At 47.2% G+C, this 72,089-nt stretch overlaps 1 protein-coding gene across 2 annotated transcripts; it reads right to left on the bottom strand.

The window, feature by feature from the left end:
• Nucleotides 1-30,423: 30,423 nt before the first annotated feature.
• Nucleotides 30,424-67,167, bottom strand: LOC311232105 (platelet-derived growth factor subunit A-like). Of its 2 annotated transcripts, none has more exons than XM_084318790.1 (6): nucleotides 66,546-67,167; nucleotides 65,898-65,994; nucleotides 62,006-62,113; nucleotides 55,220-55,416; nucleotides 36,864-36,990; nucleotides 30,424-31,147 (listed from the first exon to the last, which is right to left on the bottom strand). In XM_084318790.1, exons 1-6 carry the CDS (start codon nucleotides 66,606-66,608, stop codon nucleotides 31,134-31,136), a joined length of 606 nt encoding a protein of 201 aa, XP_084174916.1. In that variant the 5' UTR covers nucleotides 66,609-67,167; the 3' UTR covers nucleotides 30,424-31,133. The 2 variants fall into 2 exon arrangements, with proteins under 2 accessions (XP_084174916.1, XP_084174917.1); XM_084318791.1 differs by having other exon boundaries at nucleotides 30,424-31,144.
• Between the last annotated feature and the right edge of the window lie 4,922 nt (nucleotides 67,168-72,089).

Raw genomic sequence — 72,089 nt, 5'->3', positions numbered from 1 at the left:
AACTTCACTTTCTACTGAACACACAGAGAGGAAACTGGTATCTATCTACTTGTCAATCAATCAATCAATCAATCAAGTCTCTCTCTGGAGAAGACAGTAAGCTAATTTCCCCAAAATGTTGCAGTGTTCCTTTAACAAAGATGTAAAGGTAGGTAAACCTAAACAACCTGAGGTTTGACGACCTCAGTGTGTTCTAGCTGGCGTGTGAACATTTTCCTAAATGCATGTGTAAGTGAGCAAGCGCACAGATACATGCACGCAAACACACACGCGCACGCAAACACCAACAACAACCCTCCAACCCCCCCAGCTGTTTGAATGAGTCGGACACGCAGCGACTCCATCAAAAAGCACTTATCCCCAGCGAGCTGAGCCTTCTCCTCTGTTCTCGCTCGCTCACTGAGCCGCACCGCTGGCTTCCCTGTCTCAGTGAAAACACACTGAGCAGGCCTTTTCACCGGCCAGGCCAAAGACAATGGCTGTGCTGTAGGGGATGGAGACAGCGATGATTAAGGGTTTTGTTATGTTTGGGAGGTCTGGCTATAGATGACAGCAGGAGGATTTGTCCTTGCAACTCTCTGTGTGCGTGTGTGTGTGTTTGTGTGTGTGTGTGTGTGTGTGTGTGTGTGTGTGTGTGTGTGTGTGTGTGTGTGTGTGTGTGTGTGTGTGTGTGTGTGTGTGTGTGTGTGTGTGTGTGTGTGTGTGTGTGTGTGTGTGTGTGTGTGTGTGTGTGTGTGTGTGTCCTTGTGTGTGTGTGTGTGTGTGTGTCCTTGTGTGTGTGGGGGGGCTGCAGCTTTTGGATCTCTTCTACTATAAAACCATGAATAGGAGATACAGTATGTAGTAAAAGGAGTGGTGTTGTGAGGTGTTGTAGCTACTAGTGGTCAAGCATCAATTCCCCCGAGGCTACACTACTACTATTATACACTACTACTATTATACACTACTTATACACTGCTACTATTATACACTGCTACTATTATACACTACTACTTACTACTATTATACACTACTATTATACACTACTACTATTATACACTACTACTATTATACACTACTATTATACACTGCTACTATTATACACTACTACTATTATACACTGCTACTATTATACACTACTACTATTATACACTACTACTATTATATACTACTACTATTATACACTGCTACTATTATACACTACTACTATTATACACTACTACTATTATACACTACTACTATTATACACTGCTACTATTATACACTACTACTATTATACACTACTACTATTATACACTGCTACTATTATACACTACTACTATTATACACTACTATTATACACTGCTACTATTATACACTACTATTATACACTGCTACTATTATACACTACTGCTATTATACACTACTACTATTATACACTACTACTATTACTACTATTATACACTACTACTATTATACACTACTACTATTATACACTAGTACTATTATACACTACTACTATTATACACTAGTACTATTATACACTACTATTATTATACACTACTACTATTGTACACTACTACTATTATACACTACTACTATTATACACTACTACTATTATACACTACTACTATTATACACTACTACTATTATACACTACTACTATTGCTGAGCCACTCCCCCTCTCTCACACACACTCACACCTCCTCTCTCAGATATATCTGCAAATATATTTATATACAAGGGCCAAGGTCTCTTCAAACAAACCTTATTTCCTGCATTCTGGTATACTTGTATGCACCAATTTGTTACTTTTCTGAATCGATTTATGGTGGAAATGTCTTTATTTATGTAAAGGAAAAGACAACATGCAGGTACAGTACCCGCTGACACAAATATAATGGAATATAATGCAGTAAGGTTCCCAGGCATTCTGTATTGCTTTCAAATATGTATTCTCCTGTATTATTATATAGTTAAGAAGGATATATAAATGTTTTGACCCCCTTGTTTTTTTTTACCTCTTTTGGGGAGGGGGTTGTCTTTCATATCCGTTCAGTCCTTGGTCCCATACTCTTCTCCCTCTGTTACCCCTCTGCCACATCTTCAGAACGCATGGTCTCCATTATCACTGCTACGCCGATGACACACAGTTATACATCCACTCCCCTCCTGACACCACTGCTGCTACTACTGCCCTCTCCTCCTGCCTCTCTGAAAATAAAATCTGGATGAATCACAACCAACTCAACACTACTGAAATCCTTCTAATAGGCCCACCCCACCTTCTCCGTAAAAACCCTGACTGCTCCATATCCATCAACAACCACTCTATCCTCCCCTCCCCCACAGTGAAAAACGTGGGTGTTCTATTTGACCCCAAACTATCATTCGAACCACACATCAATAACATCACCAAGACATGTTAATTTCACCTCAGGACCATTTCTCGCATTAGACCACTACTGTCCCCCTCCCACACTGAAAAGCTGGTTCATGCCCTCATTTCCTCCCGTCTGCTGTAATGCATTGCTCATTGGCTCAACATCTAAATCCCTCTATAAATTTCAACTAGTTCATAACACCTCAGCCCGCATCATCACCCGCTGCCCCAAGTTCACCCACATCACACCTGTCCTGTCCTGTCCTCACTTCACTGGCTCCCTGTATGTACACAGTATAGGATTGACTTTAAGATATGTCTCCTCACTTACAAAGCCCTCCACTCCCTAGCACCTGCTTACATCTACAACCTCCTTCAACACTACACTCCCTGCTCACTCTGCTCATCCAACTTAGCCCTGCTGAACACACCACACTACCGCCTTAAGTCCACAGAAAACAAATCATTCTCCTCCTCTGCTCCCCGACTCTGGAATCAACTCCCACACATCAAAGAAGCCCCATCCGTATAAACATTTAAAGGAAAACGCCAACATTTTGGGAAATTAGCTTATTTGCCATCTTCCCTGGACTTAGACAAGAAGATACATACCCTTTTCTTCTCTGTGCGTGCATTAGGCTTAGGGACCAGCCGCTCCGTTAGCGTAGCTTAGCTTCATCACTGGAAGTGGGTCAGACCTGTACCCTGACGTTCCCTACAGTGCCCTACAGTCACGAAATACACTCCAAATACAACTCCAAAACTTTCCTGTAAACATATTGTGACCTGTGTATTTACCATGTGGAGAAATAAAAAATTATTGAATTCGACAATTACGTTTTCTAAGCAAATATACTCAGAACAATTTTTTTGCCAAACCACTCCTCTCGGGGCGCAGTCAGTGATTTCACGCAACGCAGTGATACTTACTAACGTGACGCCGTGTTTATTTACATTCTCATTCCATTCAAAGGATCCGAACCGATTGAAGTTTATGGATACCATGACTTAAAATCCTCTTACCTTGACGATTAAAAGCCTCCCCAATTTAGAAAACAGTATTCCCATGGCTGGTGTTGATATGCTGCTACTGTAGCTAACAAAAACCAACAACCGGACACTCAAGCAGATAACGAGGGTAATAACTTCCGGTCGGGGGGGTTCCAAAATAAAAGAGCGACGTCTATAGCAGCGGAAAAAATACGTTTATTTTGTACATTATCTAACGTTAACACGAACCTAAACTAACGTTACAACTAACCTAAAGTTAGTTTAGGTTCGTGTTAACGTTAGATAATGCCAACCATTTATTGACAAAAGTTCACCATAAGACACCGTAAGAGCTGAAAGTGGAAACAGACATACAGTCATTCGTTTATCCAGACCATGTTTCCATAGAAAAGTGTAGCACTGGCTAGCATCTTAGCTAGTTCAGCTCAATACATAAAATATGAAGATTGCAAATATAACACAAATAACACAATCCATAAATAAACACATACCTCTTCGCCTTCCAGCTAGGTGCTAAACAAGGTAAAAAAGGGGGTTTCCTTCACGAACGGTTATAAATGAGAGATATCCATTATTTACGTTAGTACTCTCTCTCGTCAACCATTTATCTGAACCCCGCAAAGTTAACCGGATATCGTTGTTACGCAAGAGTAGCCACGGTGCGAGGGAACCACATGCAAGTATTTTCAAAATAAAAGATGGCAAAAAAACAATTCCACGTAAAATCAAGTGTAACGTTATAAACAGAGGAATTTGGTTCTTTACAAGGCCTATGTATATATATATATATATCCTAAAACTAGGCCTATATATATATATATATATATATATATATATATATATATATATATATATATATATATATATATATATATATATATATATATATATATATATATATATATATATATATTAGTGCTGTCAATCGATTAAAATATTTAACTCGATTAATCGCATGATTGTCCATAGTTAACTCGCATTTTTTCTTTTCTTTTTTTTACCTTAAACGGATCTTTTTCAAGTTCCAAGTTTTAATACTCTTATCAACATGCGAGTCAACAAATGCTTGCTTTATGCAGCCATTTAACACAAAAGGATGACCCTCATGCATTGCAAATTTGCATCAAATTCAAAACAGAGTGATGCACAAAATAACTTAAAAGAAAATAATAATTTAAAACAATGAATAAAGTGTGCATGAAATAATAGGGGAAAGAAAACGTTAGGAACTTGTTACATTTACACACACAAGGGCTGTGTGAATCACCCCCCCCCCCCTCTCTCCCACACACACACTCTCCCAACTCTCTTTCTCTCTTGCCCCTTCCTCATCTCTCTCACCCCCCTCGCTCTATATATCTCACACACACACACACACACACACACACACACACACACACACACACACACACACACGCGCGCGCGCGCGCGCGCGCACACACGCGCACACACACACACACACACACACGCGCGCACACACGCGCACACACACACACAAACACACACACACACACACACACACACACACACACACACACACACACACACACACACACACTTCAGAAACAAACATAGTATCAATGAGAGCATCAATAATACACCTGAGTGAAGGCTAAAAAAGTTTTAAAAAAAAAAAAGTAAAAAAAAAAAAAAATCTTGAGTTAAAAAAAATAGTGGCGTTAATAGAATCGGGCGTTAACGCGTTAATATTGCGTTAACTTTGACAGCCTTAATATATATATATATCCTAAAACTAGGCCATGTATATATATATCCTTCCCCCTGGACCCAGACCGGCTGCTTGCTATGGTGCCTCTGAGGCTGAGAGCTTGAACTCACGGAAGCCACCTCTTTCTCCTCTGCTCCTCTGTGAGCTCCTATGGGGCTAAATAAAAGGCTTTCTCGTCAATGTGGTTGCTGTCTAACATAGTTTACAGCCCACAATTAGTGGTTTAATTTGCATTTATGATAGATTGTATATCTATATCTGTCCTATTTCCTTTAAAACAGCAGCGTGTGTGTGTGTGTGTGTGTGTGTGTGTGTGTGTGTGTGTGTGTGTGTGTGTGTGTGTGTGTGTGTGTGTGTGTGTGTGTGTGTGTGTGTGTGTGTGTGTGTGTGTGTGTGTGTGTGTGTGTGTGTGTGTGTGTGTGTGTGTGTGTGCGTGCGTGCGTGCGTGCGTGCGTGCGTGCGTGCGTGCGTGCGTGCGTGCGTGCGTGCGTGCGTGTGTGTGTGTGTGTGAGAGACACGCTGGCACTCTCTACTATGAGATGATTTTACCTGAAGGCCCCCAGGGAGTAAAACAGGAATATAAACACTGTAAATGTCTCAAACCAACATGAAGAAATGGATTTGTTATGGTTATGATTTCTTATGGCTGGCTGCAGTAAGAACATATTACCATGCCCTGCTGCATGAGGCCGATTGAAAGGCCTCAAGTTTCCAGTATGGGAAGTGGGGAGTTGCCCAACTTTGAAGTTGGCGCGGGGTAACAGTGCAATCTCCCAAGCACTGTGAACTCAAATTACTTTGATTGCTGGTCTTCGTTTTATATAGAGATGGTAGGGTAACCTTTATTTTTTTTAATGATTTTTCATGGGCAGCAAAACTGGTGAAGTTGCAATCATTTCATTGGGCACAATGAGACTTCTTTTTTTGTCTGTGCCTTTTTGGTAATTTCCAAAGTGAACCAGAGTCAGTTGAGTGTGTACAAGTTGTTTATTGGTGTTCAACCGGGAGCACAATACTAATTGAGCCCTGGGGAACACTACTCAAATAAGAAATTCTAATATATTATTTCCATGGACAGTTCAAGTAAGACAGTTGAATATCTGTGAACATGAGCTACTCTCTCCCAAAGCCAGAAACCAGAGACGTAAGAATAAAACATATGATGTCATCAAGTATAAAGTCTGAAGCTGCTCCGTTGACAATGAATGGGAGACTGATTTTGTGAACCCACAGAACTATTTTTTCCCCTTCTTTTCTTTTTTAACTTTACACTTGTTGCGATTTAGCGCTTTAGTTTTTGGATTTGGGTGAGAGACATTTTCACTAATAAATCTGTACTGTCTTAGACCAGAGGAATAACATGTATAAAATCTTAAATTGGGTGTAGTTCCCCTTTAAGGAGTTGAATTAGATTTATTTGATTGATTGGCTATACTTCAAAAAAAATTATTAGATGTGAAACACGTCATAATAATAATAATAACTTTTTATATAGCACCTTTCATACATGGATTGCAGCTCAAAGTGCTTCACAGCAAATAGCATAAAATGAACATAGGCATAAAATGTGCATACAGTTGACAGAATAAAAGCAATGCATAAAGTGCAGACATAAGAATAGGCATAAAATAAGTCATAGGCCGGTAATGTAATTCACTAGTCTCACGTAGCCAGGCCTCTCTCCACACTATGTTACCGCTGTGCCAGAGAGAGGTCTGGCTGTACCCATTATCATTCTGTTATAGGGGGGGGAAATGGTCTGGCTATCACAATAATCATGGGCAGGGCTAAGCCCAGGATGCAGTGTTGGTGCCCATGCAAAATAGTGTTGCAGATAGCTGAAAGGGAGGAGTATTCCGACTGAAATAGTCGGTCAATGACATGATTATACCCAGTCTCAGTCCTGTATACAAACTAAGAATTCACTCACTCACTCACTCACTCACTCACTCACTCACTCACTCACTCACTCACTCACTCACTCACTCACTCACTCACTCACTCACTCACTCACTCACTCACTCACTCACTCACTCACTCACTCACTCACTGACTGACTGACTGACTCACTCACTCACTCACTCACTCACTCACTCACTCACTCACTCACTCACTCACTCACTCACTCACTCACTCACTCACTCACCTCACTCACTCACTCACTCACTCACTCACTCACTCACTCACTCACTCACTCACTCACTCACTCACTCACCTCACTCACTCACTGTTGCAAAATGGCATCCAAATAATAATACAACCAAAGACAAATGCTGCTAGTGTAATTCTGTGACATTGTATTATATACTCCTTCCCTACAGCATGTGTAAGTATTTCGTTATCAAGAGTTACACTGTAACTTATCTCCATGGTCTAACCGCGTTTTACATTTACATTTAGTCATTTAGCTGACGCTTTTATCCAAAGCAATTACAAGTTCTACACAACAAGTCAGCAGGAAGGGTAAAACTCTGGCAGCTAAGGGTAAGTAGTGACATCTCCTTAGCAAATGATCTCAATACCTTCTATGCGAGGTTTGAGGCTGGTAATAACAACACCAGCCTACAAGCCACGGCAATGGGGGGGGGGGGTCTGCTGATGGAGACTCAGTGTTCAGGGTAACAGAGCATGAGGTGAGGTGGACCTTTAAAAAAGTGAATATCAGGAAGGCAACAGGACCGGACGGCATCCCCGGCCGCGTCCTAAAAGTCTGTGCCGACCAACTGGCCCCGGTATTCACTGACATATTTAACCTGTCTTTAGAACAGGCTGTCATCCCCACCTGCCTGAAGAAGTCCACTATCATCCCTGTACCTAAAAAATCCAAGCCTGCTTGCCTCAACGACTACCGCCCTGTAGCTCTCACCTCCATAGCCATGAAGTGCTTTGAGAAGCTAGTAAAGGGCTACATCTGCTCCTCCCTCCCCATCAACCTGGACCCCCTGCAATTTACATACCGCCCCAACAGGTCCACGGAGGACGCCATAGCCCATGTGCTGCACACAGCAGCATCACACCTGGACAAGAGGAAGGGGAACTATGTGAGAATGCTATTCATCGACTACAGCTCGGCATTCAATACCATAGTCCCCTCCAAACTCATAGCCAAGCTCAGGGACCTGGGCTTGAACTATGACCTCTGCCAGTGGGTCTTGGACTTCCTGACGGGCAGACCCCAGGTGGTGAGAGCAGGTAACTGCACCTCCTCATCCATCACCCTCAACATAGGGGCCCCCCAGGGCTGTGTTCTGAGTCCCCTCCTCTACTCCCTGTACACACATGACTGTGTGGCTCAGCGGAGTAACAACACAATCATCAAATTAGCTGACGACACAGTAGTGGTGGGCCTGATCTCTGCAAACGATGAGAGGGCCTACCTGGAAGAGGTCAAGGGCCTGGCGGGATGGTGCCAGGAGAACAGCCTCTCCCTGAACGTCAGCAAAACAAAGGAGATGATTGTGGACTTTAGGAGGTCGGGGGTCAGGGACTACAGCCCCCTCAGCATCGACGGGGCACCGGTTGAGAGAGTGAACAGTTTTAAGTACCTCGGAGCCCACATATCCGAGGACTTGACATGGACCACACACATTGACAGTGTTGTGAAGAAGGCACGACAATGCCTCTACTTCCTCAGGCGCCTAAGGAAGTTCCAAGTCAGTCAGAAGATCCTTAAGAACTTCTACTCATGTACAATAGAGAGCATCCTGACTGGCAACATCACCTCCTGGTTTGGGAATAGCACTGCACAAGACCGAAGCAGACTACAAAGAGTGACACGTTCAGCCGAACGCACAATTGGAGGGGGGCTTCCCACCCTCCAGAACATTTACAACAAGCGGTGCAGGGGTAAGGCTAAGAGAATCATCAAGGACTCCAGCCACCCAAAAAACTGCCTCTTTGAACTGCTGCGGTCAGGCAAGCGATACCGGAGTCTCAAGGCGAGCACAGAAAGACTCAGAAGAAGCTTCTTTCCCCAGGCCATCAGGCTGCTCAACGAACAATAAACACTATGCAACAACCATCAAATGCACACAGCATACACATCCACACGCACACACTCACTTTAAACAAACAACACACTGCAGCACCCACTCTCCACACTTTAGATCACCTAAACACACTTTATATTTATTGGTAAAGGATTTGCACTACAACTCGTACACCTTACTCAGATTCAGATTCAGATTCAGATTCAGATTCAGATTACTTTATTCGCCATTTCATAGTTTTCAGGTACAAAATGGAACGTGTTTTGGCATTACAGTGCATACTTTTTCACATTTAAGAACAATACAACAGTAAATAAATAATTTTAAGTAAAGTGCAAGACAGGACATAACAGTGAGACAACAATAAGACTGTGAAAGTGCGGTGGTTGGGGACATGGATACAGTGCAACACAAAGTACAAGTCCAGAAGTCCAGCCCTAGCAGCTCGCCATAGAGGGGGGGGGGGAGCAGGGGGACACCTGACTCGTTTACCAGGCGAGCTGCTGAGGGGAAGAAACTCAGTCTGTGGCGGGACTTTAGTGTCTTGGGCAGCCGTAGCCGCCTGCCGTGGGGGATCATGTTGAAGAGGTTGTGACCCGGGTGGGCGGGGTCTGCCATGATATTCCTCGCCCTCCTCAAGGCCCTGGTGGAATGTAGGGACTCGAGGGAGGGAAGGGGGCAGCCGATCACCCTCTCCGCCGAGCGAATCACCCGCTGCAGCTTGGCCTTGTCTCTGACCGTGGCTGCAGGGAACCAGGTGATGATGGAGAGGGTGAGGATGGACTGGATGATGGCGGTGTAAAACTGGACCATCATGGTCCTCGGCAGCCTGAACTTCCTCAGCTGACGTAGGAAGTACATCCTCTTCCGGGCCTTTTTATTGAGAGCGATGGTGTTCAGCTCCCATTTTAGGTCCCGGGAGAGTGTCATGCCGAGGAAGCGGCAGGACTCCACAGAGGCCACCGGGGTGCCTCCCAGAATGATCGGGGTGGGGGGGGCTGCCTTCCGCCTGAAGTCCACTACCATCTCCACTGTTTTCTGGGCGTTGAGGTCCAGGTTGTTGCAGCTGCACCAGCTCAGCAGCCTCTCGATCTCCCTCCTGTAGGCGGACTCGTCCCCCCTGGATATGAGACCCACCAGGGTGGTGTCGTCCGCAAACTTCAGGAGTTTGACCGAGGGGTGCAGAGAGACGCAGCTGTTGGTGTACAGGGAGAATAGTAGTGGGGACAGAACACAGCCCTGTGGGGAGCCAGTGCTGATGGACTTGGGATCGGAGATGTTGATTCCCAACTTCACCCGCTGTGACCTGTTAGTCAGGAAGTCCGTGATCCACCTGCAGGTAGAGTCCGGCACCTGCAGCAGGGACATCTGGTGCTCCAGGATGTGCGGGAGTATGGTGTTGAAGGCCGAGCTGAAGTCCACCAACAGAATCCTGGCGTAGGTCCCTGCAGTGTCCAGGTGTTCCAGGACATAATGCAGAGCCATGTTCACAGCATCGTCCGTGGAACGGTTGGCTCTGTATGCAAACTGCAGGGGGTCCAGGAGAGGGTCTGTGGTGGACTTCAGGTGGGCCAGGACAAGGCGCTCAAAGACCTTCATGACCACAGACGTCAGGGCGACCGGTCTGTAGTCGTTAAGGCCTGTGACCTTGGCCTTCTTGGGGACGGGGATGATGGTCGAGGCCTTAAAACATGCTGGGACCCGACACAGCTCCAGTGAGGTGTTAAAAATGTTAGTGAACACTGGGGACAGCTGGTCGGCGCAGTGCTTCAGGGTGGCGGGTGAGATAGAGTCAGGACCGGCTGCCTTCCGGGGGTTTTGGCTCTTAAACAGGCGGTTCACCTCTCTTTCTGTGACAGAGAGGGGGGGGGGGAGGAGGAGGAGGGGGGAGGGGTGGCGGGAGAGGGGAAGGGGAATGGGGGGTGGGTGGGGGGGGGAGGGGTCGTGGTAGGGGAGACAGGGTTACCACTGGGGACCGGGGGGGGTGATTGTGGTCTGGGGGTGTGAGGAAAGGGGGCCGGGGGTTCCCTGTCAAACCGGCAGTAAAACTCATTGAGCTCATTTGCCAGTAGAAGGTTGTCAGACGTCTGTGGGGATTTTGGCTTGTAGTTGGTGATGGTTTTTAGACCTTTCCAGACTGAGGAGGAGTTCCCCTCGGAGAACTGCAGCTGTGCAGTTTCCCCGAGAAGCGCTGTTTCGCCTCCTTCACTGCTCTCTCGAATCTGTACTTGGCCTCCTTAAAACAAGCCTTGTCCCCACTCCGTCTGGCCTTTCCCCTTCCCAATCCTAAGCTGACGCAGCTGGGCTGTAAACCAGGGTTTGTCATTGTTATAGACTTTCCTGGAGCGGGAGGGGACACACTCCTCCTCACAGAAGCCGACAAATGATGTCACAGTCTCTGTGTAATCGTCCAGGTTGTTGCCGGCCTCTGGCCCCGCCCACTCCAGGAAGCCCTGGTCGCAGCCTGCACGCTCCAGCCAAGCGCTGAGTTTATCCCGAGCGTCACCGGACCACACTTTGAAGCGTCTTACTACAGGTTTACAGATTTTTTATTTCTGCCTGTAGCAAGGGATCAGATGGATTAAGTCATGATCGCTGTTGCCCAGCGCCACACGGGAGACAGAGTGGTAGGCTCGATGAATTGTACTGTAGCAGTGGTCTAACGTGTTCGCACCCCGGGTTGGACATGTAACTTGTTGCCGGTACCTCGGGAGAGCCCGGCTGAGATTAGCCTGGTTAAAGTCACCGAGGGCGATCACCAGACTATCCGGATGTTTTATTTCAACTCTAAGAATCTGCTCAGCCAGTGCGTCTTGTGCAGCGTTAGTGTCTGCGTCTGGTGGAATATAAACACACGCGAGGATAATAGAGCTGAACTCGCGGGGGGAGTAAAATGGATGGCAGAGTAAAAATAGGGATTCTAAATGAGTGGAACAGTGCTGGTCCATCACTGTAACATCCGAGCTCCAGCGAGCGTTAACAAAGAGCAACAATCCCCCACCTCGAGACTTGTTAACTGCCACAAAGTCACGGTCAGCCCGGTGCATGGAGAAGCCCTCCAGCTCCACCGCTTCATCGGGGATGAGAGGTGACAGATGGGTCTCCGTGAACGCGAACACTGCTGTTGAGCGAAAGTCATTGCTCTTTGCTACGAGGGACCGGAGCTCATCCATTTTATTGCAAAGAGAGTTCACGTTTGAGAGGAATATACCCGGGAGAGGAGGACGAGATCCTCTCCGGCGGAGGCGAGCCAGGGAGCCAGCCCGTTTGCCGTGCTGCCGCCTGACCCACTTCACAGCCTGGATGAAGACCGCGGTTCCCCTCACGAGCACATCCAACAGATCTGTGGACTGTAAATTGTACCTAAATTGTACCTCATCCCATTTCTGCTTTGCACTATATAGTATTGTATATTAGTACATTGCATAGTATATTGTATATTGTATGGTAACTCAGTTACTTCTATTCTGCATCGAACATTGTACATATGTCTATACTGAACACTGTGACCTCTATTTTTACTTCTATTTTACATGCTATACTATTTTATTTCATACTTATCTTGTCTAGCACAGTCTCTGGAGCGTAACAGTAAGAAGCATTTTGTATAAAAGTATTCTGTACTTCTATATGACAACTATTAAAGAAACTTGAAACTTGAAGTAACATTATTCCTCAAACAGTGTTGAACTTGAGTGCTACAGTCTTGCGTGCATAGTAGTATAGACATATTAGCATAGTAGGAATTAATATATGCAAGGTAGATGACTTAGTAGAAAAGTGCATAATAGTAAAAGACAGTACGAAGGTGTTAGGAAGTGATTCATTACATCCTGTGGTTTGATTGATTGATTGATTGAAAATGTTATTAACAGATTGCAGAATAGAACTATCTTATAAATGGCCTTTTTCAGTGTTTAGCATTGTTTCCTAGCTATGTGGACTTATATTAATATGATCTATGTCTCTAATTCTCATATTGGCGCATTCTTCCAATTCTCCTCTCACAATATTCACCCTCACTGAACTGAGTCATCTGAAAATGTGATGATTTGTGATGTCAGAGAGACACCGCTGCATGTTAATGTCCCAGATGCCGCGAAGGCCACACAGTGGTTTAGGAGCCCAGCCTCAAAACGGCTCGAGATCTTGAGGTAGAAAAATGCTGTTTTTGAGGACTTGATTAGAAATACAAAACAATGAGACCAGAGAAAGACTTTCGTCTTGTTTACATCAGGGTCCCCCATTTTCAATTCATCATAACATATGCCATACACATACATGACATACAGATAGACAGTACTGCTACATCTATACATTTATGACATACCAGATTTACAAATACAGTACTGTTTGTGATACAAAAAGAGTTTAAAAAAGAGAGTATATACATTTGACGAAGAAACTGTACATTGGATGAGGTTTGGTGGGGGGGGCTGGGTAGGGAGGGAACTGTACATAGGAGGTGGTTGGGTGGGGGGTGGGGTGGGGGGGTGGGTGGGTAGGCGGGTGGGGGTAACTGTACATTGGATTATCGACAAAACCTTACTTTGTTCCAAGAAGAGGGTCTCGTGTATTATTGGGTTAGGACATTTACTGTACATTGGAGGGGGTTGGGTTAGGACATTTACAGCGGCCAGTTTCGAATTGCAGTCTCCCGTAGGTGCTCCTTGAGAGTGGTTTTAAAAGTGGGTAGTGATTCACATTTCTTTACAGCTGTGGGTAGGGCGTTCCACATTGATGTGGCATAATTGCGAAACGTGTTTAGTCCCTTGTTTGAGCCGAATCTGGGTTTAACATGATTTGTGGAGCTCCCTCTGGTGTTGTGGTCGTGGTATTCACTGACCGTTGGGAAGTATTTTGACATGTACAGTACATGGGTACCTTAGTCATGTAGTGTATCTTAGTACATGGGTACCTTAGTCATGTAGTGTATCTTGTAGACCAGGCCCATTGCAAGTTGCTGTACTCTGTCGTCTACTCTAAGCCATCCTAGCCGGCGGCGAGGCTGGACTGGGGGAGAGTCAGGGGCTGCTGCCGGGGTAGAGGTAGACACGGGCCGCAAGCTTGCGGCAGGAGTGGGGTTGGGTGGACGGCCGCGCCGTCGGGGCTGAGCCAGCTCCACAGGCCCGTCCGGGGCCATGTGTGCAGGCTTAAAACGGTCCACCGATATCCGCTCCTGAATCCCCCCTCTGTCCACCATAAAGCTCTTGGGTCCCGCTTCCAGGACCCGGAAGGGCCCATCGTACGGAGCCTGGAGTGGAGAATGGTGGGCATCGTGGCGGATGAACACGTACAGGGCTGACATCAAGTCCTTGGGGATGTAGGACAGCGGAAAACAGTGATGTGCTGGCACGGGAGCAAAAGTGCTGGCGGCGTCTCGGATGGCCAAGCTATGAGTCGCAGCTGACCAGGGGGCTGTGGCACCTGGGAGGAACTCCCCAGGGACTCTTAGCGGCTGACCCAACACGAGCTCAGCCGAAGATGACTGCAGATCCTCCTTTGGGGCCGAGCGCAGGCTTAGCATGACCCACGGCAAACGGTCGACCCAATTACTGTCCGTAAGAGCCGCCCGGAGAGCAGCCTTCATGGTGCGGTGGAAACGCTCACAGAGACCATTTGCCTGCGGGTTATATGCCACGGTGCGGTGGAGTTTCACCCCCAAACTCTCCGCCACGGCGCTCCACAGCTCTGACGTGAACTGGGGCCCTCTGTCCGAAGTTAGATCCACGGGGGTACCGAAACGGGCAACCCAGGTGGAGATGAACGCCCGAGCCACGTGCGCCGATGTAGTGGATGACAGGGGCACAGCCTCCGGCCACCTGGTGGTCCTGTCCACCATGGTTAGTAGGTGAGTGAACCCCTGGGAGGGGGGCAGCGGACCCACCAGGTCCACGTTGACGTGATCAAAACGTCTCTCCGGGATGAGAAATGGCCCCAGCGGGGCCTTAGTGTGCCGATGCACCTTGGCGCGCTGGCACGCTACACAAGAGGCTGCCCACCCCTTGACGTCCTTCCTGAGGCCCGGCCAGACGAACCTATCCCCCACCAGCTTAACCGATGCCTTCACCCCCGGGTGTGACAAGGCATGTATAGCATCGTAAATGCGGCGGCGCCAGCCAGCGGGGACCATCGGGCGAGGTTGGCCGGTGGAGACATCGCAGAGGAGCGTGGCCTTACTGTCCTGGAACACCACATCCTCCAGTCTCAGTCCTGTCGTGGCCGTCCTGAATGCCTGGATGTCCATGTCCGTGCACTGGTCAACTGCCATGGCTGTGTAGTCCACACCCAGGTGCACAGTGTTGACCCGCACTCTGGAGAGGCAGTCAGCCACCAGGTTGTCCTTGCCCGCCACATGCTGCAGGTCCGTGGTGAATTCCGAAATGGCGGACAGTTGGCGCTGCTGCCGTGCCGACCATGGTTCCGTGGTCTTGGCCATGGCAAAGGTCAGAGGCTTGTGGTCCACGAAAACGGTGAACTCCCGGCCCTCCAACAGGAACCTAAAATGATGCGTGGCGAGGAAAAGGGCCAGCAGCTCCCTGTCAAACATGCTGTATTTCCTCTTGTTGTCCCGAAGTGTCCTGCTGAAAAAGGCCAGAGGCTGCCAGGCACCGGCCACCCACTGTTCACACACCGCCCCCACAGCATAGTCCGAGGCATCGGTCGTGAGGGCTATTGGAGCGGCCGGGTATGGGTGTGCCAGCATAGTAGCGTTAGCGAGAGCAGCCTTAGCACTATCAAATGCCTGGACCCTCTCAGGGGACCAGTCCACCTCCTGATTGTCCTTCTTGCCCCTTAGTGCCTCGTACAGGGGGTGCATCAAGAGAGCCGCTCCTGGTATGAATCGGTTATAAAAATGTACCATAACGAGGAACTCCTGTAGGGGCTTGATGGTGCGAGGACGTGGGAAGGCAGTGATCGCCTCCACCTTGGTGGGCAGAGGCACAGCTCCCTGTGAAGTCTATGTCTGGCCGGCCGAACTGACACTTGGCTGGGTTCACAATCAGCCCATGTTCATTCAGCCGCTGAAACAGCTGTTGGAGGTGCAAACAATGCTCTTCAGCAGATGTGCTGGCCACCAGGATGTCATCTAAATACACAAATAAAAATGACAAACCTCGCAGCACAGAGTCCATTAACCACTGGAAGGTCTGCGCTGCCCCCTTGAGTCCGAAAGGCATCCTTAAAAACTCGAAAAGTCCAAACGGGGTAATAACGCCGGTCTTGGGCACGTCTCTGGGATGGACTGGCACCTGGTGGTAGCCCCGCACCAAATCCACCTTGGAGAAAATGGTGGTCCCGGCCAGGTGAACAGAAAAGTCCTGGATGTGCGGGACAGGGTAGCGGTCATGAACCGTGGCACTATTGAGGCGCCGGAAATCTCCACACGGGCGCCACTTCCCATCAGCTTTCGGAACCATATGCAAAGGCGAGGCCCACGGGCTGTCGGAGCGCCGCACAATGCCGAGCTGCTCCATTGTGTCGAACTCCCCTTTAGCGATGGCCAGTTTAGCGGCGTCAAGGCGGCGTGCACACGCGAAAACTGGCGGACCGGCCGTGGAAATATAATGCTCCACCCCATGTTTTGCGACCATAGCAGAAAACGTGGGCACAGTCAGAGCGGGGAAATCAGCGAGAAGCCAATGGTACACGTCCCCCCCCCCCCCCCCCCCCCCCAGAGTGCAGGGGTAAGTGGCAAATGACACAGCGTCAATTAAGCGACGGTTCGCCACATCCACCAAAAGTCTATGAGCACATAAAAAATCCGCGCCCAGTATGGGCATCGACACAGAAGCAATTACAAAATCCAAATTAAAAGCATGTCCATTGAAACAAACAGTCACTGACCTGGTGCAGAAGGTGCGAATCGGAGTTCCATTGGTGGCGTCCAGCAGGGGGCCGTGACTGCCACTCAAGCCGTCAGCAGCTGAAGCTGGCAGGATACTCTGCTGGGCTCCCGAATCCACCAGCAAGCGCCTACTGGACAACGTGTCCTCAATGAACAGCAGCCTCGTTGTGTCGCCAGCACTCACAGCCGCTAATGAACGCCGGCTCTGGCATTTCTCTGGCCGGCAAAAGAGCAAGGCTGCTCACAACGTCTGGCTTTGGCACCATAACGCTGATGAAAAAAACACAGTTCATTCTCCCTCCGGCGATCCGATACCGCAGCTCCCATCATCTCCCCCGCCGGCAGCGCAGTGTTAACGTTAATGCTATAGTGGCGGGTTGCCAGCAATATTCTGTCAGCTTCTTCCGCCATCCCCCGATAATCCTTGGCTCTCACGAGCGGCGAGCTGGCCAAGGCAGTGCGTACTGGAGGTGGGAGCTGACGCAGAAATAACTGCACAAATAAAAATTATGCGTCAACCGAGCCGAGCAACGCTAACATGTTCTCCATTAGCTCGGTCGGTTTACTGTCACCTAAACCGTTCAGTGACAACAGGCGCTCCGCCCGCTCCGTATCTGACAGCTGAAACAGCCGTAACAGCTGTTGTTTGAGAGCGGCGTATTTCCCCATGGCTGGTGGGTCTCGTAAAAATCCCATGACGCGACGGGTGGTTTGTGCATCCAATACAGCGACTACATGATAGTATTTTGTGTCGTCCACTGTGACACTGCGCAGATGGAATTGAGCCTCGACATGTTGGTACCATGGGTCCTGGTCATGCTGCCAAAACGCCGGCAGCTTGACAGACACCACAGCTGCCACCGCAGCGGGGCGAACAGCGTTTTCGTCGTTATTACTCATTTGGAATAATAATAATCCAACGATCAGGGTCACCAATGTAGAAGTCGAAGGAGGAGGCGATGCAATAACAAGCGTGACAGGTCCTTCAGGTTACTTCCTACTTTATTCATTGACAAAATCACCGCTGTACACACACCTACCACTCTCCTATATCTCCTCCCCCGTGACCCTTCAACTCTGGAGTGAGAGACTCCCTCAATGTGACACCACAAAATAATAAATAACTAATGTACAAAATCAATGGTGGGTGCAGGTTGTTGAATGAAGTGTACGGGTGTCAAACTAGAGTAAGTGTCAGCTTAGCTGGAGGTACTGCTGCAGGAGTCAGGAGGGATGGACAGCTGCTGGGTGAAGGTGGGCTTAGACAGACCCACACTGTTTTTTTAACTATAAAATTATGAGCTCAAAGTATGAGCTCACTGACTGAAATCTTCAACAAAAAGCATCAATTGTCAAATAATATTGATCACATTAACTAGACTAAATGTTTTTGAGGAAATTAGAAAGGGAACAACAACTTCAGCCCTGATCATAACCACCACATATTGTTTTTTGTATTGTCAGATTTAACAACAACTATTTTCAGAAAAGTGGCAATATTTCATTTTTAATCTGACATTACAAAAAAAACTAAAACTGGTTATGATCAGGGCTAAAGTTGAATAAAATATTTATGGAAAAGAAAGTAGGAAATAATTTCAACATATAATATTTTTATGGCGTTTTTCAATTTAGTCCCCTAATATGGTAAAGAGTATAAAACTTTAGTTTTCAGACACAATGGTTAAATTATTGATTTGTTTCTTGGCAGATTTAACATTGGGCTTTTGACAGGGGAGATGATGATGCATTGCATGGTAACGTTAGCTAGCTAACATCCACGTGTTTTTTTGTATCACTGACTAACCTGGTGGTCCCTTGACCTTCTTGGTGCAAGAAAACATTTGATAAATGTTGCCAGATTTAGCAGCATCTCTCCTGCAAGGGCCTTTTTTTCTTTTCTTTTGCTCCACTCTTCCTCTTTTTTCCACTGTCCATCTTTACATCAAGGCTGAAGTTCAAGCGGACGCTATGCTTGACGACGTTAATTGTCTTTCGCTCTATCTCTCCGTCACTACCTGTCATTCTGCAGAGTGCCATCTGCCATTTCATTCGCCGTCTCCACTGTCAATCAGTTGTATGGCCTGGTCCCGCCTCCACCAATCACATGCGGCGGCTCCATTTCTGTGTGTGTGAGCGAGAGGGAGAGAGAGATAGAGAGAGATAGTTCTCCAACTCTGTCACAGACAGTGATCTCCTGGTTGTTCCCCACCCACCTAGGTTATCTAACTATCGCGCCACCGCAACTAGAAACACTGGAGTGGCCTGCTTCTAAGTTCAGTGGCCTGACTGATAATAATTTTTTTTTCTGTGCAGGCCAGGCCACCGGGAAAACTCCCGGTGCTCCCGATGGCCAGTCCGGGCCTGGCTAGCGCCAACAGTAAGCATACTGCACAGTTGTTATGGAAACAAACAAAAAAACTCCACTCAGTTTTCCCATACCTGTAAATCTTCAGGTCGGATCCTGGAATGCCAGATCTCGGCATTCCCATTACCCTGTATCGAATGGTGGGAACTGGGCGGGGGAATTCCATGGATGGTGAAAAGATGGATATGTTTATCTGGTCAAATGAGCATCCATAAAGCACCTCTCGCTGACAGGTGGAGGAGGTGGAAGGAGGAGAGACACTGTTTACTTTTAATTAAGACAGCGTTCACACTGGAGAGGAAACGCTGCGGTGGGAGGAGCTGTCTGTGTCATGCCATGGGAATTCCCACTTCATTCACAGACGCACGGTATTCCGGATACTAGCGTAATGCTATATTTCAGTTAGGTCTTAGCTGGAATAATGCCTTGTCTCCATTAGCTACATTCAGCCTGGCTGGGGCTAGCCATGGTCTAGCATGGTATGGTATGGTTGGGTTTGTGTCTCCATTAGCTATGTTCAGCCTGGCTGGGGTTAGCCATGGTCTAGCATGGTATGGTTGGATTGGGTTTGTGTCTCCATCAGTGGCGGCTGGTGAATTCCTCCTTGGGGGGGGGGGGCGGAATTAATTAGTATCCCCCTCTATCTCTCCTTCTCTCTCTTTCTCTCTCTCTCTCTCACTCACACACAGCGCGATGTGGAATCGATTCGTTACACAATCAGACCTAGTAGTATGTGTAGTATATACCAAGAATAACTTCAGTATGAGTACAGGGCTGTACACATATTTTGCATATTGTTAAACGAGCCAAGGCTAGCTATTAAACTATCGATATGAATTGAAAATGGAGGACCCTGATGTAAACAAGACAAACGTCTTTCTCTGGTCTGCATCCCCTTAACAATTGTATGTATTGAGCCGTACTGTATTGTACCCATTCTGCAATCTGTTAAATAAAGTTTTCATTCATTCATTCATTCAAACATAGACTGGGCGAGATATTGAACAAGCCATAATCCACTTCTTTTAAATCCAAAAGAAACTCCACTCTCTCTCTGATCAATCCAATAATGAACATATATGTATATCTTGTCATTTTAAACAAGTTACCATTCATTGTCCAAGTTATTATACCCCACCCGCGGCGAAATTAATTAGTTATAGTTCAACAACAACACAGCATCGCTGTGTTGAGAGAGCGAGAGAGATAGAGCGAGAGAGAGCGAGAGAGAGAGAGAGAGAGCGAGAGAGAGAGAGAGAGAGAGAGAGAGAGAGAGAGAGAGAGAGAGAGAGAGAGAGAGAGAGAGAGAGAGAGAGAGAGAGAGAGAGAGAGAGAGAGAGAGAGAGAGAGACCGCAACTCACTTTGTTTAGTTGAAAAACGCGGTCCAGGAGGGCTTGATAAAGTGTATATCCACTGTCCCAGACTGTTGATGTATATATCCACTGTCCCAGACTGTTGATGTATATGTCCACTGTCCAGACTGCATCCAGCTAGCCATTATAGCGATAGCGTGTTGTTGTTTGTTGTCGAACCAGCTAAGACAGAATAGCCTACCCTTCGAGAAGCTTTGTGGTCCAGACTCCAGGCTTGAACTTTCCATAAAAGTGTCCATATAAATCTATTTAGTTAGATCCAACACTGTCTGAATGTACAGTATCTTGTGATTATTATCAATTTCCGACATCTACTATTTCCTAGTAGCCCCTCGAATAGCATAATCTGCAGAGCCCAGAGCCCAACGTCTGGGGACGCAATGTCACGTGCCACTCTCAGCCAATAGTGACTACATCGGGCACTCGAGCGAGCGCCCTCTGGTATCGTATTTGACAGCGCTATGTTACGTACGTATTTATTTATACGTATTTGCATTTTGCCCTGTGAGATGCGCAATTATGGCGGAGCAGAAATGAGCGCCCATGAAAACGGAGTGGAGGGGGCTAGGCGCCGGCCCGGCTGGGGGATGAATAGGCTGCTTCCTCCTCGCAAATAATTCTTTCTTCTTCTTCTTTTAACCAGGGAGGGCGGCGCTCTAGTGCCCACTATCGGCCGGCCGCCACTGGTCTCCATTACCTATGTTCAGCCTGGCTGGGGCTAGCCATGGTCTAGTATGGTATGGTTGGGTTTGTGTCTCCATTAGCTATGTTCAGCCTGGCTGGGGCTAGCCATGGTCTAGTATGGTACGGTTGGGTTGGGTTTGTGGCTCCATTGCGTTTCTTGTAAATTCTCTGGTTGCCAGGCAACATTTAAAAATTCACACCACTAACGATAGGTTATGAATATAACCGTAGTTCTATGAATACTAGTGACGCTCAGCGTCATCTGCATACATCTCACTCCAGTGACGTGCACTGAATAAAAACTTCACAATGTACCTTTACATACCAACATCCGTCTGACCACACCCCCATCCGCTACCTACATAAGCCGGGGTGGGGCCACACACTCATCTCCTTCCCAAAAATTTCACCACAAGGAAAGATCAAGGGCAGCAGTGGCGTCTAGACTAATAGAACTACGGTTATATTCATAACCTATCGTTCTATATCATACTAGCTTCCGCTCAGCGTCATCTGCACAACGGGAGCTGAGCGGGAGCTTGAAGCTCGACAAATGTACCCCGCTGAGGCCCCCCACAACCATCAGACCGGGGAGGACCGAGCCCCCCGACCCTCCCTAATGGAGGATACCCTCCCTATTGGAGGACGGGAGGGAGACGGATCCGACCGTGCGAAGAGGAACTCAAGCAACTCAACGCACAGGGTGAGCAGACCGTGGCTTGACCCCACGACTACGCACACGCACAACCGGCATGCCACCAGGGAACAAACGGAAGGAACAAACCTCGTTACCGCCCCCAAAATCACGGGGTCAAGAGCAAACTCAACCCTGTGGCAAGGCCGTAGCAGCGGAGCGCGAAGGAAGACCCAGACCCACTGAAGGGACTGGATCCCCCGGAAAAAGGGGGCCTGGAGAGGTCAACGACGCCACAGCATCAAGACCTCACCAGGCGGTCACTAGTGACACCGCCCCCCACATCGCCAGCGTATTCGGACAGGGCCCATCCAAGAGCGGGCCCTTCCCCCCACTAGCACGCCGCCTGGCACACTGACCCTGGCATACTCAGGCAGTCAGCATGGCTGTAACTCGAAGCACACAAGAGGCTACACTACAGCGGGAGCAGGCAGCGCACCGGGGAGACGACCTCCAGAAGAGGTCGATCCCTCAATCCAGGCAGCAGGCATTTGACCCGAGCCTGGAGCACTGCGGACGAGACAGGCGCCAAAGGGGTCAACTGAAAACAGCACCCCGGCGGAAGGGCCGTATGCTGGCATTGTTGCGCATCATGACAAAGCCTCCACCAAAAAAAAACCACCACATGCAGTGATTGTTCCTATAACCCCTCAAGAAAAAACTCCAAAACACACCTGCGGGTATACTCAGTGACATACTCTATGGCGGGGGAATTTCCGCGGTGCACACGCCCAATCTTTCCGGGGCGTGGGACCAGGAAACTACCCCCCCCCCCCTACCCTGTAACGTGCCGAAAGCAACGTGACAGGAACCCTGAAGGACAGGGGGTTTCAACCCCTGACCAATCAGAAAAGGGGAGGAAAGGTGTACCAGTTCACCCCTTTACGACCCCTCACCCCTGATACGATGTAATGACAAAGTAGAGCATGACCCAGTCATAGCATGCTACATGAAGCATTTAACAGCTTCACATAGCTCATGTGCTAACCTGCTATCTGATTTTTACTAAGGAAAAAACACAGAACAGAGAGGGCCCCTTTAAGAGCCCCTGTACCAGACTTACACATGTGCTTCTGTGGGCCAAAACCTAATCCAGTTGTAGATCTCAACAATACACACAACCCTTCATCACAACAAAAAATGGCAAAGTACACTCTTACTACAGAGGAACGCCGTTTTTCATAACGAGAGAGACATAAGTCCTTGATTACGTATTGGCCACAGGCCTTGCTAAGCACACATGATAAGTGACCAAACAACCTTTTCCCTAGGAAAATAATCGTTTCTCAAGCGGAAGCACAACCCCAGCAGCTTAAGCTGAGGGTTACATCGTATCCCCACAAACACAGTGACACAATATATTGTAAACAAACATGTCTGAGAGGAGGGGGGGGAAGCCCCAGGGAAACCGGGGGGGTCACCCCTCCTACCTTACCCTTGATACGACCAGGTTGAACAGGTACCCCTGTTAATATGTGAACATGCTGTTCATTGTCATCACAGGCTGAGAAAAGGATTCATTCCTTAATCACATGTCACTAAGCATAGCTTCACAGGTTAATTAACCCACTTAGTTGTGAGTTCACCCACGTTACAAACGTTACATGAACACACATGTTCTCATCACAACTAACCAGTTCATTTTTACACATGTAAAAAACAACGCCGATTTTCTATGGAGAGAGAAGCTATACCAGTGACAAGACAATTCACACACAACACGCGTCGTATCCTCAATGTATTGCAGCAACACACGTTTTGGAAACATCGTTATTACAAAACATTTAGAAGGGAAGGAAAGAAGAAGTGTTTAAAGTCCGGTCAGGACTCCTACCTCCACCCTGAGCGCAGGCCGAGAGGACTGCAACACTGGTTAACGGGACACCGAGTCGAACCCGGCATCTCCTGTGTTGGTGACGAGGGTAATGTCCGCTACGCCACCCAGCCGCCGTTCTCCATGTTGACGAAGTCCTCGCTGGCATGGCACCCGGGTGTAGGGTCGACTAACATCCTCTGTCAAAGATGACGTCATGGTCAGAGTGTTTAAGGCATGTTATAGTCACAGTAACGTTCAACAGTGTAGCATTAAGCTAACAGCCGCCCGACTGATAGCAACAAGCTAACGTTTCCTAGCCTAGTGACACAACGGGCTAGCGCCGCAGCTAACAGCTGAGTGGCTAATAGTAGGCCACAAACTAGCACGCAAGCTAAGCAGCTATCACCTGAACTGTACACAACGACATAACAAGCCACACTTCAGACAGGCCGCCGCCTGAAACCCCCCCATCCTAAGAGAGAAGAGAAAAAGAAATGTCAAACACAGTTTTCAACGGTGATTTACCTGACATACAGCGGAGTCGGCTCAATTCCCATACGGGCTGCAGCCGACTTGAGCATGGAACTACCGATAAAGAAGATCCATGCCCACATTTCCTCGTGCTTTAGGGTGTACTTCCACATTCATGTGAAAGATGGGGCCTGCACGGGACAGAGAAGCATCCGCTTGTCCAGAGAATCCCGGCTTCAACCAGGTCTCGGTCGCGGCCCACTAGTTTGACCATCATGGGCGTCAGACCAAGATCCTCCGTCCGCCGCTTAAGAAGCCGAGCAGAGGACCCCAATCTGGGGCCGGCCTTCGTAAAATTGTCAGCGAGCCCCCATAGCACTAGCAGACAACTAGTGCTCGCAAGCAAAACATTACTCACCCAGCTCGGAAGCAACCAGTTTCTCACAACAGCCGGTGCCTCCCACAGTCCAGCTGTATGACCGGAGGTTCAATACCTATCCAGCCGCAGCAAGGAGGACTGCAGGTGGGGAGTATATCAGCAACGCGAGCCCCTAATACGAAAAAACGGTGGAGGTCAGAATGATCATCATCTTCCAGACACTCCAGTGACGAAGACAATATCGCCGTATTTTCTCGAAAATAGTGAGAGAGAAAATAAAGATATAATGTCAACGTATCTCCTTGTTCTTCTGTTTCCCTCTCTTCAGCTAAATACTTTTTTTCCCATTTCAAGTGATTGGTATACAGGCACTCCCTTGGGGTGAAATTTGAGGAGATGAGTGTGTGGCCCCACCCCGGCTTATGTAGGTAGCGGATGGGGGTGTGGTCAGACGGATGTTGGTATGTAAAGGTACATTGTGAAGTTTTTATTCAGTGCTCGTCACTGGAGTGAGATGTGTGCAGATGACGCTGAGCGGAAGCTAGTATGATATAGAACTGTGGTACACAAGCTAAAACATGATGAATGAATGAAAACTTTATTTAACAGATTGCAGAATGGGTACAATACAGTACGGCTCAATATACACAATTGTTAAGGGGATGCAGACCAGAGAAAGACGTTTGTCTTGTTTACATCAGGGTCCCCCATTTTCAATTCATATTGACATCTATGACATGCACAACATACATGACATTTATGGCATAGGGACATACAGGTATTTAGTACTGATACATTTGTGACATAAACGGTATTCAAATATACAGTACTGTTACCCATAGATCCTGACAGAGTATATACATATGATGGGGAGGGGACTGTACATTAGGAGGGGGTGGGTGGGTGGGAGAGAAATATACATACGGTGGGGAGGAGACTGTACATTTGGAGGGGGTGGGTGGGTGGGGGAGGAGACTGTACATTTGGAGGGGGTGGGCGGGTGGGAGAAAAATATACATACGGCGGGGAGAGAATATATACATGCGGTGGGGAGGAGACTGTCTATTAGGAGGGGGTGGGGGGTTTGGACATTTACGGTGGCCAGTTTAGAATTGCAGCCTCCCGTAGGTGCTCTTTAAGAGCGGTTTTGTATGTGGGTAGGGATTCACATTCCTTTACAGCTTTAGGTAGGGCGTTCCACATTGATGTGGCATAATTGCGAAACGTGTTTAGTCCCTTGTTTGAGCCGAATCTGGGTTTAACATGATTTGTTGAGCTTCCTCTGGTGTTGTGGTCGTGGTATTCACTGACCTTTGGGAAGTATTTTGACGTACATGGGTACCTTAGTCGTATAGTGTATCTTGTAGACCAGGCCCATTGCAAGTTGCTGTACTCTGTCGTCTACTCTAAGCCATCCTATGCCATCCATGATACAACAGTCCTAGCCGGCTTTGGCCAGGTTGTGAATGGGGTCCAGCCAGGTTTGGCCAGGTTCTAAATACAATGGAGGCCACAGCACGGCTAAACCCTGGATAGTGGAGACAAGGCCATAGCAGGGCTAAACCCTGGATAGTGGAGACAAGGCCAACATAGCTAAACCCTGACTAGTGAAGACCAGACAGGCCACAGCATGGCTAAACCCTGGCTAGTAGAGACCAGACAGGCCACATAACGGCTAAACCCTGGCTAGTGAAGACCAAACGGGCCACAGCACGGCTAAACCCTGGCTAGTGGAGACCAGATAGGCCAAGGTAAGGCTAAACCCTGGCCAGTGGAGACAAGGCCACAGCACAGCCAAACCCTGGCCAGTGGAGACAAAGCCACAGCACGGCTAAACCCTGGCCAGTGGAGACAAAACCACAGCACGACTAAACCCTGGCCAGTGGAGAAAAGGCACTAGTCTTAAATGCCCAAACCCCCCACCACCTCCTAATAGACAGTCTCCTCCCCACCGCATGTATATATTCTCTCCCCGCCGTATGTATATTTCTCTCCCACCCGCCCACCCCCTCCTAATGTACAGTCCCCTCCCCATCATATGTATACTGTCAGGATCTATGGGTAACAGTGCTGTATATTTGAATACCGTTTATGTCACAAATGTATCAGTACTAAATACCTGTATGTCCCTATGCCATAAATGTCATGTATGTTGTGTATGTCATAAATGTCGATATGAATTGAAAATGGGGGACCCTGATGTAAACAAGACAAACGTCTTTCTCTGGTCTGCATCCCCTTAACAATTGTGTGTATTGAGCCGTACTGTATTGTACCCATTCTGCAATCTGTTAAATAAAGTTTTCATTCATTAATTCATTCGTTCACGTGCCGATACACAAATATCTCCACACAGCCTACATGTGTAAACAGAATATTGTAATTGTTAACCCAAAAGCATTCGAGGGAAGGTGTTAACTGAGCCGCAGTATCCCAGCTATCACATCTCGCTGTCGGGTACAAGTCTATCCTGCTGCTGTGAGTGGGACACGATGTGTGTGTAAACTCAAACAGATAGTACCTCCATATCATAAATGATATAGGAGGAATATCAATGTGTGAAGGCGCTCATCGTGTAGGAATTCCAATATGGAATCCATATGTGTTTAACATGCAGGGCATGTTTAGCTGAAATTCCTGATCACGATCCAACACCTTAAGCATTTCATTAATGCGCTGTTATGACTTGTTAGGAATTGTGTTATTTGTTTTATATCATGTATGACGATTTTTGGTAATATATCCCTCTATATAGCTAGACATGCTTTGTGTCTAGATGGGATCATAGTGAAGTGTAACTGTCATGTGAATTAAGCTGTATTAACTTCTTCTTAAGTCTGCCAACAAGATCAAAACACAAGAGAGAGATAGAGAGACAGAGAGAGAGAGAGAGAGAGAGAGAGAGAGAGAGAGAGAGAGAGAGAGAGAGAGAGAGAGAGAGAGAGAGAGAGAGAGAGAGAGAGAATAACACACACATGTCAGAACAGAGAACAGTCACCACAGAACTAGAAGCAAATAGATTTTATATCTAGAAGGTGGTTGTCCGGAGTGTGTAGAAAAGTAGGGAAAAACTACTGACCCTGGACCAGAGTCCGAATTTATTTCACCTTCTTAATGGCAAAGGTAATGAATATGGCTGAGGTAATCTGATCTGAGGTCTGTGCGGCTGAGATCTAGAGCGGCAAGGTTGTTCTTGACCTTCGGAACATGCACCATTTGAGCTAGCATGCCACTAATCTGCTTTACCGAGCTTTACGTACAGTTTAATGGACATTTGTGTGTTATTCTCTCTCTCTCTCTCTCTCTCTCTCTCTCTCTCTCTCTCTCTCTCTCTCTCTCTCTCTCTCTCTCTCTCTCTCTGTTTCTCTTCCTGTCTCTCTCCATGTCTCTCTTCCTGTCTCTCCTTCTGTCTCTCCTCCTGTCTCTCCTCCTGTCTCTCTTCCGGTCTCTATTCCTGTCTCTATTCCCATCTCTCTTCCTGTCTCTCTTCCTGTCTCTCCTCCTGTCTCTCCTTCTGTCTCTCCTCCTGTCTCTCTTCCGGTCTCTATTCCCATCTCTCTTCCTGTCTCTATTCCCGTCTCTCTTTCTGTCTCTATTCCTGTCTTTCTCATTCTCTGTGTCCCCTCTCACAATATTCCTGATTTCACTGACTTCTCCTTACGTCTTCCTTTTTTCTGATTGGAGTCTCTCCCTCCCTCTCTCTCACTCCCTCTCTCTCTCTCCCTCTCTCTCCCTCCCTCTTTCTCTCTATCCCTCTTTCTCCCCCCCCCTCTCTCTCTCTCCCCCCATCTCTCTCTCTCTCTCTCTCTTCGCATTAAGGGAACAGAACGTATGAAACCATGGCACACATGTGCGCAACGCTCCAATCTCTCTCTCAGACTCCAGTGCAGATTTGCGGCGCAGTGCAGATTGGGAAGCCAAAGCCTTTTCAATTACAGCTGATTCACACAGTTTACTTTGTGTGGCTCATATAGGCCACTCAATTACCAAGTTTATGTATTTACACCAAGTAGTTACTCTGTTTAGACTGTGAGCCAACATCCACACAAGGTTTATACCAGACCTTCCAACAGCAATACCCTGGCAAGGTGAGTTACGCAACGCCAACCTCAAGCTAACATGAAATCGCCCCGTCTGTCTGTTTTGCCTCTTTTTTCGTTCACAACGACAACCGACAAACATTTATTTTGTGCCTTGTTTGTTTTGAACACAGTTAACCGTAGCGAAAATGGAGTCGCTGCCCAATTAATGCGATGCCACACAAATGCCTAATTAGCGTTCGAAAGAGTCGTCTGAGAGGGCACTAGCCACGTGTAACCGCGATCTAATAGCTTAATCTCACACGGGGCTAGACGGCGCGTTTGAGGGTTGCCAGCGGGGGTTTGGGATGGCAGAGGGGGTAAGGGGGTTTAGGGTTAGTGGTTTTGGTTTTCGGATGACAAAAGTAAGACCAATCAACGGTACGAGCTCGGGTCTGCGTGAAAACAAGGGAGTGTCGCCGCCCCGGCTGGACCGTACGAGGAATGTTCGTGTCGTCTTCATTTCAAACTTTTATTTCAACTCGTGAGACACTGAGGTTACCCTCGTTTACAGCCACGACGAGCTGACAAAACAAGACGCAGTTCATCAGCAGTTTCATTCATAAAAAGTCATTTTCAGTTACAAGTTCACAGGGGTTTTGTTTTCAGTATCCTGATCCTGAAGATAATCTCACAGGCACACTCACTACACACACACGTGTGAGCAGACACACACACACACACATGCGTACATGTGTAAGCACACACACACATGCATACATATGCAAGTGCACATACACACACGTACATGTGCAAGCACACACACACACATACATGCGCAAGCAAACACACACACATGTACATGCGTGAACACACACACGTATACACATATACTTATAAATAGTTGTACTTGTACAGAAGACTTTACACCTAAATTACACCTAAGACGGTTACAAGTCGACACAGTGTCAGTCTTAAGAGTGTTACTTTCCTCATCCCCTTTCCTTGCGGGTGACGTGATGCAGGACTACAAGGGCAGACAGGCAGAGGGACAGCTGACCCCATCACACACTACCACTGGCTTCTAGGTGAGTAGATGAGGGGTCTCCATTGTTTTTTTTATTAAGTCACCTTTTCCTCTGTATCTTCCAGCACCCGGCTGTGGGTATGAGGTCACCTCCAATAACATTGACCTTACCATGACTAACAGAAGTATCACTTCCTCAGGATGAAATAACAACATGGTTCTTATTAACACCGGAGTCGTGGCCTCGCCGGGTTATTCCGCTGTGTTTCCTTGGTGTCAACGGTGTTTGTCTTTCTCTCCCGCTCCTCTACTTGTGCCTTCTTGCTGTTGTGGATGTGCGTGTGTGTGTGTGTGTGTGTGTGTGGGGGGGGGGGGGGGGTTCATTTTCAGTTACAAGTTCACAGGGGTTTTATTTTCAGTATCTTGATCCTGAAGATAATCTCACAGGAACACACACCCACACACACATGTGTACATATGCAAGCACACACACACACACACACACATACACACATGCATACACACACATACATAGGCAAGCATACACACACACACACATACATGTGAGCACACACACACACACACGTATACACACACAGCACAAACAAAGGCGACTGCATATTTATAAATAGTTTATTAGTATCAGTAACTTGTACAGAAGATTTTCTCTCGTTCTTGACAAGGATAATATACCGGAAATGGAAACAGATAGCCGTAGAAAATAGAAAAGAGGTTATAAAAATAAGAGGATATACTTGTGGACATGTGTTCTTCCGCTCAGGAGGAGATAATAAAACCTCAGAGTATAAAAACCTAATCCCAGTCATTGTCCACAGATGGAATCTTCCAGAACCCTTGGAAGGATCCCAAGCAGTTTATAATCCCATGTCACGGAGCAGCGTGTGGCCTCTGTACCACACCGTCCAGGCGTCCCGCACCACCAGAGTTCACGTCAAATCTGACAGCGATGCTTTTCACGAGCTGTTCATCATTTAACCGCCGCCACGTTCAATGAGGAAGTCTTTTTTCCCCCGCTGATGAAGCCAAACGTGTTTCTTTAAGGTTTCTTAGAAACTTTAGTTTATTGTTTTCTTTTTCTTTTTTAGGAATTACATCTATGGGATGAAGGTTGAATATTTTTTTACTTTCCAAGTCAAATACCGTGAAGGTCACTGGACAAAAGCGTATTGGTTTTACAATCCCTTCGACACCGCTGGGCTGTGTCTGTCATCAACACAACAAAACTTGTCATACGAGAGGAGGTTGCCGTCAGAAAAGATGATACAGGGGGAAGGAGCTCGTCCTTGTTCAAAACTATAAACGTCCTTTTCTTCCTCTCCCCTCAACGTCCATCCTCCTCTCCTTCATCCATCCATCTATCTTCACCTGATGCCTGCTGACAGAAAGAAATGGAGAAAAGAAAAGACACGTTACGGGACAGTTGGTTGAATATCAGGAAACGTCAGAAGAGGGTCATTGTCCCAATGTATGGTTGATATGACGAAACATTGATTTGATGGTTGCAATGAATGAAATGTGGTTGTACGTGCGGCACGGTGGTTTAGTGCTGTTGCCACATTTATTTATTTATCCTTTATTTATCCAGGAATGTCCCATTGAGATACAAGATCTCTTCTTCCAGGGAGTCCTGACCAACACGGCACACAAGTTTCAACATAAAACAGGGCATTAAACAAAAAACATACAATTCAAATATAAATACAGAAGGCCATTTGTGCAGTGGCAAGGAGCATAATCACATCAGCAATAGCATCAGGTAAAACAGTTACATGTTTCATGAAGGGCTAATCGTAGCATACCTTTAAAAGCATTTACAGTAGGAAGTGCCTCTAGACAAAGTTTTACTTGCAGCGTATTCCATAAAAAGGGAGCATAGTGGGAGAATGCAGCTTTACCAAGCTCTGACTGCATCAAAGGAACATTTAAAAGCATCCCATTTGCTGCTTGTCTGGTATTAAAAAAGCAAGTATAAAAGGACAGAAGTCTGGAGATATATAAGGGCAGCTTACCTAGCAATGACTTAAGGATAGAAATCAACATGTGTGATTGTCTTCTTTGGTACATGTTGGAATGAACAAACGGGCAGTTTTGTTCTACATTTACATTTAGTCATTTAGCTGACGCTTTTACTCATAGCGACTTACAAATTGTGAACAACAAGTCAGCAGGAGGGGTACATTTCTGGCAGGGTCAGTGGCATTATTCGGGGGCGACAGTGGCTCTGGAGGTAGAACAGTCGGTTCAATTCCCTCTCCTCCCGGACAGAGTGTCGAAGTGTCCTTGAGCAAGACACTTAACCCCTAATCGCTCCCAATGAGCAGGTTTGCACCTTCCATGGTTGCCTCCGCCGTCGGTGTGTGAATGTGTGAGTGAATGCGTAAAATGTGAGGAACAAATTGTAAAGCGCTTTGGATAAAAGCAGTTATATAAATGCAGCCATTTACCATTTTACCATCACTGTGGAGTGAGGACCGAGCATAGCCTACAATTCTTATTTTCTACACGCTTGGCTGTAGTTGTGCCAGGAGATGTGTGTGTGTGTGTGGGGGGGGGGGCTTTGAAGGGAGGAATCGAGGGGAGGAGGAGGGGTGTTTAGCCGCCCTGAGGGAGGTATGGTTTTGGGTGGAGAGGAAAGCCTCAGTAAATACCTCAGATCTCTTATCAGCTCATATTAGTGTGAAGAGGCACTGTCAGGCTGGAGCCCCATTCACATGGGACACGGACTAACACACATACCCAGACAGTTGTGCATGCACACGCACACACACGCACGCACACAGACACACACACACACACACACACACACACACACACACACACACACACAAGCACACACAAGCACACACATATACTCTACATCGTATCTCCAATCACCCACACAAACATGCATGTGCACAAACACACACACACACACACAAAAACACAAAGAAGCGACTCTGTCACAGAGTCAACACTGTCTCTTTCTCACTTGCACGCATAAACAAACGCCAAAAGACAAACACACTGGGGGTGACAATGGCTCAAGAGGTAGAGCGGTTGTCTGGTAATCGGATTAGTTCCCATCAAAGTGTCCTTGAGCAAGATACTTAACCCCCATAACTGCTCCGGATGAGCAGGTCGGCACCTTGCATGGTTGCCTCCGCCATCATTCACATTTACATTTAGTCATTTAGCTGACGCTTTTATCCAAAGCGACTTACAAGTTCTGTACGACAAGTCAGCAGGAAGGGTACAACTCTTACAGCTGAGTAACAATTATGTTATGCTTTATAGAAAGGTAAGGTCTATGTTTGAACTGTGAAATGCTTGATAGAAAGGTAAGGTCTATGTTTGAACTGTCGAAGGCTTGATAGAAAGGTAAGGTCTACAGTATGTTTGAACTGTCGAAGGCTCGATAGAAAGGTATGGTCTATGTTTGAACTTGAGGCGTGATACACACACTTACACTTTATATTTATTGATAAAGGATTTGCACTACAACTCGTACACCTACTGTGAATTGTACCTAAATTGCACCTCGTCCCATTTCTCCATTTCTGCCTTGCACTATATAGTATTGTATATTAGTACACTGCACAGTATTGTATATTGTATGGTAACTACGTCTATTCTGCATCGAACATTGTACATATGTCTAAACTGAACACTGTGACCTCATTTTTTTACTTCTAATTTTACTATGTTATTTTATTTCATACTTATCTTGTCTTGCACAGTCTCTGGAGCGCAACAGTAAGAAGCATTTTGTATAAAAGTATTCTGTACTTCTGTATGACAACTATTAAAGAAACTTGAACTTGAACTTGATAGAAAGGTAAGGTCTATGTTTGAACTTGAGGCGTGATAGAAAGGTAAGGTCTATGTTTGAACTTGAGGCGTGATAGAAAGGTAAGGTCTATGTTTCAGATTCAGATTCAGACAACTTTATTGATCCCGCGTGGGGCAATTCATATTTGCAGCTTCACCAACAAGCAACAAAGACAAACAAACAACAAAACATCGGAATCACGGCGCGCCCGTGGGACACTTTTCCGTTTCGGCGAGTTTATTCCACGTTTGCGGCTTTCCTTTTCTAAGCATTTTCGGGGCTACATGTGAATGAGTAAAAGTTGCGGGACGCCCAGATGTTTCCACGATAGAAAGCTCGCGTGGATCCCATAATAGGCTCACTTAATACAGCGTTTTTAAAATCACGCGACATTTTCAGGGTCGCGAGCCGACCTTTTCCGCGACCTTCGGCACGCCGAGAGGTACCCGTGGATTTAATCTCGTGAGGATCGGGGCAATATTCGGCCCGTGGGAGCAGTCACGGCTTAATACAATTTTCAGAGTGCAGAGGGGAGGTGTGCAGAGGGGATGCCACACTCATGATTCTGCTCACAGCCCCGTTTTAAACTTTTAAGGTGTGGCAGTCAGCTCGAATCTGATTGGCTAGTAACGGTTTTGGACTCTACATACATGAATCACATGGTTGAGGCTGGAGAAAGAGACCTACCCCCTGCCTCCTCTCCTCTATAGCTGCAGTGAGCACAGTGAGTCTGACAGTGTGTTAGAGGGAGTGAGAAGGAGAAGAGGGAGACATTTAAAAAAAAAAAAAATTATAACACAGATGCACAGATGAAAAAGAATGTAAACTATATTAAAAAAAAATTATATATATATATATATATTTTTTCATATTTCATATTTGATATTAATTCATATTTTAATAGGGAGGCCTGGCTTCCATTGGCTTCCATAAGGATTCGCCACTGCCTATCTTTAATGGACAGGCCACTGAACCAGCAGATAAAAGAAAAAGTTAGGAGGCTTTCAATAAAAGAACTATAAAAAGTGCTCAGGATTCTCGCACTAACATTAAAAGAGTTCAGCTTTCTCAGCAGGTAGATCCTCTGCTGACCTTTTTTAACAATAGACTCTGTATTTAGGTTGAACTTCAGTTTACAGTGTCGAACACAGTTCCCAGGTATTTGTACGATTCAACAATCAGGACGTCCTCATCGTGAATTACACTAGCTACACTGGCTTGATGATCGGGGTTGTGTCTGAAGTCAATTATCATGTCCTTAGTCTAACTAGGGCCTTTTCTCACTCACTCTATTCGTTTCTATTTCGTTCCGTTCTGCCCGTTCCGAGATCTGATCCGAACTCCCCCCCCCCCCCCCCTCTCCCCCCTCTAGTTTGTGTACACACTTCAGTCTGGGTGCGCTCTGGGTTTTGTTTACGGTTTGCGTTTTGAGCTTGTAAGCTTGCCGTAGTCGATGATGTCACGCTCGAAATGTAAACACAGGGAGTGTTAACACGGAGACTGGAGAATGGATGTTGATATAAAGAAACAAATAACTAATAAATATGAAGTTATATTTGAACCTCTGTTGTCAAGCCTTGTCAATATAACCCACCCCCCTTTTCTCACGAATGGAACTCTGTTATAGAGTCCGCTTTTGATCGTTTTGCAGGGTTAACAATAACGCTAAGCTAACGGCTAACGCTAACGTTACTACATGCAACATACTAGTAACATTGCTCGCATCGATTATATTGAATGTCATTGATCTACTGGTCGACCGAAAATGTAAACGGGAATGTCTTAACACGACTGCGGACTCTGGATGTTGATATAAAATGAACAAATTGCCAATAAATATGAAGTTATATTTGAACCTCTGTTGTCAAGCCTTGTCAATATAACCCACCCCATTTTATCACGAATGGATGGTGTTGTAGAGTCCGCTTTTGAGCGTTTTGAGCGATCTACTGGTCGACCACGGCCGACTGGTTGGGCACCACTGGTCTAATAGAAATAAATGCATTCGAACAATGTATAGACATAGCAATGGGAAACAAAATGTATGACGTTATGTCAGCACCAGGCGCCACGCCCGTGAAAAGGTACAAGCTCGCAAAGCCACACCCCCCGTTCTCCCGGGACCGACCCCGAGACCACCTCTGCCAGCTGATCCCGTTCAGCGGGGGGTGAAACGATTCAGCCCCGTTTCGCACCCCAAAAGGGGTGAGTGAGAACACTGCCCCCCGTGCTCCGGGACGGTGATTCGATACAAAAGGCTGAGTGTGAAAGCCCCCTTAGAGACATTGAGGTCCAAGTAAGTCTCATCACACCAATTCACAAAGTCGTGAAGTACAGGTCCATGATCAGTTTCGGAGCGCTGCAGTAGGGATACCAGGACAGTGTCATCTGAAAACTTGAACTTGAGGCGTGATAGAAAGGTATGGTCTATGTTTGAACTTGAGGCTTGATAGAAAGGTAAGGTCTATGTTTGAACTTGAGGCTTGATAGAAAGGTAAGGTCTATGTTTGAACTTGAGGCGTGATAGAAAGGTAAGGTCTATGTTTGAACTTGAGGCTTGATAGAAAGGTAAGGTCTATGTTTGAACTTGAGGCTTGATAGAAAGGTAAGGTCTATGTTTGAACTTGAGGCTTGATAGAAAGGTAAGGTCTATGTTTGAACTTGAGGCTTGATAGAAAGGTAAGGTCTATGTTTGAACTTGAGGCTTGATAGAAAGGTATGGTCTATGTTTGAACTTGAGGCGTGATAGAAAGGTAAGGTCTATGTTTGAACTTTAGGCTTGATAGAAAGGTAAGGTCTATGTTTGAACTTGAGGCGTGATAGAAAGGTAAGGTCTATGTTTGAACTTGAGGCTTGATAGAAAGGTAAGGTCTATGTTTGAACTTGAGGCGTGATAGAAAGGTAAGGTCTATGTTTGAACTTGAGGCTTGATAGAAAGGTAAGGTCTATGTTTGAACTTGAGGCGTGATAGAAAGGTAAGGTCTATGTTTGAACTTGAGGCTTGATAGAAAGGTAAGGTCTATGTTTGAACTTGAGGCGTGATAGAAAGGTAAGGTCTATGTTTAAACTTGAGGCTTGATAGAAAGGTAAGGTCTATGTTTGAACTTGAGGCGTGATAGAAAGGTAAGGTCTATGTTTGAACTTGAGGCGTGATAGAAAGGTAAGGTCTATGTTTGAACTTGAGGCTTGATAGAAAGGTAAGGTCTATGTTTGAACTTGAGGCTTGATAGAAAGGTAAGGTCTATGTTTGAACTTGAAGCTTGATAGGAACCCACACACTCACCGTTGTCTGTCTCGGAGTGTTGGCTGACGTGCCGCTTGTTGGTGCACATGCACTCCAGGTGCTCCTCCAGCCTCACCTGCACCTCCCGCAGCTTGGGACGCCTCCTCACGTACTCCACCTTAGCCACCTGGAGACGGAGACGGAGGCGGGGTGGAGGAAAGACAGAGAGGGGCGGGTGGAGAAGAGATGGTTGAAATATACCAAGGGCCTGTGTGTTTATACGCATAACGAGCCTGTTATATAGGTTATATGTCTCTTTCTGATTGCATTCCCATTGGTGAAGTATAAACCCACACTCAGGCACCCTCTCTCTCTCTCTCTCTCTCTCTCTCTCTCTCTCTCTCTATCTATCTCTCTCTCTCGCTATTTCTCTCTCTCTCTCTCTCTCTCTCTCTCTCTCTCTCTCTATCTATCTCTCTCGCTATTTCTCTCTCTCTCTTTCTCTCTCTCTCTCTCTCTCTCTCTCTCTCTCTCTCTCTCACACACACACACGGATGTTCAATCGGGGAGTGAAGCCGGTAGAGCTCCAGGAGTGATTGGATTGCACAACAAGCGTCTCTGTGTCAAGTCTCAACAGAATCTGAGAGAGTGGGAGTGGAGCTGCTTTTGCCCGGAGTAAAGAAACAGTAACTCACTGATAGGAACAGTGGTTCAGCTGAGGTGAGGATGATAGGTGGGGGGTGGTAGTGGTTCAGCTGAGGTGAGGATGATAGGTGGGGGGGTTCAGATGAGATGAGGATGTAGGGCACTGCCTAGCCGTTAACTTCTCCTTATTAATTGTGCAAAACTGTTAATACATGCAAATAAACATATTTCAACTGTGGTTTGTATGGAATGTCTTGTGCAGACAGGTGGTTATGTAGAGGATGATTCTTCTGCTACTGTATCTCAGCATCAGATATCTGAATTAAAACATGGTACGTTCCAGGCAAATGCACACAATGACAGACACACATGGTATAATGACAGACACACATGTATAATGACAGACACACATGGTACAATGACAGACACACATGGTACAATGACAGACACACATGCTACAATGACAGACACGCATGGTACAATGACAGACACGCATGGTACAATGACAGACACGCATGGTACAATGACCCCAAGGCTCTGAACTCTTTTGCACACATTAATTAAGTATTGAGAGGTAATGTGTTTGAATATCTCCTCCTGTGATGTCATCAGAGGACATCCTTGTGTTGTGTTAATTACAGCTCAAGGAAATTATATAGATGAATAAATAGCAATCCCCTATTGCAGGGGTTCTCAAACTTTTTCATACCGCGACCCCATTTTATTTAGGATTTTTTTTTGCGACCCCACACGTGTATCGCGTAATTTCAACATGGATATAATGAATATTAAAATAAAAGCACACGTTGTTGGAACTTGATCATGCATATTTATTAGCAAATTACAGCACAATGTTATTAATGAAATTAATGAATATTATAAAACTGAATTGTTTCTGTATACACATTTATAAAACGATCGAGGTATATTTAGCCAAAATATTTTGGCAGAACTTTCAAATGTGTTCACATGTACTTTTCAAGAATAAACAAAAACGAGACTTAATGGGAAGGGTGTGCTTGTACATTTGAACATAGTTCCATGATATGTGGCTGCGTTGTGCTGAGAAAGAGGAGCAGATCCGCTTCTACTCTGAGGCGAGATCTGTATTTATTTTTTATTAATGTCAGAGCCGAGAATCCCGCTTCACAGAGGTATGTTGATGCAAACGGGACAAGCTTTCTCAGCGCAGCATTACACAGCACTGGGTAGTCGTTCCGGACTGATATCCAAAACTTTGCGAGGGCCTGTCCAGTGAACTTGACTTTCAGTAGCTTGTCACAAGAAAGATCGATGAACGCCTCCTGCTCAGACAGTGGTAGGCCTGTTGCGTGATGCGCAATGAACGGATCTTGGATCCAGTTGCTCAAATAGTGCGTGCTCTTTCTTTCGGGGAAATAATTCCGAAATTTATCAATGAGCCCTTCTATGTGGCTACAGATGATGGGCTTCAAATCAAAAGCAATCAAAAATCTAAAAAGCTCTCTGGTTTCTCTGTCTTTGCGATCCAATTGGCAACAATAAACGAAGCATGTAGTTATTTTTCGTTGACGGTTGTTGCAGTTTTCAGCATAGTTTTCTCTGCTCTAAAACCGTAGTTTTTAATCTGAAAGAAAGCTAACGGTTCCGTTTTAAATTCAGGATGCTTATTTTACAAGTGCCACTGTAATTTACTTGGTTTAAAGCTCTCGTTAGCAAGGATCTCGTAACACAAAACGCACTGTGGTCTCGGGTCATCTTATTGGCCAGTCCAAGTAAATCCATATGCCAAGTATTTAGGATCTTAACTTCTTTTACTCCGTTAGTAGTGCTGGTATCGCTGACGCGCCGCTTCTGAGTCTGACAACAAACCTATCCATTGCGAGTGTCCAGGTTAAATTAATCAAATCAGCTTTATATGCTTGGCCTGGAAAGTCCCCCCCCCCCCCCTGGAAGTGCTTTAGTTACGAGACAGCGTCGATCACAAATATCTGAGTACACATTGACTCACAAAAGACCAGACGATATACCTGCATGCACGTCGCGGCACTTTGCAGTCCTCTGACTCACAAAAGACCAGACGTGGCCTCAGTGATTATACCTGCGCAGGATGTATGAGATGGGTATTGAAATACTGTGTCTCCATTGATGCAGGGGCGAGACATGGCAAATACACACAGCGGCCAGGTGGAAAACTCGATCTGAGTTGGGCTAGCGGATTTTCGCTTGATCTTTTTTTTTGCCAATGCGCACGGTCACGTACCCGCGACCCCAATTTGGGTCGCGACCCATAGTTTGAGAACCGCTGCCCTATTGCAATCCTTATCTCATCTAAATAATTTCATCATTCGATCATTTATCTTGGCTGAATCTTGACCTTCTGTAAAAACAAACCCGAATGGCACTCATAAGGATGCCCATGTAGGTACCAGATATGTTCAGTTGACTAGTTCTGGGTCAGTTTTTAGTTGTCAGTGGGTCTTGGACTTCCTGATGGGCAGACCCCAGAGCAGGCAACTGCACCTCCTCATCCATCACTCTCAACATAGGGGCCCCCCAGGGCTGTGTTCTGAGTCCCCTCCTCTACTCCCTGTACACACATGACTGTGTGGCACAGCAGAACAACAACACAATCATCAACTTTGCTGACGACACAGTAGTGGTGGGCCTGATCTCTGCAAACAACGAGAGGGCCTACCTGGAAGAGGTAAAGGTTCTAGCGGGATGGTGTCAAGAGAACAGCCTCTCCTTGAACGTCAGCAAAACAAAGGAGATGATTGTGGACTTTAGGAGATCTGGGGTCAGGGACTACAGCCCCCTCAGCATCGACAGGGCACCGGTTGAGAGAGTGAACAGTTTTAAGTACCTCTGAGTCCACATATCTGAGGACTTGACATGGACCACACACATTGACAGTGAGTCAGAAGATCCTCAAGAACTTCTACTCATGCACAATAGAGAGCATCCTGACTGGCAATATCACCTCCTGGTTTGAGAATAGCACTGCACAAGACCGTAGCAGACTACAGAGAGTGGCCCGTTCAGCCGAACGCACAATTGGAGGTGGGCTTCCCACTCTCCAAGACATTTACAACAAGCGGTGCATGGGCAAGGCTAAGAGAATAATCAAAGACTCCAGCCACCCAAACAACTGCCTCTTTGAACTGCTGCGGTCAGGCAAGCGATACCGGAGTCTCATGGCAAGCACAGAGAGACTCAGAAGGAGCTTCTATCCCCAGGCCATCAGGATGCTCAATGAACAATGAACAATAACAAACCATCAACACACCCACAGCACACACACGCACTTTAAATAAACAACACACTGTAGCACCCACTTAACCACTTTAGACACTAACACACTTTACACTTTATATTTATATTATTGGTAAGGAAATTGCAATCATTCTCATTCCTTATTCCTTATTGCACCTCACCACCACAAGGTGGCACCACAAGCTAAGCTATACCTCACCATTTTTGTACCAGCTGTACATACTGTATATATATAGGTATACTGAACAATTTTGTTGTTTACACTTGTTTACGTACTTGACTTCTTGACTTTCTATTTTATACTTATATTATACTTATTTTATACTATCTTCTTATTATCTAGCACACTCTCAGGAGCAAAACAGAAAGAAGCATTTTATGCAAAGTATTCTGTATTTCTGTATGACAACTAATAAAGAAACTTGAAACTTGAAACTTGAACCCCCCTTCCTCTCCTCTTCCCACTCCACCTCGACCCATGCTTCCATCCCTCCATCCAGGGCCCAAAATTAGAGCCTGCCACCCGCCATTGGCGACCAGATTTTAGGTTTGGCGAGTGACACCGAGAGGTCTGTCCGCCATGTGGCGGGTAATACACTAGCCATGTAATATAATTAAAACTGCTGTGTGTTTTGGTCTTACGACTAATTTGTGGCTTGTTTACCGACGTCACATCCACTACTCTTCTGTCCTGACTGCCCGTGGCGCCTGCTTGCACTGTAGGGAACTAACGTTAGCTTAATAACGTGAAATGGGTTACAAATATGTGGAACTATGGAAGGAGTAAGCCGACGCTAAAAAGAAAACCCACCGCGGCAGCGAGAGCGGGACCACCTAACAAAAAAACATGATTGAGGAGGTTTAAGTTAGGTTTACAAAACCTTCACATTTTATTATGTTCTGTTAAATCCTGCAAAGAGGGTAGAGTGAGGAGTCTGATGATGTTTAACAGTAGGTTACAATTTAAGCTTAAGATTGAATTGACATGTATTGATTGATCAATCATAAATAGATATATTAAAATAATTTGCTTAAAATTTTACTCTGGCCTCTTATTTACGTGTGTATTCTTCAACGTAATACCTTATCTACTTGAAATGTACTGAAAATCCTTTATATATATATGTGATTGAATTTTTTTTTGGTCGGTAAGAAATATGCTTGGCGGGTAGATTTTTCCCATCTACCCGCCACTGGCCGGTGAGCCAAAAAGTTAATTTCGGGCCCTGCCTCCATCCCTCCTCTCCCTCCTCTCCCTCCTCTCCCGCCTCTGTCCTCCTCTCCCATCTCTGTCCTCCTCTTCTGACAGCGTTTCATTCGCTCTCAATCATCAATCTTCTTTTCACTCTTCCTGTCGCTCTCCCCTCACAATGAAACCGTGACATGATGATATTGTCATTATTTTAGCAGATTGCAATATAACGGTTAACTGCAATATCATTTGAAGCAGTAGATCTGTTTGTTTGTTTCATTATTCACAATGTTGTACATTAATAGAAGGCTGCGTCAAGACAATGGCCGTCACAGTGTGAGGGTTTTAACACGTACCAAGAAAGAAGGAAAGGGGAGGACTGGGTGGTTTTCCTGTAGCCAATAGGTCTTTATCACAATTTACATCATTGTTTTAAGTTTTAAGCTCAGAATCTGTTTATAAATTATTTATAGTGTTGTTGTTGACGGTGGGGTCATGGATGGCAGTGGTTTAACCCTTTGCCGTGTGGCAGTGAAAGGGTTAACCTTCTGTATTGTTGCAGTGAAAGGGTTAACCATTTGGTAGTGTGGCAGTGAAAGGGTTAACGTGGCGACGCTGCCCTGCAGGACCCAGGGGGTCATTTAACACTTGGGTCCTACCGATGGACTGTAGGAATATGGTGCAAGGGAGCCGGGCCATCAGGATGCTCAATGACTCTGTGTAACATCAACCCACCCATCTACACTCACTGCACACACATCCACATGCACACACTCACTTTAAACAAACACTCACCTTAACACTCACTTTAGACACTTTAAAAACTTTAACACTACATCATATTTGATCTATTTATTAACGAGATTTGCACTACATCCATACCTCATTTTTGCATTTTGCATTTATTTTTTAAAAGGTTACTTCATTGTACTTTCATTGTACTTAGGTTGTACTTTAGTTTGTATATTGTATATTGTATATTTGTATAGTGTTGGGACTTTATTCCTCTTTTCAATTCAATTCAATTTATTTAATGACCACCCAGCCAGGCTGGTGGAATTTAGTTTCAGTGCAGATTTCATAGCAGTTCCAACATAAAAACATAAAAACATAGAACATATAACATCACTTACAGCGTACATAAAAGAAAACACAATTACATAGATATAGTTCAGAGTTTGTCCATGTCCATGTCAGCAGAGGTAAGGGGGGTTGCGGGGGGTACTACAGGGGGGGGGGGGTGCTACAGGGAGTTCAGTGTCCGTATGGCAGTGGGGAAGAAGCTGTTTTTGAACCGGGTTTACTTACTTTTTTTTTACTGTATGAAGCACATTCTCAGGGGGCTCATACAGAACCAAGCATTTCACTGTAATGTACTGTACACAGGGCCGCCTCAGGGGGTGTGCGAGCAGTGCGGTCGCACAGGGCCTCGCGGGAAGGGGGGCCTCGCAAAAAAAAGATATTTTATTTTTATTTTATTTTTATTTATTTTTTTTTTTTTTTGCGAGGTCCCCATTCCTGCAAGGCCCTTTTTCATCACAGACCTAAAATCTAGTTTTGCTTACATGCTTATATATTTCACATTAGACGTTTGTAGAATAGTGTTCCGGTTTCTGCGGCTCTGCTGCTCTGCAGATAGACACGTTTGTAGAATAGTGTTCCGGGCTCTTCCCGGATCCACGAGGGAAGGGGCTACAGTCAGCCAGGTACAGGATCTATTCAGCGCTATCCAGAGGAGCGAGTGGATGTCTTTTGAAAAGCAGCATGGAGCAGAAAAAATAACACTGTGTGCCATAAGCTTGTTATCAATACCAAGTATGATGGTTATGCCAACTTTGCCAAGACGAAGAGGATGTTCGGCAGATGGACTGAAGATGAAAGTTGTTGCATGTTAGAACCTTCAGTCAGGCTATAGCTATGTCGGCTAGTTGTAGCAATTAGCTAAAGGCAGGGACGCGTAACTAGCGTTAGCTAATGCTAGCTAGCTAGTTACCGTCCCTGCCTTTAGCTAATTGCTAAGTTATCGAGTGCTAACGTGTGGCAGATAAACTAGGACTCCCAAGGGACTGGTACTTTTCATCTCCACGGAGAATGCGTCGATGTCATCTTTTTCCAACTTTGCCATTGATTCTGCTTTAGGGTGAGTTTTTCATGCAACCTATTCTATTCCCGCCATTGAGCTCTCTCTCTCTCTCTCTCTCTCTCTCTCTCTCTCTCTCTCTCTCTCTCTCTCTCTCTAAAACACAGTGCTTCCCAATCCTCTCCTCGAAGCACCCCAGCCGTTCCATGTATTTGTTAAATTCCACCACCAGCACACCTGATTCAACTTAACAAGCCCTTTATTAGTTGAATCAGGTGTGCTGGTGGTGGAATTTAACAAATACATGGAATGGTTGGGGTGTCTCGAGGAGAGGTTTGGGAACCACTGCTCTAACACACACACACATACATGCTCTCTCTCTAACACACACACACACACACACACACACACACACACACACACACACACACACAGACATGCTCTCTCTCTAACACACAAACACACATGCTCTCTCTCTCTCTCTCTTTCTAACACACACAGACATGCTCTATATCTCTCTCTAACACACAAAATGACATGCTCTCTCTCTATCTTTCTATCTCTTTCTAACACACACACATATACATGCTCTCTCTCTAACACACACACACAAACAGACATGCTCTCTCTCTATCTCTCTCTTTCTAACACACACAGACATGCTCTATCTATCTCTCTCTCTTCAATTCAAATAGGCTTTATTTCACATTCTTGTATTTCTCCCAGTAGGTATGGGAGTTTTGAGTTATTGTCCATGTTTTCAAAGTCTCTTTGGGTGTTTGCAATTTGTGGGAAGTATATGTCTTGGTATAGTGGGCAGGTTGTTAAGAAGTGGAGCTCGGTTTCGACCTCATCTTGTGTGCAGTGGGTCTGTCTTCGCTTGGGAGCCAGGTCTGCCCTTTCTCGATGGCTAGGCTGTGCTCGCTGAGTCTCAGTATTCTGCCACTGTGTACTCTCTGTTTAGGGCCAAATAGCATTTCAATTTGCTCTGGTTTTGGGTTGTTTCTTTCCAATGTCTCTCTCTCTCTCTCTCTCTCTGGCCTTGCTCTGGTGGAGGGTCAGGGGCATTGCCGGGTCTGTGCAGCGATAACACTGTATATTAATAATAATAATAATAATAATAATAATAATAATAATAATAATAATAATAATAATAATAATAATAATAATAATAATAATAATAATAATAATAATAATAATAATAATAATAATAATAATAATAATAATAATAATAACTTCGTTTTATATAGCGCCTTTCAGAGGACCCAAAGTCGCTTTACATAGGGGGGGGGGGGAGATGACAAATTAACAACATAGTGGACAGACACAACATATACATATAGTGAGAAAGTTAGGGGTTGAAGGCCAAGTTGAAGAGGTGGGTTTTGAGCAGTTTTTTAAATGAGTCCAGAGTTGGGGCGGTGCGGAGTTCTGCGTGGAGGGAGTTCCAGAGGGTGGGAGCTGCCACACTGAAAGCTCTGTCCCTGAACGTCCGTAGTCTGGTTCGGGGGATGGAGAGCTGACCAGTGTCCGTGGATCGCAGGGACCGTGACTGAGTGTAGGGGTGGAGGAGGTCAGTGAGGTACTGAGGTGCCAGGGCGTGAAGGGATTTGTAGGTGAGCAGGAGGGTTTTGTAGGTGATGCAGGATTTGATGGGGAGCCAGTGGAGGTGGATGAGGATGGGGGTGATGTGCTGCCAGGGTTTGGTGCGGGTTAGAACCCTGGCAGCTGAATTTTGAACATACTGGAGCCTGTCCAGGGTTTTGCTTGGGACCCCGGACAGGACCCCGTTGCAGTAGTCCAGGCGGGAGGTGACGAAGGCGTGGATGAGGGTCTCAGCTGTGGTGTCGGGAAGTGATGGTCGGAGTCTGGAAATGTTTCTGAGGTGAAAGAAGGCGGATTTGTTGAGGGAATTGACATGGGATTGATAGGAAAGGGTGGAGTCCAGGATAACGCCCAGGTTGCGGACCTTAGGGGATGGGGAGATGGAGCAGCCGTCAATGTTGAGGGTGAGATCCCCAACCTTCCGGAGCAGAGCCTTGGGTGCCACAACCATGAGCTCGGTTTTATTGTTGTTGAGTTTGAGGAGATTAGATGACATCCAGGTTTTTATTTCGTGAAGGCAGTAGAACGGGAGCTCTCTCTCGCTCTCTCTCTTGCTATATGTTGACTGTATCATGCCCAGCCTCGGGCAGCGCTATTATTTAAGAATATGTTGACTGTATGAAAAAAAAAAATATATATATATATTAATTTATTTATCTTTTTTTTACCTTTTAGGGGGGGGGGGGGGGGGGCTCACGTTTAAATCTCGCACAGGGCCTCGCATTTCTCCCAGGCGGCCCTGACTGTACATGTACCTTATACTTGACAAATAAAAATAAAAACTTGAACTTGACTTACTTCATTCCTGGAGATATAGGTACTGCGATACCAGGTCGATGCATGGAGTGGACAGAGCAAAAGCCCCTATTCAATCTCCCTGTTCCAAAAATCCATTTAATTATGGTCCCCGGGTAGGAGACATTAAACTGATAAGAACAGATACTTCACTTGATCTTAGTCATAAGGCTGAGAAGTGTCTATGCCTTCGCTGGTGTCGAAACTGGCCACCGTAAATATCCAAACCCTCCACCCCCTCCTAATAGACAGTCTCCTCCCCACCGCATGTATATATTCTCTCCCCGCCGTATGTATATTTCTCTCCCACCCACCCACCCCCTCCAAATGTACAGTCTCCTCCCCACCGTATGTATATTTCTCTCCCACCCACCCACCCCCTCCTAATGTACAGTCCCCTCCCCATCATATGTATATACTCTGTCAGGATCTATGGGTATTGGGTAACAGTACTGTATATTTGAATACCGTTTATGTCACAAATGTATAAGTACTAAATACCTGTATGTCCCGATGCCATAAATGTCATGTATGTTGTGTATGTCATAAATGTCAATATGAATTGAAAATGGGGGACCCTGATGTAAACAAGACAAACGTCTTTCTCTGGTCTGCATCCCCTTAACAATTGTGTGTATTGAGCCGTACTGTATTGTACCCATTCTGCAATCTGTTAAATAAAGTTTTCATTCATTCATTCATATGCAAGGGGTCTATCTCCCATTGAATTCCCCAGTGATAATGAGTACTGGCTAAGCGTCCCGCTCTTAAGCCATACCGAGATATACCTCATCTCATGTACCTATTGTACTCCATCAACGAAAAAAACAAATACACCCCTCACCTGCCAGGCCCCGCCCCTAGTGGCGTGCTACTTAGTACTGGGCATGGCCACCACTCACTCTTCCTCGGAAAAAATCGTTTCCAAAGAAAAGTTTCCCCAAGGGAACTCAGGGCACGCTAAGAGCGGGACGCTTAGCCAGTACATATATCGTACTTGCATCCCGTCCCGCTCTTAAGCCATACCGAGATATGGGGTAGAGCGGACGCGAGGCCCGACAGATGCACCCCCTGAGGACCCGTAAGCCCACATCAAGGGGAAAGGGGAGTCCCGTCACCCCATCCTTCCTAATGAAGAGGGGGCGCAGTCAACTCCACCCGAGTGCGAACAACAGGGAACTAGAACCCCTTGAACACACAGCACAGGCGGAACCACGTGTGACACAACACACTGTGGCCCATACCCACACACCCCTGCTACCCCACCAAAGGATGGGAAGCAGGAGAGGCCACAGACCTCAGAACCGCCTGGGAGACAGAACCCCCGGTCATGTCCATGAGGTAAAACCTTACGAAGGGACCCGGGGAGGACCATGAAGCTGCAGCACAGATGTCCTCCACCGAGGCCCCACCCAGCAGAGCGGCAGAGGCCGCCACCCCAAGGAACTCTGGATATTTTTAGGCATGAAGGCAGGATTAGGCCGCAGAGTGGCACCGCAATCGGAACGAAAGACAGGCACTCTGGTCGTACCGAGAGAGCACAAAGCACACCCACGCGTTCAGCGGAGGTGACGGCCAGCAAGAACGCGGTCTTGAACGACAGCTGTTCCAACGGCGCTTGCTCAAGAGGCTCAAACGGGGCCAAGGACAACCGACCGAGGACCAATTGAAGATCCCAACTCGGAGCCAAAGAGCGTTTTACCGGCTTAACGCGTCGGGCGCCAAGCAGGAAACGCTTCACAAGAGGGTGACTGGACAAAACATCACCCTCAAATCCCTCATGATAAGATGATATAGCTGCTGCATATACCCTCACCGTCAAAGCCGACAGTCTATCAAAGAGAGACTGGAGGTAAACAAGGACAGTATCCAGGGGGCAGGACACCGGTCCCTGCCCCCCGCCTTACACCACTCTTGGAACATACGCCATCTGCCCGCGTAAGGGCGACAGTGGAGGGAGCATGCGCATTCCGGATGGTATCAACCACAGAAGGGTCCATCCTCTCCAGACTTACCCTCTCACCAGCCAAACCATCAGACGTTGGCACAACACCGGGTGCTGAACAGCGACCTGTGTGCTTGAGTGAGGGCCTTCGCTGACCAAGGAATAGGCCATGGCGGAGCTACCAGTAGCTGGATCAGGACCGGGAACCACACAGCTGCGCCCCGGTCCGGCGCAATCAGGATCAAGGACCTGCACTCCTCAACGTACCCGCCCCAACAACTGACCTAACAGATGTATGGGGAAAGAATCCCAGGCGGCACGGCATCGGTCCCAGACCTGCTTGGCTATGTCCGGACGTAATCCCCACCTGTCAGGATGAAGACCGCCCCGCGACATTACACCTGTACCCACATTCACCCTGCCGGGGATGTGGGGAGCCCTCAGGCCGTGCAGATGGAGGACGCCCATAGCCAGCCGCCCGCCGCCCGGTGCAGACGGGGGGAGCGTACTCCTCCCTGTCTGTCCATATACGACACTGACGTCGTATTGTCCGTCCTGATCAACACCGTTTGAGGACCAGAAGGACCGCTTTCAATACCAACACATTGAACGTAGCGCAGACCGGGCAGCATGGTTTGCCAGCTGCCCCCTACTGCGTTGGCCCGACGCATCTCCAGCGAGGGAGGCGTCGGTGAAAAACGTGACGTGTGACAGCCTACTGCCCATGGGGACCCCCCTGGTGAGGAACCCCCCAGGGCGAGGTCCCCCAGTACTGACACGGGAACCTTAGCCGCTTCCACTTGCCTCTCACCGGGTCTATTTCCATACTGGAAAACCCACCTCCGTAACCCCCTCCTGGGGTGAAGAGGAGGCCAAGAGGGACCACGGAATGAGCAGATGCCATCATACCGAGCAGGCGTATAACAGACAGCGCCGTAACCGTCCTAGGACGGAAACTCCCGAGCGTGTCGCCAACACGCTCTGAGAGGGATGCCCATAGCACTCCAACCGTTGACTGGGAAGAGAAGTACTCTACTTCCAGTCTACAGCAAACCCCAGGCTGGTAGGAACCTGCCTGGTACGAGACCCGACGATCCACCTTGACCGCGAAGGACCAGAACGTCGTCAGGGCAGAATACACTTCGTAACCCCTGACGACGCAGAGGCCCCAGTGCGGCCTCCACGCACTTGGTGAAGATGCGGGGAGCCAGAGAAAACCGAACGGCAGCCTCTGGTACTCATACGCTAACCCTGCAAAGGAAGCGTAGGTAAGCCCTAGGATGGACGATCGGAGATGCGAATACGCATCCTACAGGTCTATGGAGGAGAACCAGACCCCTACCTGACAGTGTTCAACAGGTAGGAGACGATCCAAAAAATGCCGAACCTTCCCATGGGACAGGTCCAGCATGGGTCTGACACCCCCCCTCCCGATTTCTCAGGCACCAGAGAACACTGGGAGGAAAACGCCACGACGATGGCTTGCTTCGTCCACAGAGATTGGATCTCGTTGACCAGAGCTGTCACTGCTGGTGACCCTGACAATAGGGTCTGTACCAAACCCGAAAACGGGTGGGGTTGTGTAAATACAAGTCCTCGCCTCAGCGTTCTCTCCATCCACCTCGACATATGGTACTGCTGTAGCCATATGTGACAACACTCCCAACGCACCCACCGCCATGTGGCGCAGGTCCGCCAGGAACTGTAGATAGGCGGCCCGGTCCCACCCGCTGTGCGTAGCCAACCCTGGACCCGTGCGAGCAGAGCGTTCCGTGGAGTCGGAGCGGAACCTGACACAACCCACGAGGCAATCACACCCAAGGGGGGACCCCGATAGAAAGGGCCGGTTTGATACGGGGGAAGCTGACATCAATCTAGGTGACAAAAGCCCCCCCACTGAACACCCCTCCAGAACATGCTGAGGAGTTGTTCTGCAGCCGGACATGCAAGGCGTGAGGACCCCATGGGTTCCTACACACCGTAGCCCTGCAGTGATATTACTACCACCTAAATCACGCGCACCTCTTCTTTTCAGACCACTGCCGATCTCGCGGGAGTGGGAGGCACCAACATGATACCTGGCCTGGCGAAGGCGAGGTCGGGAAAGCCTGCACTGTGTGCCTCAAAAAGGTTTCGAGCCCCCCTGCTGACAACACTTATAGTTGACAGACGTAACACCAGGCTCAACTAACACAGCTTATGGTGTGGGAGCCGCTTGACAGCACAACATTCTCATGGACAGACCCAGGCTCAGCCATCAACTGGGTGTCAGCCCCTGTCCCCATGAGAAGCGAAAAGTGGGGCCGCACGCGCTTCAACGTAAGGCACACGGCCCGCAGCCAAAGGAAACAATCAGAGCCCCCTTTTTCCGCTGGTGTTGGGGGAGGGAGTGATCGGAGAGCGGGCTGCTTGCGGCAGGACGGCGACGGCTTGTATATTCCAAACCGAGCCCATCCAACATGGCCGTTCCCTAGGCCGCCAAGGCTGTCGGCCTTGTGGACACCTGTCGATTCAACGCCCAGGATACCTCTGGCGGGGGAAAACATGGCCGCCTGTCGAGGGCCTCGTCATCGCCGCTGACGAGGCTGTGCTCTCTCTTCTTCTGGCTGCGCGGTGTGAGGCGGTGTGGGGCCTAGGACAATACCGCCCGCGCTCCAGCGGAAGACAAAAATCCTCTGCGGAGAGGGGAGCCCTGAGCGGTTATAGCTTGCGGCTAGGTCAAAGCTAATAACGTCAACAACCTCGCGCGATGTGTCGACGTCGGCTGGCCCTCAAGGCCCCGCCACCAGACACCATTTTTTTATAGAAAAAAACAGCAATTCGAACACAGTTACTAATCGCTGCCAATTCCATACCGTGGCGGTACAGGCTTTAGCAGCCCACCAGCCACTCGCCGGGCCAACCCACCTCATGGCGTCGGCCGGGCGGGGCACTGTTTCAACATGTCAAAAGCAAAGGACTGATGCAAACACGGAGCACCAGTGGTGGTTGCAAACAGCAACCTCCACTGTGGTGTGCACCATGAAGGGGTTAATGAATAAATGAACTAACACCACGAACATACTGTAGAATGGGCAATCCTATGCACACGACGTTAAGGGTAGGCGGACCAAGTTCAAGTTTCAAGTTTCAAGTTTCTTTAATAGTTGTCATACAGAAGTACAGAATACTTTCATACAAAATGCTTCTTACTGTTACGCTCCAGAGACTGTGCTAGACAAGATAGTATCAAATAACATAGTATAGCATGTAAATTAGAAGTAGAAAGTGAGGTCACAGTGTTCAGTATAGACATATGTACAATGTTCGATGCAGAATAGACGTAACTGAGTTACCATATAATATACAATACTATGCAGTGTACTAATGTACAATACTATATAGTGCAAAGCAGAAATGGGATGAGGTACAATGTAGGTACAATTTACAGTAAGGTGTACGAGTTGTAGTGCAATCCTTCATCAATAAATATAAAGTGTGGGGAGTGGGTGCTACAGTGTGTTTGTTTAAAGTGAGTGTGTGCTATAAAGTGTGGGGAGTGGGTGCTACAGTGTGTTTGTTTAAAGTGAGTGTGTGCGTGTGGATGTGTGTGCTATGTGCGTTTGATGGTTGTTGTTGTGTAGTGTTCATTGTTCGTTGAGCAGCCTGATGGCCTGGGGATAGAAGCTTCTTCTGAGTCTTTCTGTGCTCACCTTGAGACTCCGGTATCGCTTGCCTGACCGCAGCAGTTCAAAGAGGCAGTTGTTCGGGTGACTGGAGTCTTTAATGATTCTCTTAGCCTTGCCCCTGCACCGCTTGCTGTAAATGTTCTGGAGGGTGGGGAGCCCCCCTCCGATTGTGCGTTCGGCTGAACGTGTCACTCTTTGTAGTCTGCTTCGGTCTTGTGCAGTGCTATTCCCAAACCAGGAGGTGATGTTGCCAGTCAGGATGCTCTCTATTGTACATGAGTAGAAGTTCTTAAGGATCTTCTGACTGACTTGGAACTTCCTTAGGCGCCTGAGGAAGTAGAGGCGTTGTCGTGCCTTCTTCACAACACTGTCAATGTGTGTGGTCCATGTCAAGTCCTCGGATATGTAGGCTCCGAGGTACTTAAAGCTGTTGACTCTCTCAACCGGTGCCCCGTCGATGCTGAGGGGGCTGTAGTCCTTGACCCCCGACCTCCTGAAGTTCACAATCATCTCCTTTGTTTTGCTGACGTTCAGGGAGAGGCTGTTTTCCTGGCACCATCCCGCCAGGACCTTGACCTCTTCCAGGTAGGCCCTCTCGTCGTTGGCAGAGATCAGGCCCACCACCACTGTGTCGTCAGCAAATTTGATGATTGTGTTGCTACTCCGCTGAGCCACACAGTCGTGTGTGTACAGGGAGTAGAGGAGGGGACTCAGAACACAGCCCTGGGGGGCCCCTATGTTGAGGGTGATGGATGAGGAGGTGCAGTTGCCTTCTCTCACCACCTGGGGTCTGCCCGTCAGGAAGTCCAAGACCCACTGACAGAGGTCATAGTTCAAGCCCAGGTCCCTGAGCTTGGCTATGAGTTTGGAGGGGACTATGGTATTGAATGCCGAGCTGTAGTCGATGAATAGCATTCTCACATAGTTCCCCTTCCTCTTGTCCAGGTGTGATGCTGCTGTGTGCAGCACATGGGCTATGGCGTCCTCCGTGGACCTGTTGGGGCGGTATGCAAATTGCAGGGGGTCCATGTTGATGGGGAGGGAGGAGCAGATGTAGCCCTTTACTAGCTTCTCAAAGCACTTCATGGCTATGGAGGTGAGAGCTACAGGGCGGTAGTCGTTGAGGCAAGCAGGCTTGGATTTTTTGGGTACAGGGATAATAGTGGACTTCTTCAGGCAGAGAGAACCAGTCCCGCATTCATTCATAATATTCACAACAGCACACCAGCCCTAGACCTCAGCTCAATTACCCATGAAGGTAAACAAAGCCCCCCCCCCGCACTACTCCCCCAGTAGACACCGATTGACCGTCAGCATGAATGGTTGGGATGAGGGAAAAACTGTAGTATAGACAGACATTCCCGTAGCAGAGAGACAGAATAGAAACAGTAGCCCAAAAATAGCATAGCGTTAGCCGCGCGCTTCAGGATAACGGGGAAAACAACAACGTTTACCCAGATATCCCGCCGCTTGCGCCAATACACACTCGGTTGTCTCTCGGGACAACTCGAGCACATCACAAACGCCAGCATTTGTCATGCCTAGTGACATCCCACAGCGGGGAACAGTAGAACATTGACCCAGCATTTATAGCATTTAGTATTAGCAGCGCGCTCCAGGACAGCCTGGGAAACGTCCACCTCTTAGAGGGACGTTTACCCAAACATCCTGCCCCTGGCGCAAAATACAACTCACAACAAGCAGCATTTACTAACACCAGCGATAATGCCTAGTGGCGTAAGTCCTACCTTGTGCGAGGTAACTCGATAGCTACACCTCACACGCTGTCCCCTGTCTGCTGTCAACAAGACAAGGAAACTACCGAACTCGACGCTGAGATGCATCGAAAATGCATCCCGCTGCAGAGTCGCAGAACCGCCAGAACATGCCGCGAAGAGTTCAGGGGTAGGCAAATCTTCAGTAAGCACTCAATATTATCTAAACTTTTCGAACAGCTAGTTGCATAGGGCGACTTGCATCCGCTATGATGGAAACGAAAATAGAGGAAGAGTGAGTGGTGGCCATGCCCAGTACTAAGTAGCACGCCACTAGGGGCGGGGCCTGGCAGGTGGGGGGTGTATTTGGTTTTTTCGTTGATGGAGTACAATAGGTACATGAGATGAGGTATATCTCGGTATGGCTTAAGAGCGGGACGCGATGCAAGTACGATATATAACTGACCACCAGCGGTGGAAAGTAGCTAAGTATTGTTACTCAAATACTGTACTTAAGTACAATTTCGAGCTACTTGTACTTTACGTGAGTATTTTTATTTAGGAAACTTTATACTTTTACTCCACTACATTTCAAAGGAAATATTGTACTTTTTACTCCACTACATTTATCTGAACTAGTTACTTTGAAGAAAAAGATTTTGCATAGAAAACATCGCAAAAATATATGAAGATTATGTACTTTCAAATCTGAAGCCTGTCAACTTCAAGGGGACGTAATAACTGGACCATGTACCACTTTTATCATTAACCTTTAATCAGGGCAGCATAACTGGACCATGTACCACTTTAACATTAACCTTTAGACGTCAGTGGATGGAGGTTTGAACATGCCCAAGCACTGGAATACACAAACGTCATGTAGAATGCATACTTTTACTTTAGATAAGTACATTCAATTGCAAATACTTCTCTACTTTTACTTAAGTAGAATTTGAATGGAGGACTTTTCCTTTTACCAGAGTACTCATTTATCTGGGTATTTCTACTTTTACTTAGGAACTGTGTACTTCTTCCACCACTGCTGACCACACTTATTGTATCATATGCATCCCATATTTCTGGGTTTGAGCGGAACACATCTGACTCTTCTCACACTCATTTATTGTGTTGATTTAGAAAAATGCATACATTTTGTTTTATGGAAATACAGACACAACACTTTCTCTCATGCTGTGATATCAATATGAATTGACCTATCTCAAGCCCCACCCTCTTTTCTTGATCCTTCAATCACAAGGATCAAGAAAAAGAGAGGTGGGGTTTTATTTCCCAGTATTCCAATATATGTTGTCTAATAAATTCACATGAATGATCATCTTGAAGCTGTGATGTATTAAATCTCCAGCAAGTAGAATGTTCCCCCCCCCCCAGGCATAAATTGCAATCTTTTACCGATACATATATACCGGAAATATATATAAAATAACATACATATACCTTTTTTCCTGCGGTCGATGAAGTGCTTTATGTTTTCTGCTGAGCCGGCGGTGCCTACCTTGACGGTGCGGTGCTGCTTGCGCGCCGGCTGGCAGCGCATGTTGCTGGTGTTGCAGCAGCCCGTGCAGCGCTTCACCTCCACACAGGGAGGCCAGATGATGAAGTTGGCTGAGGTGGGGTCCACCTGACTCCTGGGGATCTCGTAGATAACGGTCCGCACCTTGCACACCGCCGGCAGCAGGGCCTCCTCCACCACTGGGGAATGTGTAGAGGTCAAGTTAGAACAACATACTGTCTGTCTGTCTGTCTCTCTGTACGTCTGTCTGTCTGTCTGTACGTCTGTCTGTCTGTCTGTCTGTCTGTCTGTCTGTCTGTCTGTCTGTCTGTCTGTCTGTCTGTCTGTCTGTCTGTCTGTCTGTCTGTCTGTCTGTCTCTCTGTCTGTACATCTGTCTGTCTGTCTGTCTCTCTGTCTGTCTATCTGTACGTCTGTCTGCCTGTCTGTCTGCACGTCTGTCTGTATGTCTGTCTGTCCGTCTGTACGTCTGTCTGTCTGTCTGTCTGTACGTCTGTCTGTCTGTACGTCTGTCTGTCTGTACATCTGTACGTCTGTCTGTCTGTACGTCTGTCTGTCTGTCTGTCTGTACGTCTGTCTGTCTGTATGTCTGTCTGTCTGTCTGTACGTATGTACGTCTGTCTGTCTGTATGTATGTCTGTCTGTACGTCTGTCTGTCTGTCTGTCTGTCTGTCTGTCTGTCTGTCTGTCTGTCTGTCTGTCTGTCTGTCTGTCTGCCTGTCTGTACGTCTGTCAGTCTTTATGTCTGTCTGTCTGTCTATCTGTCAGTCTTTATGTCTGTCTGTCAGTCTTTATGTCTGTTTTTATGTCTGTCTGTCTGTATGTCTGTCTGTATGTATGTGTGTATGTCTGTCTGTATGTCTGTCTTCATGTATGCCTGTCTGTCTGTCTGTCTGTCTGTCTGTCTGTCTGTCTGTCTGTTAGGGATGCACCGATCTGACTCTTTCAGTTCTGATACTGATACCTGGCTTTGGGTATTGGCCAATACTGAGTACCAATCTGATCTGTAATCTGATTACTTTTAGAATAGAGAATAGAATAGAAATACTTTTATTATCCCGAGTGAAATTTGACACTGCAAATCGCTCAACATTTAAACATTTAGACAGAACAGGTCACGAATAAGAATAACAAAACAAATCAAATCAAATTGCCTAAGATAAGAGTAGAATAAAATAGAATAAAAATGGAATAAAATATACAGTAAATAAATACAGTAAAGATATACTGAGGTCTACAGTAGGTGTAATATTGCACAGTGCTGTTTCAAAACTAAGAGTCCAGGAAGATGGTAACTGTCACTCTGTGCTCAGTGATGCAGTGAGGCACAGTGATGCATTGTATAGTCTGATGGCTGTTGGAATGAAGGACTTCCTGTGCCGTTCAGTGCTGCATTTAGGTAGTGTGAGCCTGGCACTGAACATGCTCCTCCTGTCAGCCAAGTCTGTGTATAGTGGGTGGGAGGGGTTTTCCCTGATGGCCTGGAGCTTAGCAAGGCTCCTCCTCTCCGCCACCCTCGCTAGGGAGTCCAGCTCCACCCCAACCACGCTACTGGCCTTCCTGACCAGCTTATCCAGCCTGTTTGTGTCCCCTGCTCTCAGTCCGCTGCCCCAGCAGGTCACAGCGTACAAGAAGGCGCCCGCCACCACAGACTCATAGGACATCCTCAACATCCTTGTACAGATATTGAAGGATCTCAGCCTTCTGAGGAAGTAGAGTCGGCTCTGGCCCTTCTTGTACAGTTCAAGTTCAAGTTCAAGTTCTTTAATAGTTGTCATACAGAAGTACAGAATACTTTCATACAAAATGCTTCTTACTGTTACGCTCCAGAGACTGTGCTAGACAAGATAGTATCAAATAACATAATAACATAATATAGCATGAATTTAGAAGAAGAAAATGAGGTCACAGTTGTTCGGTATAGACATATGTACAATGTTCTGAGTTACCATATAATATACAATACACAATACTATGCAGTGTACTAATGTACAGTACTATCTAGTGCAAAGCAGAAATGGGATGAGGTACAATTTTAGGTACAATTTACAGTAAGGTGTACGAGTTGTAGTGCAATCCTTCATCCATAAATATAAAGTGTGGGGAGTGGGTGCTACAGTGTGTTTGTTTAAAGTGGGTGTGTGCTATAAAGTGTGTGTAGTGGGTGCTACAGTGTGTTTGTTTAAAGTGAGTGTGTGCGTGTGGATGTGTGTGCTATGTGTGTTTGGTGGTTGTTGTTGTGTAGTGTTCATTCATTGTTCGTTTAGCAGCCTGATGGCCTGGGGATAGAAGCTACTTCTGAGTCTTTCTGTGCTCGCCTTGAGACTCCTGTATCGCTTGCCTGACGGCAGCAGTTCAAAGAGGCAGTTGTTCGGGTGGCTCGAGTCCTTAATAATTCTCTTAGCCTTCCCCTTGCAACGCTTGTAGTAAATGTTCTGGAGGGTGGGGAGCCCCCCTCCAATTGTGCGTTCGGCTGAACGTGTCACTCTTTGTAGTCTGCTTTGGTCTTTTGCAGTGCTATTCCCAAACCAGGAGGTGATGTTGCCGGTCAAGATGCTCTCTATTGTACATGAGTAGAAGTTCTTAAGGATCTTCTGGCTGACTTGGAACTTCCTTAGGCGCCTGAGGAAGTAGAGGCGTTGTCGTGCCTTCTTCACCACACTGTTAATGTGTATGGTCCATTTCAAGTCCTCGGATATGTGGGCTCCGAGGTACTTGAAGCTGTTGACTCTCTCAACCGGTGCCCCGTCGATGCTGAGGGGGCTGTAGTCCTTGACCCCCGACCTCCTGAAGTCCACAATCATCTCCTTTGTTTTGCTGACGTTCAGGGAGAGGCTGTTTTCCTGGCACCATCCCGCCAGGACCTTGACCTCTTCCAGGTAGGCCCTCTCGTCGTTGGCAGAGATCAGGCCCACCACCACTGTGTCGTCAGCAAATTTGACGATTGTATTGCTACTCCGCTGAGCCACACAGTCGTGTGTGTACAGGGAGTAGAGGAGGGGACTCAGAACACAGCCCTGGGGGGCCCCTATGTTGAGGGTGATGGATGAGGAGGTGCAGTTGCCTGCTCTCACCACCTGGGGTCTGCCAGTCAGGAAGTCCAAGACCCACTGGCAGAGGTCATAGCCCAAGCCCAGGTCCCTGAGCTTGGCTATGAGTATGGAGGGGACTATGGTATTGAATGCCGAGCTGTAGTCGATGAATAGCATTCTCACATAGTTCCCCTGCCTCTTGTCCAGGTGTGATGCTGCTGTGTGCAGCACATGGGATATGGCGTCCTCCGTGGACCTGTTGGGGCGGTATGCAAATTGCAGGGGGTCCATGTTGATGGGGAGGGAGGAGCAGATGTAGCCCTGCATGTTTTGACCCATTCAGTTTGTTGTCGATGTGCACACCGTCCTTTATACATCCCACTATCGCAGAGTCATCAGAAAACATCTGAAGGTGGCAGGACTCTGACCGATAGTGGAAGTCGTTGGTGTAGACGGTGAAGAGGAAGGGAGAGAGGACTGTCCCCTGCGGGGCCCCGGTGTTGTCTGACACACAGCTCCGTAGGCGCACGTACTGTGGTCTGCCCGTCAGATAGTCAACAACCCAGGACACCAGGGGGGCCTCTACCTGCATCGCCTCCAACTTCTCACCCAGCAGCCCAGGCCTTATGGTATCAAAAGCACAGGAGAAGTCAAAGAACATGACTCTCACAGTGCTCCCCGGCTTGTCTAGGTGAGTGTAGGCTCGGTTCAGCAGGTAGATGACAGCATCCTCTACCCCCAGTCGGGGCTGGTAGGCAAACTGGAGTGGGTCTAGGTGGGGTTTGATCACCGGGCGGAGTTGCTCCAGGACTAACCTCTCCATGGTCTTCATTATATGGGAGGTTAGAGTAGGGCTGGGCGATATGACCAAAAACGTTATCGCGATAAAATTATAAAATTATTTTCATATAATTCGATATCGATAATTATCGTCGATATAATGTCCGTCAAGTTTAATTGACTTCTTATGCTGCTGCGAATGTCTCAAGTCGAGTTGATGTCGTCATCAGTCCGCGCACGTTACGTTAGTAGTTAGCCGACAAGCGGAGTATCTCATGACAATAAATATGACACTAAAATACTCTCTTCCGCCACAATATATTGAAACGAACTGTATACCTCACACTACTATAAACGTGGCCTCAGAATTCAAAACACACACATACTCGGCACGTAAATATATAAAACATCGGCGTGCAAGCTAATTAGCCTAGCAAGCCTGTAGTATCTAAGCGGAGTATTCCATGACAATGTGCTAAATATTACACTAAAATACTCTCTTCCGCCACAATATATTGAAACGACGTCCACTGTATACCCCCACTACTATAAACGTGGCCTCAGAATTCACGTCACACACATACTCGGCACGTAAATATATAAAACATCGGCGTGCAAGCTAATTAGCCTAGCAAGCCTGGTTGTTGAGTGAGTCCTACCTCCTTCCGGGTATACTTCGCTCTCGGCCATCTCCTTCACTGATTGGTTGTTAGCTGTTGTGCGTAAACACGTCATCACGTAACGTTGGTTGTTGTCAGTGAGTGTGGTGAGCCGAGGCTGAACGGAGCCAAGCTTGGAAAATCGATATATCGAAACTTTGCGACCACGTTTCATGTTTATTTCGAGGAAATAATTTATCGCGATAGTTATCGTTATCGTTTTATCGCCCAGCCCTAGGTTAGAGCCACCGGCCTGTAGTCCTTGGACGTCTGTCTGTCTGTCTGTCTGTCTGTCTGTCTGTCTGTCTGTCTGTCTGTCTGTCTGTCTGTCTGTCTGTCTGTCTGTCTGTCTGTCTGTCTGTCTGTCTGTCTGTCTGTCTGTCTGTCTGTCTGTCTGTCTGTCTGTCTGTCTATCTATCTATCTATCTATCTATCTATCTATCTATCTATCTATCTATCTATCTATCTATCTATCTATCCATATATCTCTCTCTCTCTATATATCTATATATATCTCTCTCTATATATATCTCTCTCTATATATATCTCTCTCTATATCTCTCTCTCTCTCTCTCTCTCTTTATATATATCTATATAGATTTATATATATATATATCTATCTATCCATCTATCTATCTATATATATCTATCTATCCATCTATCTATATATATATCTATCCATCTATCTATATATGAATGTATAGATCTATATACTGTATATCTACACACACAACCCCAACCCCACAACACCACTCCTTTTTACTACACACTGTATCTCCTATTCATAGTGTAAATCGTAGAAGAGATGCAAAAGCTGCAACCCCCTCACACACACACGCACACACACACGCACGCGCACACACACACACACACACACACACACACACACACACACACACACACACACACACACACACACACAAACACACACACACACACAAACACACACACACGCATACACACACACACACACGCATACACAAACCATATCTCCAATCTTGGTATTCGTTTTTTTGCTCCTATTAATACAGTAAATGAGAGATGACATAATTTCCCACAAACAGAAGAAGGTTTCATGAATCTGGAACTAAGCCACTGTGTTAAATGTAAAAAGAAAAAAGAAAAACAAACACGACTGTCAACAGACCGACCTAAATGAGCATTTCATGACTGTACTTGAACATGACCATATTTGGTCCTGCCTCGTCTATGGGAAAAGTCAATGGGGTAATGAAAGAGATTTCAGACTAGAATAGAATAGAATAGAATAGAATAGAATAGAATAGAATAGAATAGAATAGAATAGAATAGAATAGAATAGAATGGAATAGAATAGAATAGAATAGAATAGAATAGAATAGAATAGAATAGAATAGAATAGAAGTACTTTATTGATCCTGAGGGAAATTCAGCACTACAGATCGCTCACAGTAAACATTTAGGTAGTCAAAAATCTAAAATCTAAAATCACGAATAAGAATAAAATACAGTCAGGTATATACATCCTGAGATATGTATATACATTCTAAAATATACAGCCCAAAATATACAGTAATATACAGTAAAATGTACAGTAATAAGTGTAAAATTGTAAATTGACGATTTAAAAAGTAAAAGTCCAGAAGATTTGCCAGAGTTGTAGTGAGGCAGTGAGGCACAGCGATGTGTTATATAGTGTAATATATATATACTATCACCTCCTCCCAGATCTGTGGCTAATATTGCCCCTCCAAACATTGGCATATTGTCTAGACTAGAGATGTCTTTCATGTGCAACCGAAGCCTATATTTGAAGATGCTTAATTTCATGATAGCGGAAGTTAGCACCGATTGATTATGATGATACAATGGGTTGGTAAATGACCTCTGCTATTTTAGTGTTAGCACTTTTAGACATAGACAGAATAACTAAAAAGACAATTATACATGAAATATGTTGTACTTTTTCCAGCTAATCAAATGCTACAACAAGGCAAACCTTGATAACAGGGATGGACCATGTTAATTTTCGCCATAGAGAAATGATGGTTATGAATCCGGACATTCAATATCAAGTCGAACGTGACGTCATCACGTAGCTGGCCTGCGAAAAACTGTGCGTGTGTCTCACCAGTGCTCCTCCTGTGTCTGGTGTGCGTGTGTGTGTGTGTGTGTGTGTGTGTGTGTGTGTGTGTGTGTGTGTGTGTGTGTGTGTGTGTGTGTGTGTGTGTGTGTGTGTGTGTGTGTGTGTGTGTGTGTGTGTGTGTGTGTGTGTGTGTGTGTGTGTGTGTGTGTGTGTGTGTGTGTGTGTGTGTCTCACCAGTGCTCCTCCTGTGTCTGGTGTGTGTGTATGCTCTCTTCAGGTTGGGGTAGCTGTGGGAGACATCCTTGTGGTATCTCTGTTTGGTCTCTTCCATCACCTCATTCTCTGGTGGAAGACAAAACAACACCCTGTCACACACATTCAATAAAGATATTACACACACACACACAAGCACACAAACACACTCACACACAAGCACACTTTCCAAGGAATACAAGGTCACGCCCATGATATTCACGTTTTGAATCTAAAGTAATGAGTAATTTGACCACTTAAATGTACAGAACCTAAACTACAATTGCTTACTTTGCCCAAATTGTTTATGATCCATTGCAGGTTATAAGATTGAACATTCCTGCATTTTAAAGCCTCGATCCTGAATCAAAACGTGAACAAAAGGTGGTAGCCAAAATATGATATCTGAGGATTTCTTTAATTCTCAAACTGATGAGCTGAGCTCTTGATAGATGGACTGACGGTAATTTAATGACAACTACACTTGCATTTTTACCACATGTTAATGCTGTAACACAACACTTAGATCGTCAAACAATAATGGATTGTGGCTTTAAACTAGGTCAAAGTGAAAGTCATTAGAACCCGAGCCACTATGCTCTGCTCACACTATAGGAGTTCTCGTCCGAGACCCAAATCTTTGAAGCTTGTATTGTCCTGCAAATGCAGTCGGAACACACACCTAGTGAGGTGTGTAGCCTAATGGAACCAAGAGGGACCCTGGGTGTCATATTGACATTTATTTTGCACACTGCCTATGTGTGTCCTGACCGGAAAAACTACAAGTGGGCTAATTTTTTGTTTTCGTCCCTAACGGAATGACACTGGTATACAGGACCCATCCAACTGTATTAATGGACCACAGAAGAGGCTATACAAGACACTTAAGTGTTTTCACTCAGTATCATCAGACCACGCAACACTTCTCGCTGCCAAAATCCCCCGAGACATCCACAAACAGCTACAGATGGCATGGGTGTGAGTGTGTGTGTGTGTGTGTGTGTGTGTGTGTGTGTGTGTGTGTGTGTGTGTGTGTGTGTGTGTGTGTGTGTGTGTGTGTGTGTGTGTGTGTGTGTGTGTGTGTGTGCTGTGCGTGCGTGCGTGCGTGCGTGCGTGCATGCGTGCGTGTGTGTGTATGTGTTTCATTCCCGGAAATGAGTCTCAATGATGTCTGGACAGGACCGTTCTAATTTGATTATAGACACCAAACCCTCATGCTTTGTCTGAATGCTCTCTCTCTCTCTCTCCCTCTCTCACACACACGCACACACACATACACACACACACACTTTCACTCTTTCTCTCTATCTCTGTATCTGTGTGTGTCTGTGTGTGTCTGTGTGTCTGTGCGGTCACACACTCACTCCAGCATCCGTACACAATGTGCTTCTCAAGCACAACAAAGTCCTCTCGCACCCCTCTCTCTCTCTCTCTCCCTCTCCTTCTCTCTCTCTCTCTCCTTCTCTCTCTCTCTCTCTCTCTCTCTCTCTCTCTCTCTCTCTCTCTCTCTCTCTCTCTCTCTCTATCTCTCTCTCTCCTCTCTCTCTCTACCCCTGACATGCAGGAATTTCAGCATGAATTATACATAGCAACACAGCAGCCTGCCTGGCCCTGGTCTCGATCCAATAATGGGCAGCATGACAACAGCATAATGAACTGAGGCACTTGACCCCCACCAAGCCAGGGAGCCATCACACTCACCATTTGCATTTCAATGATGCCAGAATTAATGGTGGCTCTGCGGAGTCCCAACGACACGAAGAATGAATCAACTACTTTTAAGAAGGTTAGAAACAGAAAACTATTCCTTGTATTAATGTGTGGAATCTATAATCGGACTCAGGGGGGGCACAGATGCATGTTTTATGCAACACTTTTCATCCTATGTTCATCATCTTATACTATCATGCACTCTATTACTAATTTGTCTCTACTACTATGCACTCAACACTGCAGCACCCAAGGTCCAGCACTGTTTGATGAACATTGTTACTCAGCTGTAAGAGTTGTACCCTTCCTGCTGACTTGTCGTACAGAACTTGTAAGTCGCTTTGGATAAAAGTGTCAGCTAAATGACAAAATATAAAATGTAAATGTGTAAGAATAGAAAGGAATAGCTTTCATCCTGTGTCACTTTGCTAATTCAATCAGTTCGGCTGTGTCCCAAGGATGCTAGATTCAGTTTTTTAGGCCCCATTCACAGCCAGTGGTGGAAGAAGTGCACAGTTAGTTTACTTAAGTAAAAGTAGAAATACTCAGATAAATGAGTACTCTGGTAAAAGTACACATTCTACCTGACGTTTGTGTATCAATTGACCTCTATATGTTATGTTAAAGTGGTACATGGTCCAGTTATGCTGCTCTGATTATGTCCTCTTGAAGTTGACAGGCTTCAACTGTGAAAATATATAATCTTCATACATTTTTATTTTGTATATTGTGTTTTCTATGCTAAATCCTTTTCTTCAAAGTAACTAGTAACTGATGGGTTCAGATAAATGTAGTGGAGTAAAAAGTACAATATTTCCCTTGAAATGTAGTGGAGTAAAAGTATAAAGTTCCCTAAAATTAAAATACTCACATTAAGTACAAGTAGCTAGAAAATGTACTTAAATACAGTACTTGAGTACAAATATTTGTTTTACTTTCCACCATACTTTTCACAGCTAAACCTATTTGCCAAGCCGGTAATACGTATATGAAGACACTTTGAAGTTAAAGTGGACGGCAGCAGTCACAGAGTTCATGCTAGCTGTGAGCACAAGGCGCCACAAGCAGCAGCACAGGTCCACTGGTGTCCTAGCAACACCCGACCAGGCATTCTGGCAATAAGTCCGCAAGAACAGGGAAAAGGACAACATCCTCTTGCTGTGCGCTGAACCACATCCAACCGACACCTCGATGCAATGTGGCGCCGAGGGGGTGAGACAACGGCTCTCGCGGAACCACGCAAGTCTCATGGCTATGCCAACGGTTCATCAGCAAGGTCCTGTATTAAACCACACACACACATACACACACACATACACACTGACACACATACACACTCACTCACACACATGTTTGTTTATGTGAAATAATTACATAGACTTACATGCATTCTGTAACTAACCCTAGCCTTATCCCTAACCATAACCTAATCATAACCTAACCCTAATCATAACCTAATCATAACCATAACCCTAACCATAACCTAATTTGTGTTATGGGGACACCCAAATGTGTCCCCATAATGTTTTTGGTACCCATTGCGTGAGTGTGTAAACAGGTCAGTGTCCCCTGTACTATAGAAATACAAGTACACACACACATACACACACATACACCCACTCACACACACACACGCATGCACACACACACACACATGCACGCACACACACACACTCATATACACACACACACACACAAACACACACACTCACACCCTTCAGATCACAAGAATGAGGGGAGCTTAATCTGTGATGTTATCAGTGTTCTTACTCTGATATGTTTGATACATGGTTTATGGTTATAGACTGTAGAGCCGTTATGCATGCATGGGCTAAAACAGGCTATGAGTGGGTGTTTTGGGCACAACAAGGTTCACAAAACCCCACACATTAAAAATAGGTAAACAGCTTATTTGAAAGGATCCTTATTTCCACACAACTTCAATAATCCTCCGGCGCTTTAACCCTTTCACTACCACACTACCAAATGGTTAACTATTTCACTGCAACAATACAGAAGATTAACCCTTTCACAACCACACTACAGAAGGTTAACCCTTTCACTACCACACTACAGACGGTTGATGGTAGTGAAAGGGTTAACATTCTGTAGTGTGGTAGTGAAAGGGTTAAGGAGTAAGAAAGGCTGTTATGAGCCGCTTTACCTACGGAGTCTATCTCTAGTAGCCGCTGGAGGTCGCTGATGCTGCGGATCTCGCTGCGGGACAGCCGCTCCAGCAGCTCCTGGGGGAGAGGGGATTCCTTGACAAAAAAAAGAGCACCGTTTCGTTAAAACACCATGATTAAAGTAGATGTATCCTAAACCTTGAAAATAATAATGCATTATTGCGTGGAAATTACATACGTGCACTCGTTGCACTATGAATTGAATATGGGGGACACTGATGTAAACAAGACGAAAGTCTTTCTCTGGTCTGCATCCCCTTAACAATTGTGTGTATTGAGCCGTACTGTATTGTACCCATTCTGCAACGTGCAACCTGTTAAATAAAGTGTTCATTCATCATTAATTCATTGCACAACGAGACGAGGTCGCCAGCGCGAGTTAATTGCACTTGTTGCATTTATTATTCGAAATGTGGCAACCCTGGCCTGTGTGCCTGACATGCATTTTTAACACATCGGATTGATTAATTGAACTTGAAAAGGGATAATGTGTTATGATGATGCACTATAATACCACGACTTAAATGATTACATACGTCTAAAGAGAGGAACATTACTCCAGTAATTTGACGAGGAATAGCGAAAACCAAAAAGAACCGTTGAGTTCCTAAATCCTAATCCTATACCTCAGCAGCGGTGCGCACACAGCCCAGGCAGCAGGCGAGGAGGTGGAACAACGCGGCTCTCATCTCCTCTCAGGTCCGAGTGGCACCACCAGGGCGGGAGAAAGTTCCGTTGGAGGAGCCGCGGTGTCGCTCCCAAGTCCCGGGGACCCAGTACCATCCCTCGGGAGGGCTCGCTACCTCAGCACGGAATGTAAAATCTGTGTTTCCTTCCCCTCTGATGGTCTAAAATCCTAGCAGTCAAAGCCGAGGTCAAGTTGATGTGTGTCTGTACTCCTTGTTGCAAAACACCAGGTGATGATGGGTCGAAATATTAAACGGATCCAAGTGTATTCAATTTCTCCGGGAATTCCTTGTAAATTGTAATCCCTCCGGAGTCCGAGACACCTGCGCGTTCTGCGCTGAAGCGCTCGTGCATTTTGGCACTTTTTCATGAACTGTGGAATGTGAACTCGGTTACATGCATCCCTACAATGGAAACTTATAGGGATCTCTCTGTTGATGATTAGACAAAATAAAATGACGATTAAAAACGCCTTAAGTCTCTCAGCTATACAGGTGTTTAATATACATAATATATATATATATAATATAAATCAGCTCCACGGCAGGTCCCGCGCGAATACTGTGATCTCCGGGGTGAATGAAGTCGGGATCTGCTTTGAGTCATATATCTGCTGCCTGGCGGCGGCGCGCGTCACCGATTCTCGAAAGCGGGAGCGCGCAAACACAACCCCCGTATCCCGCGCGCCTCGGATTCTGATTCAAATTCGAGTGTAGTATTCGGGACGTTTCACGTTTGTAATTGTAAATACACGAGGTTGCAGCGAAAATCAATTAATTAAGATGATTGATGAATGATGATGATGATGATGATGATGATGATGATGATGATGATGATGATGATGATGATGATGATGACGACGACGACGATAGACATTGAAGGCCGCCCTGAGCCATTAGTCCACACGCTGCAGGCAGGCGAGGTATGGTGCCTGTATTACTTTGTGAATACTTCCCTGTCTTGTGAATGATTGCCAGAGCTACATCAGCAGACATGACGTCTATTCCCTTCAAATCCAACCTTCCCTCCACCCTGACCCCAACACCCATCTTTGTGTGTGTGCGTGTGTGTGTGTGTGTGTGTGTAGGTGTGTGTGTGAGTGTGTGTGTGTGTATGCATGTGTGTGTGTATGCATGTGTTGTATGCATGTGTGTGTGTGTACTGTGTGTGTGTATGCATGTGTTGTATGTATGTGTGTGTGTGTGTGTGTGTGTGTGTGTGTGTGTGTGTGTGTGTATGTGTGCATGTGTGCATGTGTGTGTGACTGGTCAGTGACTGTGTTTGTGGTTAATTGGTTGTATAATAAAGCTCATTAATGAGTCCAGACCGGAGACGAGACTGACTCCCACGACAGAGGAAGCAACAGAGGAGGAGAGGGAGGAGGAAGGAGAGGAGAGGAGAGACAGGATGGGGGAGAGACAGGAGGGAGGAGAGGATGGACAGGAGGGAGAGGAGGGAGGAGAGACAGGAGGGAGGGACAGGAGGGAGGATATACAGGAGGGAGGAGAGAGGAGAGGAGAGACAGGAGGGAGGAGAGACAGGAGGGAGGAGATACAGGAGGGAGGAGAGGAGAGAGGAGAGGAGAGACAGGAGGGAGGAGATACAGGAGGGAGAAGAGGAGAGCAGAGAGGAGAGACAGGAGGGAGGAGAGGAGGGACAGGAGGGAGAAGAGGAGAGCGGAGAGGAGAGACAGGAGGGAGGAGAGGAGGGACAGGAGGGAGAAGAGGAGAGCGGAGAGACAGGAGGGAGGAGAGGAGGGACTGGAGGGAGAAGAGGAGAGAGGAGAGGAGAGACAGGAGGGAGGAGAGGAGAGAGGAAAGGAGAGACAGGAGGGAGGACAGGAGGGAGGAGATACAGGAGGGAGAAGAGGAGAGCGGAGAGGAGAGACAGGAGGGAGGAGAGGAGGGACAGGAGGGAGAAGAGGAGAGAGGAGAGGAGAGACAGGAGGAAGGAGAGGAGGAACAGGAGGGAGGAGATACAGGAGGGAGAAGAGGAGAGACAGGAGGGAGGAGAGACAGGAGGGAGGAGAGGAGGGAGGAGAGGAGAGACAGGAGGGAGGAAAGGAGAGACAGGAGGGAGAAGAGGAGAGAGGAGAGGAGAGACAGGAGGGAGGAGATACAGGAGGGAGTATTTTGTATGAAAGTATTCTGTACTTCTGTATGACAACTATTAAAGAAACTTGAAACTTGAAACTTGAGAAGAGGAGAGAGGAGAGGAGAGACAGGAGGGAAGAGAGGAGGGACAGGAGGGAGGAGATACAGGAGGGAGAAGAGAGGAGAGGAGAGACAGGAGGGAGGAGAGACAGGAGGGAGGAGAGGAGGGATGAGAGGAGAGACAGGAGGGAGGAAAGGAGAGACAGGAGGGAGGAGAGGAGGGACAGGAGGGAGGAGAGGAGAGACAGGGGGGAGAAGAGAGACAGTGGGGAGGAGAGGAGGGAGGAGAGACAGGAGGGAGGAGATACAGGAGGGAGGAGAGGAGGGACAGGAGGGAGGAGAGGAGAGACATGAGGGGGGAGAGACAGGAGGGAGGAGAGGATGGACAGGAGGGAGAGGAGGTAGGAGATACAGGAGGGAGGAGAGGAGATACAGGAGGGAGGAGAGGAGAGACAGGAGGGAGGAAAGACACGAGGGAGGAGAGACAGGAGGGGGGAGAGGAGGGACCGGAGGGAGGAGAGACAGGAGGGAGGAGAGGAGGGAGGGAGGAGAGGAGAGACAGGAGGGAGGAGAGGGAGGAGGGAGGAGAGGAGGGAGGAGAGGAGAGACAGGAGGGAGGAAAGGAGAGACATGAGGGAGGAGAGGAGGGACAGGAGAGAGGAGAGGAGGGAGGAGAGACAGGAGAGAGGAGGGACAGGAGGGAGGAGAGAGGAGAGGAGAGACAGGAGGGAGGAGAGACAGGAGGGAGGAGAGGAGGGACAGGAGGGAGGAGATACAGGAGGGAGAAGAGGAGAGAGGAGAGGAGAGACAGGCGGGAGGAGAGGAGGGAGGAGAGACAGGAGGGAGGAGAGACAGGAGGGAGGAGAGGAGGGAGGAGATGAGGGAGGAGATGAGAGACAGGAGGGAGGAAAGGAGAGACAGGAGGGAGGAGAGGAGGGACAGGAGGGAGGAGAGGAGAGACAGGGGGGAGAAGAGAGACAGGAGGGGGAAGAGACAGGAGGGAGGAGAGGAGGGAGGAGAGACAGGAGGGAGGAGAGGAGAGACAGGGGGAGAAGAGAGACAGGAGGGGGGAGAGACAGGAGGGAGGAGAGGATGGACAGGAGGGAGAGGAGGGAGGAGAGACAGGAGGGAGGAGATACAGGAGGGAGGAGAGGAGAGACAGGAGGGAGGAGAGGAGGGAGGAGAGACAGGAGGGGGAGAGGAGGGACAGGAGGGAGGAGAGACAGGAGGGAGGAGAGACAGGAGGGAGGAGAGGAGGGAGGAGAGACAGGAGGGAGGAGATGAGGGACAGGAGGGAGGAAAGACAGGAGGGAGCAGAGACAGGAGGGAGGAGAGGAGGGAGGAGAGGAGAGACAGGAGGGAGGAAAGGAGAGACAGGAGGGAGGAGAGGAGGGACAGGACGGAGGAGAGGAGGGAGGAGAGACAGGAGGGAGGAGAGGAGGGACAGGAGGGAGGAGAGACAGGAGGGAGTAGAGACAGGAGGGAGGAGAGGAGAGACAGGAGGGAGGAGAGGAGAGACAGGAGGGAGGAAAGGAGAGACATGAGGGAGGAGAGGAGGGACAGGAGGGAGGAAAGGAGGGACAGGAGAGAGGAGGGAGGAGAGACAGGAGAGACAGGAGGGAGGAGAGGAGAGACAGGAGGGTGGAGAGGAGGGCCAGGTGAGAGGAGAGACAGGAGGGAGGAGAGGAGAGACAGGAGGGAGTAGAGACAGGAGGGAGGAGAGGAGAGACAGGAGGGAGGAGAGGAGAGACAGGAGGGAGTAGAGACAGGAGGGAGGAGAGGAGAGACAGGAGGGAGGAGAGGAGAGACAGGAGGGAGTAGAGACAGGAGGGAGGAGAGGAGAGACAGGAGGGAGGAGAGGAGAGACAGGAGGGAGGAAAGGAGGGACAGGAGAGAGGAGGGAGGAGAGGAGAGACAGGAGGGAGGAGAGGAGAGACAGGAGGGTGGAGAGGAGGGACAGGTGGGAGGAGGGAGGAGAGGAGAGACAGGAGGGAGGAGAGGAGAGCCAGGAGGGAGGAGAGGAGATACAGGAGGGAGGAGAGGAGAGACAGGAGGGTGTAGAGGAGAGACAGGAGGGAGGAGAGGAGGGACAGGTGGGAGGAGGGAGGAGAGGAGAGACAGGAGGGAGGAGAGGAGGGACAGGTGGGAGGAGGGAGGAGAGGAGAGACAGGAGGGAGGAGAGGAGAGACAGGAGGGAGGAGAGGAGAGCCAGGAGGGTGGAGAGGAGGGATAGGAGGGAGGAGAGGAGGAGGAGAGGAGAGACAGGAGGGAGGAGAGACATGATGAGAGGAGAGACATGAGGGAGGAGAGGAGAGGGAGGAGAGAGGAGAGACAGGAGAGAGGAGGAGAGATAGGAGGAGAGCAGAGGAGGAGCAGAGGAGAGACAGAATGCAGAGGTGCGTTGCTCATGGGACGGTGCAACCAAGCTTTTGTGAGCAGAAGCACGTGCACGCACATGCACGGATGTGCGTGCGCATGCACGTGCACTCAAGAACGCGCTGCACTCGACTCGTCGCGTGTACCTGGCTACCTCGCATAAGCATAACAATTCATGGCAATCACATTCACAGGTTTGGTGTGAACGGTGCTCTGCCTGAGTCAGACCATCGTTCACACCAAACCTGAGGAATGCGCTGCACTCACTGATGGCCAACTTGCTAAGTACCCACATGGCTACTTTGCATAACAATAGCTCAGGTCGTCAAGTGTGTTCAAATACGTTCTCAGATACATTCACACAAAACTTGTAAATTAAATGTCTTACATTCCATTCGTAAAGGCAATTAGGACGGAGAGATTTTCCGGACTCGACTCTGTTATGGTTTGTAACCGACCCCAATCGCACAACACAAGACAGGTATGAGAGTAAGCCAAAACAGGGCATTTATTCAACACAAAGAAATAGCGGCACTGTCCCTTTAAGGGAGAACACAAAAACACTGGAACAAAGAAATAGGGAAAAATGTGGCACTGTGCCTTAAAGAGGCGAGCAGGCTAAGGGGAAGGCTAAGGCTAAGGGACAGGGCCAGGGCAAAAGGTCAGGGCAGGAACAGGGGCACTGGAGAGGGGAACAGGGACAGAGGCCCGGGGAGGCGGGCTGGAGACAGGAACAGAGAAAACAGGGTTAAGGCCTTGGACAGGGCGAGGGCCAGAGCTGCTTACAGGGATGGCAGGGTTCCGACGGCGGAGGCCTGGCAAGGAGATCCTCCTTGGAAGTGATGCGCGCCGGCTTGGGCGTCTGGAGTAGGAGCGCGCCGGCTTGGGCAAGCGCGCCGGCTCGGGGTCTGGAGTGGAGCGCGTCTGGAGTAGGAGCGCGTCTGGAGTTGGAGC

Source organism: Notolepis coatsorum, assembly GCF_963971535.1.
Source record: "Notolepis coatsorum genome assembly, chromosome: 7".
Lineage (NCBI taxonomy): Eukaryota > Metazoa > Chordata > Actinopteri > Aulopiformes > Paralepididae > Notolepis > Notolepis coatsorum.
This window is presented reverse-complemented; position numbering and strand designations above follow the sequence as displayed.

Excerpts from the sequence above, each read along its gene's own strand:
- LOC311232105 (XM_084318790.1), bottom strand. The coding sequence starts at position 66,608 with ATGAGAGCCGCGTTGTTCCACCTCCTCGCCTGCTGCCTGGGCTGTGTG. Across the intron at positions 62,114-65,897 it reads ACTAGAGATAGACTCCGTAG|AGAATGAGGTGATGGAAGAG; the intron begins GTAAAGCGGCTC and ends GTCTTCCACCAG. Across the intron at positions 55,417-62,005 it reads CAGACACAGGAGGAGCACTG|TGGTGGAGGAGGCCCTGCTG; the intron begins GTGAGACACACA and ends CACATTCCCCAG.